This window comes from Choloepus didactylus, chromosome 12, assembly GCF_015220235.1.
Source record: "Choloepus didactylus isolate mChoDid1 chromosome 12, mChoDid1.pri, whole genome shotgun sequence".
Lineage (NCBI taxonomy): Eukaryota > Metazoa > Chordata > Mammalia > Pilosa > Megalonychidae > Choloepus > Choloepus didactylus.
Window position 1 is genome coordinate 68,493,453 of NC_051318.1, and position 72,089 is coordinate 68,565,541.

The following is a 72,089-nucleotide window of genomic DNA, read 5'->3' on the forward strand; positions in this document are numbered from 1 at the left end:
TCTTCACATGATATGCAGAATAATTCATTTTTAGTACTTATGTTCCTAAGAATTAAAATACAAGAAATAAATATAATAGTACCAATCCTCTTTGTTTTAAACTTTTAATTTTAAAATAGTTTTAGATTTACAGAAAAATTGCAAAGATAATAAAGAGCATTCCTGTATACTGCTCATCAGTTTACTCTATTGTTAATATTACATTAGCTTGGTGCAGTTGTCACAACTGTCAAACATTGTTACATTACTCCTAACTAAACTCCAGACTTTGAAAAATTTTACTAGTTTGTTGATTAATGTCCTTTAGTCTATTCTAGGACTGCCTCCAGGATATCACATTACATTTGGTCCATTTTGTCATCATGTCTCCTTAGCCTCTTCTGGTCTGTGATAGTTTCTCAGTTTTTCACTGTTTTTCATGACCTCAGCAGTTTTGAGAAATACTACTCAGGTATTTTGTGGAATGTTCTACAGTTTGGATCTAACTTATGCTTTCCTTATAATTATACTGAGGTTCTGGGTTTAGGGAAAAGATATTACTGAAAGTGCTCTTCTCAACACATCCTATCAGGGGTATATGATATCATCACGCTTTATCACTGTTGATGTAAACCTTGATTACCTGGCCTAGGTAGTGTTTGTTGGGTATCTCCACTGTAAAGTTATGCCAATTACTGCCCCACCACTCAACCCCTTTGAATACTCTATTCTTTGGGAAAAAATTATTAAGTGCAACCCATTCTGGTGAATTGGGGAGAACTGATCTCCATTGCCTGGAGTAAGAATGTCTATGTAAATTATTTGGAATATTCTCTATGGAAGATTTGTCACTTCTTATAAATTTATATGTTTGTTCAATCATTTATTTATGTCAGTATAAACTCAATATTTATGTTGCATTTTGTATTATAATTCATGACAATATAAATGTTATTTATTTTGTGCTTCAAATTATTCCAGCTTTGGCCAGTGTCAGCTCATTCAGGTTTACTCTTGTATCTCTTTGACATCTCTCTGCATTTTTGATTCTTAAGCATTCCCTTATTTTCCACCACTATTAGATGCTATTTCACCTTGTACCTTTCCTGAAATCAACCAGTCCTCTAAGGAGCACTGATTACTCTTACTGAGGATAGGTAATAGAAACAAAATCTAGATTTGGGGTGTGTTCATTGCTATTGGAGTGTCCAATCCTTTTTATTTTAAATTCTTATCAATTTATTTAATGACATTAGTTGATTTTTAAATATATTCCCATAAATCATTGTTTTATTCTGAAACTGTAAATGACAGAGGGATAATTAATGTGTACTAGAGAAATTAGAAGTGGAAAATTAAGTTAAACTATTTTGTTCAATGGCTTAAATCCTGTTAGATTAAGTTTTCATTTCTATTATAATTAGTATGAAGTATCCGAAAAAATATTGGAGAGAATCAAAGTACAGAAGTTCAAGTCCTGGCTCCTATATTCTTGAAGGCTGTATCTTTTGGGCAGCCGAAGAGTTATAGAGAGAATTAGTTTATCTAGTTGAATATTTCTAGTTTATAAAGAGTTAATGTGAACATGACAGGTTACTTGACATTCCCAAGGTTATAGGCCAGGTTCTTGAATAGATGAGATGGGAACTCAGGTCATATATGTTCTCATTCAGTGTCTGTTTTGGTTTGCTAAAGTTGCCAAAATGGATTGGCTTTTTCAATGGGGATTTATTAGGTTGCAAATTTACAATTCTAAAGCAATAAAAGTATCCAAACTAAGGCATCAACAAGAGTTGAAGAAAGGCTGATGGGGTCTGGAACTCCTCTGTCAGCTGGGAAGGCAGGTGACTGGCATCTGCTGGTCCTTTGTTCCCAGGGTGCATTGCTTTTAGCTTCTGCACATCCTTGCTTGTTTCTCCCAGGCCATTTCTCTGTAAGCATCTGGGGGTCCTGTCTTAGCTTCTCTGGGGCAAACTCTGGATTTCATCCCTTAGCTTCTCTCCTGACTCTGGTTTGAATGGTTATCTCCAAAATGTCTCTGTGCATTTTCTTTTTAAGCACATCTCTTAGCTGCTCTTTTAGCTTTTCCCAGGGGCAAATGCTGGATTATATATCTTAGCTTCTCTGCAAACCATCTCTCTTAGCTTTTCCAAGTGTCTAGGTCTGTGTCAGCTCTGAGCTCTCTCTCCCTCTCTCACTGAGCTCTCTTAAGAACTCCAGTAAACTAATTAAGATCCACCTTGAATGGGCAGTGTCACATCTCCATGGAAATAACCTAATCAAAATACCCCACCCACAATAGGTCTGCCCCCACAAGATTGGATTAAAAGAATGTGGCTTTCCTGGGGTACATAATAGGTCCAAACTGGCACAGTGTCTTCTTCGCAGTACAGCTCAGTGCCAAAATCCCTCTTTATAAAATATAGACAATGCACTGCTGCCTACTTGTAGGATTCTTTAAGAATCACTTGAATGAATGCGTGAAAATTCATATTAATTTACTATTCAATATGAAATAATTATTTTTCTTATCCTAAAACTGTTGTCCTATACATCCAAGATCAATGAGATTATTAAAAGGTATGCAGTAACAACTGCGTCTCAGGGATTTTATGGGCATCATTTAATCTGCCCATCAGCTCCCTGAATAAGGTGTAAATATCTTCATTTTATGAATATGTAAACTTCAGAACAGAGAGTTTTATTAACTTGTACAGGTTCATTTAGCTAGTAAGCAGTTGTAAATCAAATTCAGATTTTTTTCCCACTTTAAATCTTACATTCTTTCCATTACTTCAAGATTCCCCTTTCCCTTCCTTAGGATCTGTGGTATAGAAGGTACTGAATGGAAGTAATCATTCTACTTTTGACAAACCACATCATGCTTATTCCTATATTATTCACCACATATTGCTCTGTATTGTAGTTATGTACAAACAGACTTCATTCTCCTTGTCAATTATCTGCTACTTAATGGTATGTCTTCTTTGGCATATGCCTTGCACATAACATAGAATATACTGAGGACATGACACATAATCATTGAATGAGTGAATGTTTTTCCCTTTTGAAAGAAAAGAGTCAAGTAAAAATGAAATTAAACAAAGTAAAATTAAACGAAGTCCCAATTTGACTTTTTTTTTAACCTAGTTAATTGGTCTTGAAAAAATAGAAACTATCTGATTCATTGGATTTTTTGGCAACGAAGGTTTAGATTACTTAAATACTAATACAAATTTTAAAATTAACTCTAAGTTATTATTAATATTGTTTAAATAAATTAGGGTTTCTGATTAAATGTAACTGAAAACCAAATTCAGAGTTAAGTAAAAATTATAAAACTGAAAGCCCAGGGCTATGCTTAGTGGTGCTTTCAGGAATCTAGGGTCTTCCCTGCTTCCTCTCTTATATCATTTCCTTGGCTTTCATTCCCAGATTTATCATCTAATGTTTGAAAGATCATTCCCTAAGCTCTAGGTTTTGAATCTTCTTACCTCCTGACAATATTCGAAACAGTAAGAGTTGGTGGAAGAGCAAAAAGTGTTTTCTCCTTGTTAGATCTCTTTTTATTGGGAAGAATAATCTTTCTAGAATCCTCTCAGTAGTATTCTTCTTATATCTGATTGGTAAAAATTAGATTACATGGCTGCACCTGGAACAATCACTGGTAAAAGGGAGTAAGATTAGCATAATTAGACCACACTGGTTGAAATTCACACCCACGACTGTGCACACTGCTGTCCCAGCAAAGCAGTGTGGTGGTAATAAGGAAGAAGGGGTGATTGCTGTGGGGTAGAAGGCCAACAGTGCTCTCCACTAGAGCACTGTGTACCCAGGCTACCAGTCACATCTATACCCCGTAAGGACACCAGCTAGAAATAAGAATCAAAGGGACACTTTGAAATGGCCTGACTACAGAATTGTGCAGCAGTCTAAGTTCCAGTGTGCCCGAGTGCCCCCCAGCCCAACCCAGGATCTCTGTGTTCTGATAGGTTTGGTGATGTTCATCCTCAGGATGGTGGTGGCAATAGCTTGGGGCTAGGGCAAGATTATTGTGATTGGGTAGTATGAATGATCCAGGTTCAAACAAAACTTTAGCCAGCAGCTGGGACAAATAGTGAAAGAGTCTGATAGAAAAGGAGGGATAGTTAAGCCAGGCCTTCTGCCAAGGCACTATTCAAGAGGACTGAAACCCATATCCTGACCTGAGTACCAACTAAAAGTTGAGAAAAATTCCTAGAAATACACTTGGTTTGGGGAGGAGCTGTTTCAGATTACAGCTGGCAGATAGACTTCAGGTCTAGAGCCTGAAACTCTGTGGATTCAAGGCAGATAACTTGTAAGCCACTTTTCCACCCCACTAATAAAATTAGATTGCTAAAAACAAACAAACAAACAAACAAAACATATTCATTTTGATTTTCTTAGATGCCATGTGGAGTTGAGCTGCTAAATTGAATGGCTCCCTCACCTGGGGCAGCACAAGGTCAGTCCTGTGAGTAATAATACATTTCATAAAAGCAGTTACTTTTTATTGGTGCTCATAAGTATCAGACCCTGTAAAGGAATGTGATAGGCTGAAAACTGTCCCCCCTCAACACACCAGATATCCATATCAAATCCTTAGAATCTGTGAATATTACCTTATTAGGAAAAGGCTTGTTGCAGATCTTGAGATGGGGAGATTAACCTAGAGTCCAGCTGGGCTCTAAAAGCCATCACAGTATCCTTATAAAAGGGCTGAAGGAGAGAGACACACACAAGAGGAAAAAGGGATGTAAAGATGGAGAAGACACAGCCTCAACCATGGAACTCTGACAACCATCAGGGAAGCCGGAAAAGGCAAGGGTCAGCTTCTCCCCAGAGCCCTTTGAAGAAGTATAGCCATGCTGGATTTTGATCTTCTGTTCTCCATACTGTGAGTGAATAAATGTCTATTGTTCTAAGCCACCATGCTTGTGGTAATTTGTTAGAGCAGCCTTAGGAAACTAATACAACACATAAACATATTTTATCTGCCTGACAATTTTGAGAGGTAGCTTTTATTATCTCCAGTTCTCAACTGGGGAAACAAAGCCCAGAGACTCAAATATTTCCAAATTCAAACAATTTATAATGCAATCAAGATTTGACTCCTATTCTGCTGAATTCCAAAGTTTGTACTCTAATTTATGCCCCCACATCTGTCTCATATTTACAGCTTGTCAAGCCCTGATTTGTGCACATTGGTTGCAGTTTCTTACTTTAGTAGAACTTTATGGGTTTCAGCAATCACAGCCATGGCTTAAAAATCAGGCAGACCACCTGTTAGAGGGCCAAGAGTAGGCTGCATAGACAGTTGCTATATTGTAAAAACCAGCAAGCACCTGACTTCAGCCCATTTGGCTTCTTTCTCTCTGAAGATCATTTTAAAAACATAGAAGTTTTGCAAATCAATGAGAGCAAAAAGCTTACTTGAACTCTCATTTAGAGTGAATTGTTCAGTGAAGCTTGAATAAGATTTGGAAATTCATTTAATGAAGGACCTTCAATATTGTATCTAATCAAACTTTTTAAGCAGACGGGCACTATGCGGGGCAGACAAATAAGCATATCGTAACTTATGGATATCTGTCAGTGCAGCAAATATTTCTGAAATGTTAAATTGCTTTTTCAGTATTTATATTATGAATTTGAAATAGTCCCTGGGTGCTAGTCTTACACTCTAAATTTGAGACTGAAAACAGTGACAGAAAAAAATGGAGAGTGCTTGGAGAAAAAAAAAAGATGATTTCAGTTAAAAGATTGGTAAGCTTTGCAAAGCAGCACTTAAAACTTGAATTTGTGAAATTGCTCTGCCAGAAATTCAAATCAGTTGTCCTCATTTCATAAAACTGTAAGTCTTAATCTTTATCTTCAGAGAAATGTCTGTCAAATATTGAAGCATGGAATGAACTAAAGAAATTGTTACCACACAAAGAATATTAAATTATTAATGCATATATTAAAATTTCATTGCTGTTATAATTATCTATAAATTATTAATTATAACATAATTCAAAAATAAAGAAAACCATAGTAGAAAATGTTTATTTTTTCAAGTTTGATATATGCTATGCATGTATTTCATAAAAGAAAATAAATTATTTTATTTATTTATTTTTTTAAATTCAGTTTTATTGAAATATATTCACATACCATACAATCATCCATGGTATACAATCAACTGTTCACAGTATGATCATATAGTTATTCATTCATCACCACAATCTATTTCTGAACAGAAAATAAATTATTTTTATAAATTGTTTATAATTCCTGGAAATAACAGTACCTGTGAAATAGTCAATAGTATAGCAGGCTTTAAAAATAACTTCATCTGGGATTTATGGAGGTAAGCAGCTTCTTCTCTAATAATCAGAATTTTCAGAATAAAAGCTACACATTCAGTAATTTCTATGTGTCAGATGTTTTGATAAGAAACTGTTGCCTAAATATTTTACATTTGTGCAGTGATGTCAGAGATGCTGTTAGTTACATATGAAAACAATAACTAATTATTATTACAAGCATTATAAGTATCATGAATGAATTATCTCCAATAGCATCCAACAATGTGCCCATGAACTAAGTATTATTGTTAACTCTATTTTACATATTAAGAAACTGACATCTGAAGAGGTCACAAAATGCTTCCAAGGTAGATGGTGGAGCAGCATGATTGGAAGCAATCTGGCTTGAGAGCCTGTGCATTAAGCCATTAAACTATTGTGGTTACTTATATTCCTTGATTTAAAGGCAAACTACCTAAATCCTGGGGTTAGACAGCTGTGTGAGAGGGAAAATTAAAGACATATTCTAAGCATGGTGTATAGTCATAGAAAATCAATTTTGCTAGTATATCTGGGGAGTTTTTATTTTGCATAAAGGCAAACAAAGATTTGTCATGAAATAAAATGCAAAATTTGCATGGATTTATAAGCAAAAAGAAGTAATTTTGAAAGAAAATGTGTGTTTTAATAATCGTACACTGCGGAGTAACAAATTCATTTTTTCAATTATCAGAATATTTTGGAAGTTGTGGAAAGCTTAGGGAATGGCTATGAAAGGTCTTTGTCAAATATATATATTTGACAACTGGTATCTCATGGGGGTCTAAAACCTCTGTGCTTGTTTCTTAAAGAGAAACCTCTGTGCTTGTTTCTTAAAGAAAAACCTCTGTGCTTGTTTCATCAAAGCCTTAAAGAGGCTTTGATGGTCAGTATTAAAATTCAACTTAGCAAAGATTGTATTTTAGATCTCTTTGGATTAGAACTGTGGCTCTAAAGTACAGTTAGTGTTGGAGTGCCCAAAGATTAAGTGTTAGTGCTCTTTTTTCTAAGTACTCACTTGGTTATTTGCCAGGAAGATGATAAGTATGCTCGAATTTATATATTTATCCCAGATTTCTAGCCTTAAGCACAGACATATCCAGTGCCTAAGTCTTCTTGGAAGCGTATCGATAACTCTAAATATTCAAGTGCACAACTGATATCTTAACCTTTATCTCCCTTTCATACCAATTTTCTCATCCCCTAGTATTTAGCCATCTCAGTTTAAAAGAAATAAACAAATGAAAACTTCATACTTTGCAGGAGCTTAGACCAAAACCCTTGGGCTTAACTCTCTCTTTCTCTTTCTCTCTCTCTCTCTCTCTCTCTCACACACACACACACGCATACACCCCTACACATACATTTCATGTCATATTAAACAGGATATTCTAGCACACCTTCAAATTATATCCAGAATCTGACCACTTCTCACTACTTCTACCATCTTCTGTCATCCGAATTAATACAAGCATCACCTAACCAATCTCTCTGCTTCTGCTCTTAACCTCCTATAATCTATTTCCAATAGAGTAGCCAGAGTGATTTTTTCAAACATAAATCCAATTGTGTTAATTGTCTGTTCAAATCCCTCCCATTCCTCTGCATTTCAATAAGAGTATAAGACAAAGTTTCCAGGCAGTTGATCTATATTTCCTGTCACAACTATGCAATCAATAATTTCTGAACAGACCCCTGTTCCCTTTTGTTGAAGAATGGTATTAGAAACCAAGAACTGGGTGCTGAGTGTTCTCATTGCTACTGGGTTGTCATTGCTTCTAGGTTCTCTCAACAGTGCTAGAAAATATATATGTATGCATAATAACTTATGTATGCACATATATCTATAACTATCCATCTTCATCTATATTAAATTATACATATGTTCATACTAATGTCTCTGAATCTAACCCAATATCAAATGATTTATTCTAGACTTTCCCCTTTGCTTATTTGTAATTTCTCTCACCAATAGTAAGAAACATGGCTCCCACCATCAGTCATTCATTTACCTTTTTTGCTTAATTCTGGTATACAATACAGTTGCTTGGTTATCATTAACATATATCCCCCAAGGTAAAACCTTACTAACTAGAGTATAGTGCTTTTATATAATCCTTTTTTCTATGGCTTTACAGTTTCCAGTCATTTCCAAAGCTACTTAGGAAAGTACCTCTTTTTCCCCACTTCTGGTAAATTATAATACAACTTTAATTCTGTTTTACATGTTATCTATCTTTACATCTCCACCTAGTTTGTAATATATACATTTGCCTATATTAAGATTCACTTTTTGTGCAGTAAAGTTCTATGGGTTTTGAGAAATGAATAGTGCAGTTTACCCATCACTACAGTACTGTACTGAATCACTACCCTAAAAATTTCCCTATGCTTCAACCATTCTCCTCTCCCACAACTCCATGAACCCTTGACAACCACTCTTCTACTTTTCATCTCCACAGATTTTCTTTTCCAAATATTATAAGAATAATACAGTATGCAACCTTTTCAGACTGACTCCTTTCACATAGCAGTATGCAATTGAGGTTATTCCATGTCTTTTTGTGGCTTGATAGCTCATTCCATTTTACCACTGATTAGTATTTCATTGTATGGACATAACACAGACTGTTTTTATATTCAGCTTTTCTAGAACTTCTTGATTGCTTCCAATTGGACCAATTATAAATGAAGCTGCCATAAGTGTTTGCATATAGGATTTTTGTTTGTTTGTTTGTTTTTTAGAACATAAGTTATCAAAATAGTTGGGTAAACATCCACAGACATGATTGCTGTATGTAAACATACAGTCAGTTTATGTTTAGTTTAAAAAAACTGCCAAACTGTCTTCCAAAGTGACTGTGCCATTTGTATTCCCTCCAGCAATGAATGAGTGTTACTTTTACTCTGCATCCCTATCAACAATTGACATTGTCAGTTTTTTGGAATTTAGCCATTTGAATAGTTGTGTAGTGGTATCTCGTTTTAATTTGCATTTCCCTGATGACAAATGACCTTGGATATATTTTCTTATTTTTATTTTTCATCCATATATCTTCTCTGGTGAGGTGTTTGTTCAGACCATTTGTACACTCTTCAATTGGTTTGTTTGATTCCTTATTTTGAGGTTTAAGAGTTCTTTGAATATTTTGGAAACAAGTCCATTATCACATAATGTGATTTGAAATATTTTCTCCCCATTGGTCACATGTGTTATCATTCTCTTAATAGTGTTTTTCACAGAGCAAAATAGTTTAATTTTAATATTAATATAGTTTAAATTATCATTTTTTACTTTCACAGATCATTGTTTTGGTATTATTTCTAAAAATCTCACCTGCAAAGAATTTAGATTCTCTCCTATGATTTCTTCTAGAAGTTTTATAGTCTTGTGTTTTATATATAGGTAGGTATTTGATCCATTTTTACTTAATGTTTTAGAAAAGTGTTGGTCTATGTCAAGGTTAATTTTTGCTTATAAACATTCAATTATTTCAGCATCACTTGTTGAGAAAAAATCCTTTCTACACTGAATTTGCTTTAACTTTATCAAAAATCTGTTGACTATATTGGCATCTGTTTATTTCTGGGTTCTCTGTTCTGTTCATTGAATCTATATTTCTAACTTTGCCCCCAATATCACACTGTCTTGATTACTGTCACTTTATTGTAAATCTTGAAATCAGCTAAAGAGTGCCCTTCAATTTTGTTCTCCTTCAGAATTGTTTTGGTTATTTTAGTGTCTTTGCTTTCCTATGTACATTTTATAGTCTGTTTGTTGATATCTGCAGAAAAGTTTTCTGGAATCTTAATTAGGATTGTTTGAAATTATAGACTAAATTTGGAAGAAATGACATTTTAACAACATTGATTCTTCTAATCAATGGATATCTAATCATTTACTTAGAATAAAAAAGAAAATCATCAGTCAGTGTTTGGTAGTCTTCTGCATATAGATCCTGTAGTTATTTCATTAGAATTATAGCAAAGTGTTTCATTGTGGGGGTACTATTGGAAGTGGTATTTTTTTAAATGCTAAATTTCAATTTTTTCACTGCTAGCATATGGGAAATAAATTAACATTTTTATAGTGAATTTACTGATCTATTCCAAAGAGTTAAAACAGAGTCCAGAACATACTAAGTGCACAATAAATATTTATAGAATATAAAAATGAATTCTAGAGAATGGCACTAAGAGAAATTATTAAGCTTGAGATAGCATAAGAAATAAGAAGCAGGTAAGGCTGATGTCTGTTTGTGAAAGTTCTGAAGAACCTTGATATAGCAAATGGACTTTTTTATAGCTGAAAGAGGGAGTGGTGACTAAGTGGGAAGAAGCACATAAGAAACAGATGTGGGGACTATCTTTTAAATTTATATTAACTTAAGAAAAGTTGCTGATTATGCTAACCTGGGAGTTCAATTTACAATTGACTTCTCCTAAGTGTCCAAATGCACACACACACACACACAAATAAAATACAAGGCCTAAAAGAATGGGTGATGATGTCCAATACTAAATAAGATGCAAAAACAACTCAATGCCCAATTTTATATACCCTTAGCAGTTAGGATATATTATTTTAATATTAAGGAAACTTGGTGCACTCAATGTATACTTATTGATTTTCTATTAATATGCCCAGCTCCAAGCCAGTTAATGGTGAAGGAAATGGTGCATACACAATAAAATAAGAAGGCTATGTCTTATCTAAAGTGACCCAGAGTCACATGAGACCCATCTTCACTAAATTAAAATATAAAGCATCACTAAAATGACCCTGTTGAATGGAACAACATCTACATCCTATATTGTATTAGCTTTCCATTGCTCTCTAAAGAATTATCATAAACAGCGACATAAAACAATGCAAATTTGTTATCTCACAGTTCTGCAGGTCGGAAGTTCAGGTATAGCATGGCTCAGCTGTGTCTTCTGCTTAGTTTTACAAAACCAAAGTTAAGGTGACAGCCAAGTTTCATTCCTTTCTGGAGGCTCTGGAGATTAATTCTCTTCCAAGTTCATTCAGCTGACTAGCAGAATTCAGTTCCTTGAGGTTGTAGGGCTGAGGTCCCTATTGCATTCTGACTCTCAGCTGGCAGCCCTTCTCAGCCTCTAGAGCCTGTCTGCATGCCTTGGCTGCACCCCTCTTCTTCCACCTTCAAAGTCAGCAATGGAAGGTTAGGTCCTTTCTTGGCTTCACATCTCTCTAATATAACTTTCTGCCTCATATCTACTCTACCTCTTTCTTTTGCCACATCTCTCTAACTGACTTCTTCTTTTATGAGCTCTTGTGAGGTGAATCCAGGATAATTCACCTACTTTAAGGTTATTAGTAGCCTTAACTCCATCTGCAAAGTACTTCCACAGGAGTACCTAGTACTAGTCTCACAGGAGACTCGTGTTTGATTGAATAACCAGGGGATTGGAATCTTGTTATGGGAAGGTGGGGCATCATTATAAATCTTCTTTATAATCATCATCATAAATCTTACCACATATCAATTGACCCTATTCCAGTTCATTGTCCTAGGGGTTGTCACTTAACTCCAAAGCAACAAATCTCTATACTGATCAGCAACCTAAAGCTTTTGATCTATGTCCTAGTAATAAAAGTTGGGCTAATCATTACCTATGTGCAATTCATTCCAAACATCTTTAACTTAAATCTAATCATGAGAAAACAAGCAGGCATACTGATATTGAAAGACACTCTGAATAACAACTAGCCTAGACTCTTCAAAAATCAATGGCATAGATGAAAATAAAAATGACTTGGTAACTCATTTGGATTAAAGGAGACTGAAGAGACAAGTGTTGATTAGAGTATTCTTCTCTCTGTCCTATAATTATATATTAGTTGTACATGTGTGTATGTTATAATTCTCTTTTAATCATCACAATAACTTATGTGATAGGTTTATGATTACCTCTCTCATTTCAGTTAACAAAACCGAAGTACAGAGAGATTAAGTAACTCTCCTCTTCCCATTAGTTATTTCTGTGTAAAAATGCCCCCAAATTAAGTGGGCTAGAAGAAAGCTTCAGATAATATAAGAATACATAAAACTTTATAATTTACCTAAACTTACCTGAAACAGATCTAATGGGAAATTTTCTTGAATTGCTAAGACCTTTGCAATCTGATCCTCTCTCAGACATCACCCATTCTTTTCTCATCCCGCCAAATACCCAACAGAATTACAAACTTATAATATACTTGGTTTAATTAAATGCCTTGTGGAAGCTCAGTCAGTGGTGAGTTTGTACCAACCTTTGTACTGGTCTCCTATTTTTCTTACCCTTGTCTATTTTCTTAGAGTGACTAATAAAATAAATTTAAAATAGAAAAGTCTTGTTATTTTATGGCTATCAAAGCAGGGGTATCCTCAGACAGACTATGCCACACTTTGCAAAATTTTTGGAGGAATGTTTGGAAAGAAATAGATTTAAAGAGAAGAAAAAACAACCATCACCACTATATTCATGGGATCAGTGGGGAGGCAGAAAAGATTATACAATGAGTGTGCCCAGTAGACTCTCTAGGTACTTAGCATTCTGGGTGTTTTCACAGATTTTTCATATTCAAAGGAAATTTTGAATTGCTCTTACTGTTAGGAAACAGTTATAAGGTCTTTCATTTCAGCATCCTATGTCTTTTACCATCATTTAAGGAAAAAGAAATCATGCAATACACATGGAATGGTTTCTCAGAGCTTTCTTTGGTATTCAACTTAGGACATCACTCATTCCTTTGTTGACAAGCATTTTCTTCTTGGAAGCTTGCAAAATAACTTTTGGTAGGGAAATATGTTGGCCTTGCTGATAAAATATTTAGACAGTATTGCCCAGGTTTCCTATGGAAGGAAAATATTCTCTGCCTAATAAGGAAAAGGAAGACAAGCCCTAAAACTGGGGTCCAGGAAAAAAGAATTGACTGAAACATATCTATGAGGAAATTCTATGTGAGTTGCTAAGACACCACTGCTCTTCTCTCACGCTACCAAATATCTAACAAAATTAACAACCTAGAATATGCTCGGTTTAAATGGATTTATTGTGGAACCTCATTCACTGGTCTTTGTACCAACCTTGATACTGGTATTAAAGAGAGCGCATCTGAGAAAACTGACATCTGTGTTATATCTGCCTTAACATGTATCAGAAAAACCATGGAAGTGTGTTACTCAGTGTTACTACAAGGTTTCAGATACTCTTCAAATTTGACTGTCAAAGAATATTAACTTAAAAAACATTTAAAATAAATTATAAGAATTTAAGATATGAAATGTACATAAGGTTAAAAATAAAAGTATGTATTAGAATTTCTATACCTTTATTAGCAGAGTAAGAATATTTTCTAAATTCATGCAACTACAAAGACTTTTGAGATAGTGCAAGCAAATTGTCTACATTTAAGATTAGGTTAAGCTCATTTCACAGACCTCTTCCAAAAATGGCATAAAGAGTTTATTTTCTTTCCTTTTAGAGGACTTGGGTAGGCTTTCTAGGGCTAGAATGGGAGCTCCATAGTCATAATGCTGCCAGGATTCCATTCTTCCTATCTGCTATCCTTAGTGCATTGCCTTGTGGTCTAAAATCCACGGTTAGGCTCAACTCATCTTTCTGAATTCCATACAGAAGAAGTGAGGAGCAGGAGTAGGGATGTGGGTATAGTTCTCCGTCTTTAAAGACACTTCCTAGACACATCAAACAACACTTCTATGTATACCTCATTATCCAGTATTTTTTCATATGTCATATTTATTCCAGATATTAATGTTCTGGGAAGAAAGGGGGAATGAATTTGGGGGCAGGGAACTAATGATCTCCACCACACTCATCATATGGGCATTAGAAAATGAATAAATACCTCCTCACTGATCAGCAAAGAAGGGAAGTATTCTCAACGATAGAGCAGCCATAGATGGTACAACAGGAAGTAAGGGGGAGACTATTGATGCAGGCTGGAAATCAACCATGGTCCTTGATCCAGTTATAGTAAAGCAACCATGGCACGGAAGAAAGGATAAAGCCCATGTGCCTGCTGAAGACTCTTTTGGGTGGTGGCTTCTGCAGAATATACTTGCATCTAGGACCGTGCTAACTGACTCAAGATGTGTGAAGGTGGTTGTAGAAGGCTTCCTTTTTGCCTCTCAAGATGCCTCTCACAACCCCTTGGGAACAGGCAAGGAGACCTCTGCAAGGCTACCTACTTCATCCCAAAGCTATCTAAAATGAGAGTGTGTGCTACATCCACTAAATGACTAGAGGAAAAATTTTCTCTATATGTGTTATAAATTACCATCTCATCTACTTCTCTAGTCTGCTTTTCTACTAGAATGTGACAAACGTTTAAGAATTTCTTTAATAAAGCAATCAAATAATTTCTCCAAACCATGCAGAGTTGCAGAGTGAAATGAATCATGATGATCCCGATTTAATTTCCCTGCACTGTACTTCTGAACCACTCAAAAGAGGGGACGCTTTAACTCTTTTGACTTTCAGAGATTTCCATATGTAAACTGTTATTCTCTTTTTTTTTAAGTTACTCCCTCTTTAAAGTTTTAGCAATGTTCCCATCTCTCTCCCAGTGCCATTTTCCTTATCTTCATATAGTATCCATTACTTAAATAATGCCCTCCCAATTTGCTATTCTCGTTACCTGCAAATCCACAGCTGTGAACATCTTCTTATTACTTTCTCATCAGTCTCTTCTGGCATCACAAAGTGGGTGAAGAGAAGTGAAAGAGGGTGGAAAGGAGGATGAACACTAGTTTTATGAATGGGATGAGGGTTACCTTTCTCCTAAATTTCCTGAAATCAAACACAAGTATTTGCCACACTATTTTATCTTTCAAAGTAAAATACTCTGATTTGCATGATAAATTTATATTCCTTCTGCTGTTGTTAATATTATTTTTAATGAACTAATAAAAATTTTTACTATACTAAGGGTATATTCCCCCAACCCTGCCCTGATTTCTAAATACAGTATAAGGTTTTTGCACATTAACAGTGAATGCATAGAAGCTAGAATAATTTTCAGATGCATGATAGGAAAAGCCTAGATTTCCTTGAAGAGAGGCTTGATGGAAATATGGATGTTAAAGGTAACTCTGGTGAGGGCTCAAAAAGAATTGAGGCGTACTTTAGAGAAAGTATCTATTTCTTAGAGAATACATATATTGTCATGAATATAATATTGGTAGAAATATGAAGGGCTAAAGATGTGTCCAGTTATGCTTTCAAAGGAAATGGAGGGCATGCTGAAGTCAGTTCTTCCCCACTTTGTCTTTGTGGTGTGTGGGGGTCTGATTCTTGGGTCCAATTGGTGCACCAAGTTTGGGTGTGTTGCTGGTGCTGTCCGCCCTGAATGTGGGGTGTGTGTCTGGGTGGTTAGGCAGGCAGGGCAGTTTTAATAATCAAACCTCCCAGGTGTTCCCAGAGATTTAAGGCTGTTCTCTGCCACTGACCCACAAGTCCTTGGTATTGGTGTGGGTTCCCTGGGATTTCCAAGCAGTTCCCCCTTCCCAGCTGTGCTCTTCCGGGACCTCTGCTGAGGGAGGGCTGCGCCACGTCACTAGTGTGCGCCGGCCCGCCAGGGAAGCCCTGGGTTGCTGGGCCGTGCAGGGGCGCTCCTAGCCTGCTTCAAAGATGGTCGAATAGGAAGCATTAACTTCTCCCTTTCTGCACAGCTCCACCCTCCCAGCTCCGGGACAATCAACCGTGGGTGTGTTAAAGGCCACTGTCCATGGCCGATATTGTGGCTTGTGTGTAGTGCTGCAGGAAAGATTCCCCATCACACTGGGTTTCTTGGCACGGCTCTGGGTTGTGGGTCTGGCCCTGGGCAAGAGCATCCCCCGCCTGCTGGGGAGATGGCTGCAAGGAATGTGGTGTTTTTTCTCCTTTTGGCTCCCCTCTGCTCCTCTGGTCTTGAGACAATCAGCAGCGGGTGTGAGAAGGGGTATCCTCCATGCCAGACACCAAGGCATTAGCCCAGCCCGCTCCCGCCGTGCTTCACTGCACAGCTCTCCCCATCGTATCTGCAGACACTCCTGGGCTTTTTTTTTTTTTTTAAGAACTAGTCCATTTCCAAACACCAGCCCACCATTTCCCCATACTGCAGCACAGCCATGGGACTTTCAACTGATTCACTCACTCGTTTCAGAATGCAGCCTCCTGGTTTCACCAAATGCACGTTCCCTGTGGATTTAGCAGACCTTGTCCAGCTGGTGCATCACTGGCAGTGGTGTTCTGGGTCACTTTCTGGTTTTTATCTAGTATTTTTCACAGAGGTGTTTTTTTCCCCTGTCTCACGTAGCCACCATCTTAGGTTCTCCCCAAAACAGAAAGTTTTAAATTATGTGTTTTCAATTATATTTTAGTGGGTAGAGTTGTTAATACATTTCTATTAAGAGAAAATGAAAAAAATAGCATCATACTTTCTCCAACATTCCTTCCTACTTCTATATTTTAAATATGTAACATTATTTTATGTAATCAAGATATATTATTCCTATCATGAAATTATTATTATAATAGTTTTGGAATTTATATTTTTTAATTCCCATAAGTAGACAGTTTTAGTTTTACTTTTAAGTAAATACAGCAATAACAATCAGTTCTTTTCACCAACCTTCTTCACTTCAAAGTCCTTTGAATTGTCTTTTGGTTGGCCACCTTTCATTATTTAATAGATTTACTTTTAATTTCAACAAGAGTGAATGGGTGTTCTATTCCATAGGTTGTTGGATGTGTGAATCTATCTACTCCCTGTTTTTATAATCAAAAAAAAAAACATTTTATTGATATGAAATCATTCATCAGACATTCATTCCCTCAGAAATTTGTGGATATTTTTCTGTGATGTCCTGTTATAGTATATTGCTAAGGAAACCTCTGAGATCCGCCCATATTCTTCTCTCTTTTGTGGCTTTCTTCAGTCTTGATTTTCAAATGCTTCCTGATTTTTGGTTCTTCCAGGCTATGTCTCTTTGAAAATTTTAATCATTTTCACAGGGCACAATATTTTTTTTCAATCTGCAAATACAAGTATTATTGTATGTCAAGATTTTCTGTACCTTTGATTTTTAAATATATTCTATATGTTGTTTATACTTCTTTAGGAATATTCATTATCCATAAATTGGTTTCCCAGGTTTTTATTATGTCTATGGCCCCTTCTGAATTTTAACCTTGTCTTTCTGTTATTTTATTTTTTCATCTGTATTCAGTCATGTTTATTCTATGTGGATTCCACATCTCTAAATTGCTTTTTCTTTTCATTTTCTTTCTTGACCTTTGACTGCTCATGTAATCTTTTCATTTGGATATCTAGTGATTTCTTCTTTGACATTTTGTATGTCATCCTTGAGGTCTTTAAAAAATTCTGACAAATCTCTTGGAGACTATAGATATTCCTTCCCTATGTCTTTTGAAAGTTCCTCCTGTGAAGTTTTTCCCCCCATTTTCTTTAGTTTTTTTTCCTTGAATATTTTCCTGTGTCTGAAAATATACCTTGTGTGTTCTTTTTTCTGTTCTTACCAAATTTTGCAAGGGGAGATCATTTGTTGAATATTAAGATAGGATGGGCCAAGCTATTATTCTAATCAATGTTATTACTAATACTCCCTTCAGCAAATCCTTTGCACTGAAAGCATTTATCCCCTTGATTGTTGACATTTATGGGTCTGTAGCTTGCAGCAAAGTCTTCTCATCACAACCTATCTTTGAGGAAATCTTTGTATTACTGTCTTACCTCACTTTTGCACCCTATTTCACCTCTGGAAATTTCTGTAGGCTCTGAATAAATCAACTTGTCTAAAATAGTCTGATTCTGTTGGCAGAGGGAACAGAAACTAAGCAAAATTTTCTGCTACTGATTTAAACAATAACAAGACCTAGCCAAAATCACTTAGCTGCTTACTCTCAAAAAATGATTTTTGAGGAAGATAAGACTGTCATCTAACTAAACCAGTTTCTTTATGAAGATTAACAGCTTGCCCAGCAAATTGTTCTAGTAAACAACTTATTTATCAAGACTGCTTAAAGATCCTTGGCTTGCTATGCACACAGATCCAAAGAAATTATGTCACAAACTCTTTACAATTTCAAAGAATTATTCTTCTTGTAAGAACCACCCTGTCCAAGATACAAAATGCTACACAAATACCTTTCTTCCTTTGGAGGCTGTGCCCGTGCTGTGCCAAGGTCTCCTATGCCACAGATGTTTTAAAATTCACATTTACTTGATTAACACGTTTTTCAGTGGAGTTGGAATATGTTTACTGGTGAAGAGAAACAACCTCAAAAGGGTCTTCTTTGACAAATATGGAGTATCATTTAATGTGTGTGCTATTAACATCCTTTTTAAATAGCTTCTTTTGAAAGTTGATAGTTTATGTTAGGAGTCCTCCCTTATCTTGACCTAACATGTTTCATGACGTTTCCATTCTTCTACTGACTGTCACAAGTTCCTACTTAGCCTATTACCAAAAGGGAGTCCCCGAGCAGTCTTAAGTTGTATCTTTGCATTTAAATAAAGCCTGTTATTTTCATGTATTAAAGGATTAGGGTGTTATGGTCACCTTGGTTTGGCAGCTGATCACTCCACTAACTTGTCCTGCAATGCATGTTTTAGATAGAAAACAACTCAGTTTTATTAAAATCTGAGTCTGTGGCCTCATTTTTCTACCCCAGGACCAATATTTCAGCATGACTTCTCTTCAGTTTCACCTTCCCTGCAATTTGAGTCTACCAAGTGAAAGTCTCCTCTTCAAGCAACTTTAGCCCTCATCACTCTGATAAAAGATTAAAAAAAAACCTTGGACAGATCTTTGAGAATTGTGGAACTTCATAGAGAAGGCTGTTTCTAATCACAGTCTGAGTAGTTATAGGTACGCCCTGAAATGGCTTTTTAATTTTGGTCTAGATTTCACTCTACAGTAATAGCATATATGCACCAGAGTTTTGTTGCTTGGAGATTGAGGCTATTTCAATGTATCTTTGAAGAACACATTTTTTGTTGTTGGAATTCTAGTTGGAGAACTGAAGTCCAAAACACATGCTTACTCACTGTCTTTAACTACATGTCTCTCAATGATTTCTTATTTAAAAGAACTAAACAATAATGAGATAAACAAGGGGAAAAAATCAAGATTTCTCATCACTTAGTTGAAAACTCCATTAACGTATATTACTGCCACCTCCAGATTATTGCCCTAAACAAAATGTATTCTTAAAAGGGATTTTAGAACCATATTGTTCTACTCTGTTATTTTACAGAGGAGGGAATTGAGTTTAATTGAGTTTTCTTAAACTTATATTTCCTACAAACCTGGGGGAGGCGTGGATTGAGTTTTAGTCTTTAGTCCATTTCTTATTTTTGCAGCTGCAGTTCTTAGAAGCCAACCAGAGGAACTTGTTTCTATGGCAGCAATTTATCTCTGTACCGATGTGAACTCTCCCTCACCTGACCAAGGCTATAGTTGTCCACGACAAAGCTCCATGCTTATGCTTATTATCTTTTACACACCATAAGGTTGATTTTTTTCCCTGAGTCAAAAAAGGAAGTAAGTCAGTTTTCTCGTTACATGTAGTATTATCAGCATTTTGTTACAAACAGAAAACAGGCTACCTTTGATACATATTTTGATGTTCTCTAAATTTCACACTTAGCTCCTTGGATCCAGTTATTTAATACAATTAAAGTCCATGGAGAAAGGGTGTATGGCAAGGGAATGAGGAGTCAATCATTGACCTTTGCAGCATTATTGAAAAGGAAGTTTTGAAGCACTTTTACAAATCAGTTCTTCAAGGTAAACATACAACCAGTTTTTCAACGGATAACCAATGCAGTTTTCTCAGCAGTGACAGAAAACAAAGCAGAGTCAATTACAAATCTTGATTTCTTAGTCTAGCATTAAATAGAGTCTTCTTTTCACAGACCTGAAATTAGTTCAAAATAGATGTGAGCTGGTTCCCAGGTGATTTCTTTCTCCTCTTTTACTGTTCAATTGTGAAACCCAGAGCATGAGATCTTAATGACATCTTACAATGCAAAATACTACCATTTAATATGTTTTGTTTTGTTTTTTATGCTGAAAGCCTAGCTTTCAATTGGTTCAGTGTTGGCAATTAAACTGATTATATCTTGGTAAATTCATTATGGCATACACTGTGATGTGAAATCTTTCAGATGCAATTGGTTTGTATCTGGCCATACTGAATTTGGGAAAAGAAATAACCAGGACAAATGAGGGGAAATAAAATTTTTCTCTCCTGTTATTGACTTAGTTTCTCTAGATCTGCTGTGACTTTGGAATATATGGGAAAAGAAGTCAACATCTATCCTTTATTAGGATGAAGATTTGGGATATACTTATTCTCATCTCTTTATTTCTCTAAACTGAACTTTGCATCCACCTACATAAACCCATTGTGTTTCCAGGATGAATAGTAGCTATGGGTGCTTTCAGTTAGGCAATAAAATATAGGACTTTTAGTGGCCAGATGCATTTAGAGATATATTTAATAGAAAGTGACACAATTGCTCACTATGTTGCTGTGTTAGTATATTTTTAGCTATCACATGACTGAAAATCCAAAGAAATGGCAGGTTTTATAAGATAGGATTTTATTTCTCTTCAGGTAGGTAAAACAAGTCAAGCTGTATGTGGTCCAGGGCTAATGTGGTAAGCCATGGTATCCAGGCCTTTCAGTCTTGTTCTCCTTTAGTATCAGGTTATGGCTTCCTCTAAAGTTAATGATCCTGTTTTAGCTATCAAGACCTCATCCCAGGGCAGCAGGAGAAAGGAGGGAGAAAAGAAAGGAAGAAAAGAAACTCACTGGAAGGAACACTCTCCATATATTCTTAGTCAGTACTCAACCATATATCCACATCTAGCTGCTAGGGACATTAAGAAATGTAGGTGTTATTATGGTGGCCATAGTCCCAGCCAAAAATAGGGAATTATTTTACTAGGAAGAGGTAGAAGGGATTTCGAGGTACAACTGCTCCACAGTTACATCACATATATTTTCTTGTTTGTTTTCTTACTCCACTCTTAAATGTACTTTCACATGCAAACTAAAATGTGAGCTCCATGAGCGACTGGTCTTCTTTGCATTGTTGACATCATATACCTAATGTAGTAGAGCTCCTGTTGCATCAAAGGAACGTAGTACAAATTTGTTTAATGAATAACATACACTAACGAAGTGGAACGGACTCAGAAAATAGGAGGATTGGACTCCAATCTAAGTTCTTGGACTTGTTCTGTGTCTGAATATGTGCAGATCACTTAATCTCTCAGGACCTTATTTTCCTGCTTTTTTGAGTGAGGGTTTTGAACCAATCATCTCTAGGAAACTTTTGTACTACTTAGGACTTGGGCAGTGCAGATGAAAAAAATCAAGCCCAGAATCCTGTAATTTCGAAAGCTGTGAAGAAGATATTTTAAAATAAATGTTTTATTGGAATATATCATGCTTACAGAAAAGTACACACATTATAAGTGAATAGCTCAATGAATTTTCACAAATTAGACAAACCTCTTTAACCAGAGTCAGATGGTGACAAAGAATATTTCCAGTTTCCACAAATGTTTTTGTACTGCCTTTTATAGTCATTTCACCCCAGACCTACCATCGTGACTTTCATCACCACAGACACAATTAAGAAAAAATTAATACAAATTAAAGTAGACAACATTCTACTATATCTGGCTTCTTTCACTTAACAATGTTTCCAATATTCATCCTTTTCCTTTTCATATAGCAGTATCTTGTTTGGTATCATTGATATATGCTAATCCTATATGGAGATAAATATCAGTCAATTTATTGATCTAGACAGGTATCAATGGACCTAGATGGATTGTTTCCAGTCAGCGGCTGTTGGAAAAGTGCGGCTAAGAATGCTCTCATGTAAGTCTTTTGGTGACCACACATACATATTTATGCTAGTAATGGTTTGTGGGAACATAGGATATTTAAAGTTTTAGTAGATACTGTCAAGTTATATCAATGCATATTGTCAAGTTATATCAATGTATACTCCCATCCCATTAGCATTGTATGAGAGTTTTGTTGTTTCATACGATTGTCAAAAATTAATACTGTCAATTTAAAACATTGTGGCCATTCTAGCAGCTGTGTATTAATATTTCACTGTGGTTTTATTTTGCATTACCCTGATGAATAAGGGCGATAAGCACCTTTTATTAGTATATTGAACAATTAGTTTTGCTCTTTTATGAAATGTGTATTCAAGTCTTTAATCATTTTCAGCGTATCTTTTAATTATTGATATTTAGGTAATCTTTATAAATTCTAGACACTATTCATTTGTTAGATATCTGTATTGTAAATATCTAGTCCATTGTATGTCTTCTCTTTTTTATTCTGTTAATGGGGTACATGAGTAAATAAGATTTATTAAGTTGAATTTAATTTTTTCCATTATGTAAAACCCTTTATGTGTTCTTTTTGAAAAAATATTTGCCTTCAGGATAGTCCTGAGGATAGTCTCCTATCCTTCCTCTACCTCCTGCCCTGTAAAGTTTTACTATTTTGTCTTTCTCATTTAGATCTGTACTCCATTTGGAATACATATTTTTCCATGGTGGGAGGCAGGGGTTATATAGTTAGCCAACTGATCCAGCACAGTTATTCATAAGACTATCTTTTACTGCTGTACTGGAAAGCCACCTTTGCCATAAGTCCTTTGACGTATAAACATGCATCTGTTTTTGTGCTTTTATTCTATTTAATTTGTTTTTTTTTATTCTTGTGCCAAGGCACAATTATTGTGTTTAAAATCAGCTTTGGTATCTGTTAAGGTCTTCCAGTTATTTTTCTTCTTAAATATTGCCTTGACTATTCATGGTCTTCTGCATTTTTATATGCATTTAAGAATCAGATTTTATATTTGATTATTTATTGATTTTAGATACATTATGCATTATGAAATGTTGCTGAAATTGAGGAAAGAAATGTATGTAATCATTTATTCTTAATATGTATCATTTTTCAGTCTTTTTTCATAAAAATTTTAAGTAGTTATAATCTCAATGTATATGCAACTTGGCATCCTACTTTTTAATTCTATACATAATAATCATTATTTCATGTACCTATGTAGTACTGGTTTCCATCACTTTTAAAGTCAGAACAGCATTTTTTCTTTAGTGGATATTGTGTGAGTTCACACAATTATTCTATTATTGATAGAAGTGGAAATGTTTTTATATTTTTATCAAAAGAAGCAGAACATTTTCCACATAAAGTGCTCATATTTCAGATCGGTTTCTTAAGGCATATTTTCAGAAGTGCAATTATCTCATCAAAATATATTAGCACTTTGATATGATATGTTTTGCTACATGCTATAAAATGGCCTTATTAACTCAGCCCCAATAGCAGTTTGCAAGATAATAATCATTTCTGTATTCATACACTCATACATAATGTTATTTAAAAAGCTTAACATTTAATAGACAAAGGACATAATACCCCATGGATGTTGTTTTTCTTTGCTTTTGTTCATATTTAATATTTTAACCTATATTTGTTTACTTATTATATTTCTTCCTTTGTAAATGTCTGTTAGCCACCCAATAGTCAAAGAAAAACCTTGACTAAATTTGTGCTAGTTGGAAACTTACTGCTCTAGTTTTAGAAAAACTGACCTGTTCAAAACTGAGCATTTTAAGTGTGGTGTTATGTGGGGGTGACAGCTGAAATGCAGTGAATGAAATGTCCATATTATTTCTTTTAATTTAGGAACTAGGTAGCCTAGAAGCTGCCACTATATGTCAATAACCAAAGAAAAAAAATCGCACCAGGGCTTCCTTGGACTCTTAAACATATCTCTAGGACTTGGGTCCCTTATTTTCCATAGAAGTGAGGAGTCTAGGACCCTTACCTCTAGGGGTTGAAGAATTCTGGGAGCTTGGTAAATCTTCCTCAATGCTAACTCCAGTCTTCCAATCTCCCCACTGTGGTTGGTGGCATCAATGCTTATTGCCACTGAGGGTATAGGGCAGCACCAAGAATTCCTCCATTCTCCTGAACTACCTCATAACCCAAGTACATCCCTGACTCATTATAATGGATTGTGGTTCTAAATGACATCTTCAGAAGGGCAACTTCTAATGACGCCAGTTTGCCTTTACTCTGGCATGAACTCTTCACGTTATATTTCATATCTTTCTCCATACTAAGCAGTGTCTATTGTCTTCTCATGTGAATAATCCAAAAGCAGGTACTCTTATATATACTCTCCCCACATTACATGCTCTTCTTTCACATGGTAATTCTATGTGCACTTCCTCCATATCATCCAGATATGGTCGGAAAGATGCATGAGTATCCTTTGGTCTTGGACACAAAGAATGAAGACAGAACTGAAACACTGGCAGCTCATTTCTTTGTTTGGAAAATGGAAGTCATTGTTTTTCCAAGGAGAAATAATTTTTATTTTTAAAGTTGTCTACCTATCTATCCATGTTTCTATCATCTATCTCTATCATCTATCTATCTCAGAGTCTTTGGGAAATGACGTGGCCTACTTCACTTTCAAGTTGGTTTCACTAGAGTAGAGGATACACATAGTCAGCAACATGCAGAGCACATACACAACAGCACACAGGTTCAGTTTCTTCTATTCGTTCAAAATCTGGGACCATCATTTTGAGCCTAAGAGTCACCCCACTGCTTTCTTCTCTCATAGTCAGTGTTCATGTGGAATGGCTCTGCTTCCTGGAAGCTGAGTGTTAGTCCACTCACTGTCCTCTCACTTCCTGCTTGTTCCCTGCAATGCGTCACCACCAGTTTAACTACCTCAGGAGAACTTGCTGGTCCCATGCTCTAGAGAAGATGAAGAGATGAAGACATAGCACAACAATTTGGAAGTGGCACCTGCTCTTCACTGATTTTCTCAACAAATATTCTTAGGGTTTTTAGTAAGGGTGTTATTTTTTTTCCTGTCTGATTTTATAAAAATATTTTTACTTCCTGCTTTTTATCTTTATAAATCTGTATGTTTTATTTTAATGAACTTCTAAAATTTTGGAATAATTTTAGATTTACAGGAAAATTACAAAGATAGTACAGAGAAGAGAGTTCCTATATGTCTCATCTAATGTTATCATTGTACATTACCACGGGACATTTGGCAGAGCTAAGAAATAAACATCCCTACATTACTATTAACTGTATGCCAGACTATTCAGGTGTCACTGTTTTTTTTTTTGTTGTTGTTTGTTTTGTTTTGTTTTTTAATGAATGTCCTTTTTTATTCTAGGATGCAATCCAGGAAACCATATTGTATTTAGTTCTCCCATCTCCTTACTACCTTTTGTCTATGGGAGTTTCTCAGCCTTTCCTTGTTTGTCGTGGAGTTTTGACAAACAAAGAATTTTAAATGTTGTGCCCCAGTTGGGGTTTGCATGATGATTTTCTCATGATTAGACTGGGACTGCCCTAGACTTCTGAGATTGTCAAAAGCCCGTCTGTCTTCTCTGCCTTTTTCATTTGCTCCCTGTCTACATTCAGGGCCCAATCTTGGGCTCCAATTTTAAAAATGTTCAGAGGGAAATGAGGAGCATAGGATGTTAGCTCACCTCTCTGTGATTCCTTTTTGGGACCTTAGACACTCAGAACCTAAATGCCTTAGCTTGTCCCAATTCCCTCAAACATATTTTTGGATATTTTATTAAGATTTTCTTGTTGTTTTTGGTGGGGATACTGATGTGCCCAAACTATTAACATATAACTAGAAGCAAAAAACAGCAGGGAAAACTGAAGTGAGGTATTAGTCAGTGAATTAGATTCAGGGCAAATGTATAAGTAAAAAAAGACATAATACTGGATTTAGGTACATATTTTCTTTTTGCTAGAATATATGTATATAGTCACTCCTCATTATACATAGTTTCCATACTTGCCCATTTATCTAATTGATAAAATCTGTTTGTAACCCCAAAATCAATACCTGTGGCACCTTCGCAGTCATTCACAGACATGTCTAGAGCCACTAAAGATTTGAATCACTGGATGTGCCTATTCTCAGCTGAGGTGGAGCAAGCCCACACTCTGCCTTCATGTTTCTGCTCTTTTACTGTAAAGAAGTGTTCCTTTAATGGTATAGTTAGAGCCATGCTTTACACCTTTTAGTGCTATTTGTTGAAAATTTTGTTGAAAATGGACTTTAGGCTTCAAGCTGAGGTGCTGCCTGATTTTCATAAGACCAAGAAATCTGTGATATGCTTTAAAGTGAATCTATATGTGTTAGGTTAGCTTCATATAGGCATGAGTTATAGTAGCTGTTGGTCACAAGGTTAATGTTAATGAATCAACAATATATAATAAATAAGTTGTATTTAAATACACATACACAGTTTTGATTCAGTGAGTCCATATAGACTTTCTTTTACTCTTTTCACCTGTGATTGCACTTCATGAAAACAGTATTTTGAAATTCTATTCCTATGTTTCTATCTTCTGTCTCAGCTCAGTCTTCCCAGCCCCATTGAACTGCAGAAAAAAAGGGGGATCTGAGTACCTATTGGATTTTGAAACATATCAGATACACTTTTTCCCCTGATACTTCTAATTTCTTTCTTTTAATTGATTTGTTGCCCTTTCTCTTATCCAACAAACTAAAGAGTCTTCCCAGAGTTGCCCCTTGTGAGTTTTCTGTTAGGTCCTAGAAGACCGAGAGATGTGACTCAGTGAGTCTGAATTATGTGAAGAAAATGACGTTCTCAAATTATGATCTGCTATAATCCAGATTTTAGCAGCAACCATATTATAATGCAGAACTAAATTAGCATGATAGGATTACAGTACAAGATGATTACAATAGTAGAACAGAATTTATTCTTCAAAATTAAAATCCTTACATGTTAACAGTTGAGCTATGCTAATGTTTAATCAGGAAACAGATTGGAATATGGGTTGGGAAAGAGTGAGTGTGTAACTAGAAGTGAGTTTATGAATGTATGTGAGCATAGAAAACAAAGATGATTTCAAAAGCATCAAACAAGGATAACATAACTGTGATGGTTAAGTTCATGTGTCAACTGGCTAGATAATGTGTCCAGTTGTTTGGTCAAACAAGTACTGGCCTGATTATTACTATGAGGTATTTCATAGAGAGATTTACATCATAGTATGTTTCATATATGACTAATTGCATCTACAATCAACAAAGAGTTCACTCCCAGCAATGAGGGGAGCCTTTTCATCCAATTGGTCAGAGGTTTGAAAGAGAGAACTGAGGATTTCAGCAGTCCGAAAGAATATTCCAGGCAGGGTAGGAGGTAATGTAATTGCGGGCATTTGGGAAATAGTTGGAGGGACAGATGATAACACGCCTTTTGCTACAGTACTACCAGTTCTAGAAAGCTGCAGCAGTTTCTAATGTTTGTGAAGAGCTATCTGATTTCAGTTTATATTAGTTGCTATTTAAGTGCTCTTTGGCCCAACCTCCATGGTTCACTTTGAAGGTGATTTAAGGGAAAGGGACCATTTACATTCTGCCAAGCCAAGGCATTGGAAGATTTAGTCAAGGCCCCTAGCTATGGTGTCTAGCATCCTCCTTCTTCAGCATATCGGATAGGAGTCTCCTTCCCCAACACAACCATGCCCTCTCCACAAACACACACATACAAATAAAATTAGGAGAGCTATATGCGAAGTAAGTCACTATTGCTATTATTTTTACAAACACTCCACCCTACAAACCCAGCATTCTCAGAGAAGCTGACTTTTAACTGCAGGGTTTGCTCATTTCTCTCTCCCTATAACCTTTTTGGATAGGCTACCCTTTTATCAGAACCAGAGAAAGATTGCATGGCTGTCTCATGGGTATAGGACAATGTCCGTTTTCAGTCAAGGAAAAAAAAAAATGATCTTCTGATGCCATCTGAGGCAAGAGAGCTCAAATTAAGGAATCAATGTTACCAACTGCATTTTTGGGAGAGATTCAGGACAAATACTTCCCACTCACAGAAAATCACCCAGCACTGAGGGAATAAAAACACCAATTAACTACACTGAGAACTGTCCTACCGAATAGGTTTAAGACTGAGAAGCATTTGGGGAAAGGAATGTTGAGAGCACTGCAATGAGACAAGAGTATCCTGAAGAGGTGGGAGATTATGCTCAGAAAGTCAAAAAGGTGACCCAGTTCAGTATCAAAACCCCAGAAAGCCAGGGATTCACAGTTCTTAACTGTTCTGAGACAGCTAGAGAATGTGAAAGGGTATTTCCATAGTGAGGCAGAGGGAAAGACTATAAAAAAAAGACTTTCAAGGAGTAAGGGTAAATCTGGATAACATTCTTCAGCTTAGGAGTTTCTGTCTTAGGAGTTTCTTCCAAAGCTAGGAGATTCATGAAATCCCTCCCCATGAAGCAAATACCGTGGAAGGCATTCTGCAATAGATTTACTAGAGCTTGTTCTCTCTTGAACATCACTGAAGGAAGCTCTTGAATTTGCATCAGTATGTTCACTGGTAAACAGGAACAGAAGTACAGCAATAGGTTTGGATCATATTTATCTTATATACTTCCTATTAAGTAATTAAAGAAGAGTAAGAGTTTTCTTAAGAATATTATGAACACTGATGCACAGAAAATATTAATCTAAACTTAACTGACCAACTATAAAAATGATATAAATTATTTAATAAATATTTATTGTTAAAACATTTATTGAGAAACTACCATAGGCAGGGCTATAGCCTATAAACTGTTGGCATAAAAGTAGATTAAACAGGCAATGTATTTGGGAAATTACATTCTATTACAGGAGGTGTTGGAAAATGATTTCATGAGAGTCAATGGTGTTACCAGTGATCAGTGAGAAGCTAGTATGTTTGAAAAGAAAAAAGGAGCTGCTCCCAGCTAAGTGAATATCATCGTAGTGAGAAGAGATTTCCAAATAATAAACATTATTGTTAACTATTGTAGAGTTTATATTCCATGCATATACATGATTTAATGAAACCAAATGTATTTAATCCATGCTGTGTCATTCATCTAAAATAAGCTTTAATAAGCTTTTCAGAATCTTCAGATAGTAAAGTTTCTAGGCATTAAAACTAAGCATGTCCATCAATATTTGAAGATGAGATTCTAAAGCCAGGGCAGACTAAATAATCATTGCCTCATATAGAAAGATGCCTGAATAGGCCCTGGTTATTTGGGGGTGATTTTTTTTTCCTATATTATAAATGGAAACTTGTTAATAAACATTGACCCATAAAAATAAAATTATTCTGAATCTAAAATTCAAATTTCAGCTTCCCCAAAGTCTTTGTATCATAAAGTAGATTATGCATACATATATACATAAAATGTAAACTTTCTCAAAAATTTTTATGACTTGAGCTGTCAATTATGAATAAATTATGCTAAATATGACCTATCAGTGTGGAAAAAGATATAGCTCAGTGTATGATGCAACTGTTAGCATCTGCAAATGAAATTTAGTGATCTGTAGATAATTTGAATTCTTTATTTAACAGTTACAAGCTCCAAATTGCCATTTCCTTAAGTTATCCAGCCCTTACTATTTATCCAGCAACTTGAGAGTTTAGGAAAAAGTCTTATGTTCCTACGGAAAACACTGACGATCAACATTGCTTCTTTCCCACATTACTAAGGTGAGGATATGCCCTTCAATATATTTATTCAACCAGTCATCCTGATGTGATCCAAACTCCATCTTTATTCATGATGTAAAAACAAATGAGGCAGTGTCCCTGAGTTCTTGAAGAACTCATAGCAGTAGGAGATATAGGCAAGTCAATAAATAATACTGTGAAAATTGGGATGTTAGCAACATCTTATGCCATTCTAGAAGTAGTAGAGGTCATAACACATGAGGGCACAAGACAAGATTTGCAGAAAAGTTGACATTTGACTTGCATCTCAAAAGATAAGTGGATGTGGGTGCTCACTGGGATAATATGGCTGAGGGTAGAAAAACACAATAATCCTGGCAGTAAAAAAAATCAGCATAAAAATAAAATACATGTCAGTAATGGAGGGTCTAAGAGGGAGAGTAGAAGAAAATGGGATTTGTAAGATAGGCAGAAGATTTCTAACGGCCTTGAATATAACAGTAACAGGAATGAACTTTCAATTTCCTGTGGTATCTGGCACGCAGTCTTGCACAAAACAGCTGTTCAATTTAACATCTGCTTTGTGTTAAAATGGAATCTTAAAAAAACAATCTTTTTTTCTTTAAGTTTCAAGATCTCAGATTGACTACAGTTTTCTAATTTTTCTTCATGGCTTGATTGGGATTTTCTCATCCTAAATTAGCATTACTGACCATTCCCATATTTCTCTTATTCATTTCCATGATTCTATATCAGTAACTTATGTTACCCCCAAACATTCTGCTTACTTTTTAAGCTTGCTTTTTATCTTCCTCTCTCCCTTCTTCCTTTCCTCCCTTCCTCCCTCCCTTCCTTACTTTCTTCCTTCTAGTTTTTGTTTCTCCTTTACATTCCTTACATGTACATTGGTTTCTTTCAACTTCTTGAATCTCTTTATTTTTGTCTCCTCATGATCTCCATTAGCAGACTTTTCTATTCCGATGACTTCCAGTATCACCTCCATATGAATAGCTCCCTAATCGCTATCCAAGGCCTACATTCACTGCCTCCTTCTTGATATATATCATCTCAGCCCACCATCAAATTTAACATCATATCCTCCTGGATCTCTTAAATGAATTCTCAAATTTGTTAGGATATATACTTTTCATATCCCAAACTTAGAATTTCAGTATAGTTTTGGATGTCCTGATTTTACCTCCCTTGCCCTTCATGTTTCATCTCCAAGTTATGAGGTTTTTTTTTTTTTTTTTTATCCTTGCATTATTTCACCCTTTTCATTTTGTCTGCTATCTCTCTCATTCAAGGTTTTGTCAATCCATGCTGGCACCCTGTGTTAGCCTACTTCTTGGTCAGCCTTTTTCTATTATTTCACCCTTTTAATCTCCCTGTAAGATACCACCATCTTATTTTCTAAAAAGTCAAACTTTAATCCTATCATACCTTGTTCAAACATTTGTATTGCTCACAGAGCCTAGAGACGCATTTCCTACAGGTGGTATGCAAACTTCTGGTGTTACATGAAATAATTTTAAGTAGTTCATGAGGAAAGAGTTTTAGAAATATTATTCTAATATTATAATAAAATAATGCTGCCAATTTTCCTTGCATATCACTAAACTTTTTTTTTTTCCTCCGTGTGCTGGTTTGGATATATTATGTCCCCCAAAATGCCATGTTTTTTGATACAAACTTGTGTGGGCAGACATATTAGTGTTGATTAGGTTGGAATCTATTGGTTCAGTGTTTCCATGGAGATGTGACTCAATCAACTGTGGGTGAGACCTTTCATTGGATTATTTCTATGGAGATGTTGCCACACCCATTCAGGGTGGGTCTTCATTGGATCACTGGAGTACTTTAAAAAGAGCCACACAGACCCAGATGCAGAGCAACTGAGAGTGACATTTTGGAGGAGCTGTAGCTGAGACAGACATTATGAAGACCGCCATTGAAAGGTGATGCTTTGGAGACGCCATTTTGATACACAACCTCGGAGCAAACAGAAGCCAGCATGTGCCTTCCCAGACAACAAAGATTTTCCAGATGTCAATGGCCTTCCTCCAGTGAAGGTACCCAAATTGTTGATGCCTTACCTTGGACACTTTATGGCCTTAAGACTGTAACTGTGCAACCAAATAACCCCCCTTTATAAAAGCCAGTACATTTCTGGTATTTTGCAAAACAGTGGCATTAGCAAACTGGAACATTTAGTAATTCACCAGTTTATTATTTCTAGTAATTGGCAGCTGTTTTGTTTATAAGAAAGGCATCATAGTATAATGAGTAAGAACATGAGTCCCTGGAACTGAAACCTAGCTGTGCTGCTTTCATTATGTGTTCTTTGCTGAATTATTAACCTCTTATACTTCGATTTCCAATCTATCAAATGTGAATAATTATAGAAACTATTTTACTATGTTATGGAGTTGCTGTGAAGAATTGGATGTGATGGCACAGGAGGGTGCTTAGAACACTGCCTACCAATTAATGTGCGTTTAAAGTTAATGTTAGTTATTATTATTTTTATAAGAATACATAATTGTGAAAATAGGATTTTTAATTTCAAAGATTAAAAAAAAGGTGGAAAAGAATATATTTGGGTATATAGAGGAAGTACTTACCAGAGCATCACACATGAAGATTTAAGAGAGGTATTTAATAAAGCTGTTAAAATTGTCATCAATACTAAAATCAGGGCAATACATTTGTGACTTTCTTTCAGCTTCATGAAGAAAGCACCAGCTTCATGGTATTTTACACAAAACTTCACTTTTATCATGAAACTTGGATTTTAATCAGAAACATCTTCATTTGTCTATTAATTTGTGGGAAGAATTTCATCTTTCTGGGTAAAATAGTTACCCTATCATTTAGTGCACCTAATTAGGGATGAATTTGCAAATTCGTAAAGTCATTTGAAACAACTAAATTTATTTTCACAAAGCATATTCATGTCAAGAATGTAAACATAAGGTGGAGTGAATTTGATGATTACAAAATTCAGATTAATGCTTTGATAAGGGTGAGTTTGGTACATCATATTATCTAAAACATGTGGTTATAAATTGACCTGAGAAATTGTAGAACATACTTAAAAGTAGATTTATAATTATTTTTCCATATTCGATGGCAGGTATAAGTGGAAAAAAACCCTTTCTCTATCTATGTGGATATTTCCAGATAATTAAACACATTGAGAAAAAATATATAAATTGTGGGTGTTACTTCATACCTGTATCAAAACAAATATTTGTTGGAAAAAAAAACATTTATATAATTGTCTTTTGGAAAGACTTCTGGCAATTCATCCCTAAGAGAAGAGTTGATTAACATTTTAATGATTTATTTTGAAATAATTTTAGACTTAATAGAAGAATTACAAAGGTAGCACAGAGAGTTACAGTATGTTCCTCACCCAACTTCCCTTAATACTAACATATTACTTAAACATTAATCATATCAGTACAATACTATGATAAACTACACTACATGCTTTATTTAGATTTCCCCAGATTTTCTACTAATGTTACCCAATTAGATTAATATTTTCATTCTCCTGAGTTGTCTCCAAACTGTGACAATTCCACAGTCAAATCTGCCTTCCATCTTAGGTTCCCCAGGGATCCTAACAGATTGTATGGCTGCATACAATAAAATTCACTCTTTAAAGAACAATGTTCTATAGATTATGATAAATAGATACGGTCATCTATCCACCTCCACAGTACTGCTATACAAAACTGATCTATGCCCTACAAATTCCCTAGTGCTTCCCCTCTATCATTATCCCCTCCCTGAATTTGTAGCATCTAGCAGCAACTGATTTGTTTTCCATTCATATAGCTTTACCTTTTCCAAAATGTCACATATATGAAATCTACAAGAGGTAGCATTTTGAATTTGGCTGCTTTCATTTAGCATGCTGCATTTGGTTCACCATGCTTTTGCTTGCATCATCAGTTTGTTCCTTTTATTGCTGAGTAACATTCCACTGTATAGTATACCACAGTTTGTTTATTCCTTCACCTTTGAAGAGCATTTGTCTTCTTTCCAGTTTGGAGTCATAAAGCTGCTATAAACATTCAAGTAAAGTTTTTCCTGTGATCACACATGCTAATTCAAGGAATGGAGTTGCCTTCCTTTCTTAGGGAGATTCATGTCCCAGTTTGAGAAACATGAGCTAATTCCTATTAAAAGTTGTAGTCATGTTCTTAAAGGCAGTACTTTAACTCTTAACTTAACAATATGGGCCCTCAAAAATTAAAATCATGGGCATCCTGGCAGGGAGAAACTGCCAATGCAAACAAATTATAAAGACTCTTAATTATTTCAACCACTTTTCCCTAAATAACTGACTGGATCACACATTAAAGCCATACCAGGAAGACATATAGTACCTAATACTCAAATATCTTTGGTTTTTCAAGGGTGGTTAGAAATTATATTGTTAGAGAAAATAAAATGTGTACAGTTATAAGAGAGTTCAGAAAGTAGCTCTGAGACCAGAATTAAATAAACTGATTTTTCAGGAAAACTACTCAAACTTTCTATAAGAAAATATGCTTCTTTCAAACAAAATTATAGGTGAAATCTAACATATACTTTTAAATAAACATGAAATGGTACCAGAAAAATACAAAGCCTGAATTGAAAAATATATACTTTTTTTTTCTTTTATGTAGTCAATGTAAATAAAATTGTTACTGCAAAACAAACATTATTGGCCATTTTTTCAGGTTTTAATAGGAAACTTTCAATAAGTGAAAACAGGAAGGAATAAGATGCAAGCATGTTTTTAGTTGACCCAGATAAGATTAAAGTGAAATAAGGATGCTGATGAAAATTCAAATATTCACTCTAAAGCTGAGATGTTTGACATTTAAAAGGTATATAACCCAAGTAGGGAGTAGTAAAGAACTGAAAAAAAAAAAAATGAGATTGATATGCTTACCATTGGTGCTACTTGTGTACAGAAGATTACTGTTACTTGGTGTTTACTATATCTGTCTCTCAAGTACTCTCTTTGAAGCTAAGGATATATATAACATTGGTTTTAATAATAACAGAAGAAAATTGCTTTCTCTAAACTTATTAAAGAGAATGAAAATCAATCCTGAAATAAATTATACTTTGAATTTCTGCTTGCTGTAGTACTTACAGCTTTGTTATTGACGTACAAACACGCTGATTATAGCTGCTCATCATCTCTTTCTCTGCCACTGGCATTCTCTACCTTGTTTGGTGGAAGCGGACCTGCTAAAGTCTTATTGATTTATACAGAGCTACGAAATTTGGAACTATTTTCTCCTTGTGGTATGGAGTTATCTGCACATTCACATAACAAGGAAGGGAAAAATAATCACTCAGCTAGAGCCACAAGCCTAATAACCTGGTTATTCAGTTGATGCATCAATCTGAGGGAGTAATGCAAAAGTTCTCCATGCTGTCCCCCAGGATATAGACAGCCCTGATAGCAATGGGTGGCAGGTTTTGTGTGGGGTTTTGTCTGGTTCACTCCCTAGCCCTGAGTTCATTTTGTTAATATGCAATTAAGGTTACACTGGGTTAAATGCCAAAGTCTTTTACACAAGTATAAAGAGAACAGGGCATGCTCCTTTTATTTACAGGAGAAATGAAGAGCCAGGAATATGTCCTTTTTGCCTTATAACATTTGAGGTGCGCAGTACAGAGAAAGCAAAATAAACTTGTCTAATTCTGGTGGAAATAGTTCTGAAAAAATATTTACAGACAAACTGATATTTTGTTCGAGTTTAGCTTTTATATTTTAAGGCATTTTCATGGAGGATGAGTGGGGATGAGGAAATGAAATGTAATAAATTACAAAAACAAATAATTTTGAGAGCAATGAATTGTGATCCTCTTGGCCGCCATCTTCCTAAAAATAACATTTTAGGAATATAGTTTGAAAACGTCCCAAGGAAGTCACACCTGATCAACAATGAGATTAGAGCTATTTATTACATCTGCATTAATAAACATATTATTGAGCCCTAGAAGTTTCTGCAATTATGAGGTTTTGTGTTGTCAAACCATATCCACAGATCTATATTATATCAAAAAATGTATGTATTGGTTGGCATGGAGGTGCAATTATGTGCAGAGCTTGTCCAGAGGCATTTATGTTGTCATCTTTGCAAATGATGGATTACGGCCTTTTAGTTTTGATGTAGAATTATAAAATTAATAATAAAATGCATTGTATTATCATGCATACTATCTAATATTTAGCAAATAATTTTTGAAAGGAAATAATCAACTTAAAAGAAACAAATATAAAATTGGGTTCTAGAGAACCAGAGAAGATGGCGGCATAGAAAGGAGTGGAAAACTTAGTCCCCCCAGGAACAATTCATAAATGACCAAAAAACTAGTAAATAACCTGTAATAACAGCAGGGAGACAAACATGACTATCCACTCATCATCCACCAACCTGAATTGGGAGGAATGCCCAAGATCGCAGCATAAAATCTGTAAGTAAAACTGCGGACCTGCGCTGAGAGCTGAGAGCCCCTCCCTCACGGAAGCCGTGCAGTGCTAGACAGCAGCACTCTCTCAGCCCGGCTCCAAGTGAGGTTTTAATATTAACTGCTCAATACAGACAGCAAATACTCAACAAGCAGATGGAGGCTTTTGGTGACAACTGACCTTGGGAGAGTCAGGGGACATATCTGTCTCAGGACAGGGAGCCCAGAGGATCGGGTGCTATCTCTGGCTGACGGGTGAACCTGGGAGTTTTTCTGTCACTTTCTCTCTCTGTGGAGAAAACCTCAGCTGTTCTCAGCCCGCAATGCTTTGCAGTAAAAACAGCCTCAGATATTTTAAAACCAAAACACTTCCATCAGCAGTCACAGAAACAAAGAACTTATTGATACGCAAATAACATCTCTGGAGGGGGCATAGCTTCCCAAGAGGAAAGGGAGGGGCCCAGCTCTACTGTCTGTCTTTCAGTCTTTCTGGGACCAGACCCCAAAGCCTGGGGGAGGAGAGCCACAGGCCACACCCTCTTACACAGGCAGTGACAGGTGCATCTGCCCGGCAGAAAAGCACAGGTGTCTCAATCCTCTAAGAAAAGCCATCAGGGAAACCAGATACTGAAATATTACCTCTTTATGTGACCTGAGCCTGTTCTCATCTGGGAAAACCTGATTGGGGTGGCCTAGGAGGTCAGAAGCCTAGACAACAGAAAACTACAACCTACACTAAGAAAAACGAAGCTATGACCCAGTCAAAGGAACAAATGTACACTTCAACTGAGATACAGGAATTTAAACAACTAATGCTAAATCAATTCAAAGAGTTTAGAGAATATTTCACAAAAGAGATAGAGGCTGTAAAGAAAACACTGGGCATATATAAGGCAGAAACTGAAAGTTCAAAAAAACAACCAGTAGAATATATGGAAATGAAAGGCACAACACAAGAGATGAAACACAGAGTGGAAACATACAACAGCATATCTCAAGAGGCAGAAGAAAACACTCAAGAACTGGAGAACAAAACACCTGAAAGCCTACACGCAAAGGAGCAGATGGAGAAAAGAATGAAAAAATATGAGCAACGTCTCCAGGAACTTAAAGATGAAACAAAGTACAAGAATCTACGTATCATTGGTGTCCCAGAAGGAGAAGAGAAGGGAAAAGGGGCAGAGGCAATAATAGAGGAAATAATCAATGAAAATTTCCTATCTCTTATGAAAGACATAAAATTACAGATCCAAGAAGCGCAACGTACTCCAAACAGAATAGATCTGAATAGGCCTATGCCAATACACTTAATAATCAGATTATCAAATGTCAAAGACAAAGAGAGAATCCTGAAAGCAGCAAGAGAAAAGCAATCCATCACATACAAAGGAAGCTTAATAAGACTATGTGCAGATCTCTCAGCAGAAACCATGGAGGTAAGAAGGAAGTGGTGTGATACATTTAAGATACTGAAAGAGAAAAACCGCCAACCAAGAATCCTATATCCAGCAAAGCTGTCCTTCAAAGATGAGGGAGAGCTCAAAATATTTTCCGATAAACAGACAATGAGAGACTTTGTGAACAACACACCTGCCCTACAGGAAATACTAAAGGGAACACTGCAGAGTGATACGAGAAGACAGGAGTGTGTGGTTTGGAACACAATTTTGGGAGATGGTAGCACAGCAATGTAGTGCACTGAACAAAGATAGTTATGTATATGGTTGAGAGAGGAAGATTGGGAGCATATGAGACACCAGAAGAAAGGAGGAAAGATAAAGACTGGGACTGTGTAACTTGGTGAAATCTAGAGTGTTCAACAATTGTGAAAAAATGTACAAATATGTTCTTTTACAAGGGAGAACAAGCAAATGTCCACCTTGCAAGGTGTTAAAAATGGGGAGGCATTGGGGGAGGGATGCAATCAATGTAAACTAGAGACTGTAACTAACAGAATCATTGTATTATGCTTCCTTTAATGTAACAAAGGCGATATACCAAGGTAAATGCAGATAGGAGGGGGGGATAGGGAAGGCGTGTTGGACACTTGACATTGGTGGTGTTGTCTGACTCTTTGCCCTACTTTGATTTGGGGTTGCTTTTCCTTTTGCTACTTCCTGGCTGTCATTTTTTTTCCTCTTTCTTTTCTCTCTTTATCTTCTTTGACGCTCCCTCCTGCCTTGTGGAAGAAATGTAGATATCCTTATATAGATAGTGGTGAAGGTGGTGAACACATAAATATGTGACCATACAGACAACCATCAATTGTTTACTTAGGATGGAATGTATGGGGTGTGAGCAAAACCATCTTAAAAAAAAAAAAAGGTGGTTGATGTCAAAACCACAAGGGCAATATACTGAGTGAAATAAGCCAGACACGTAAGGACAAATATTGCAGGGTCTCACTGATAGGAACTAACTATAATGTGTAAACTCATAGACATGAAATATAAGGTACCAAGATATAGGACGAGGCTTAAGAATGGGGAGTGGTTGCTTAGTATGAGCAGAATGTTCAACTAGGATGAACTTAAATGTTTGGAAATGAACAGAGCTGTCGGTAGCAAGATGTGAGAACAACTAACAGTGCTGAATGGCACGTGAATGAGGTGGAAACGAGAAGCTTAGAGTCATGTATGTCACCAGAAGGAAGGTTGGAGGTCAAAAGATGGGAATGTATAAAACTGAATCCTATGGTGGGCAGTGTCCATGATTAACTGTACAAATATTAGAAAACTCTTCCATGAACCAGAACAAATGTATAACAATACAACTAGAAGTTAATAATAGAGGGGCATATAGGGAAGAAATATATACCTATTGCAAACTATATACTACCGTTTGTAGTATTTCAACATTCTTTCATAAACAGTAACAAATGTACTATACCAACACTATGAGTCAACAATTGAGGGGGGTTGGTTAGGGATATGGGAGGATTCGAGTTTCCTTTTCTTTTCCTTTTTTTTTTTTTTTTCCATCTTTCACTTTATTTCTTGTCTGGAGTAATGAAAAGGTTCTAAAAATTGAACAAAAATTAAGTGTGGTGATAGATGCACAGCTGTATGAGGGTACCCAGGGGCAAGTGATTGTACACTTTGGATCCTTGGATAATTGTATGGTATCTGAACAATCCCAGTTAAAAAAAAAAAAATTAAAGAACCCCCCCCCCCAAAAAAAAAAAATTGGGTTCTAAGGAGGGAAATGTTTTTCCCAGTGGATCCTTATGCTAAGGTTATATGACAACTTCATTATACACACGATTCTTACTAAAATAGAAAATGAAAGTACCCCTGAGTATCCAAAGTACAAGAATTCAGAGGCCATCTGGCAATCAATTATTCCTAGACAATTATCCCTTTTTACAGTAATCATATTCTCCAAATTATCTGGGTGACAATAATAGAACTTTCAAATTGTTAAAGGAAAATCAATTTATTTCTATTCCTTTAAATTATATAAATTGATTAAAATAATCTTCAACAGATTATCTTGCAAAAATGTTAGTACAGAAATTTTGTACCTAGGGTACACAAATGTGATGTAATTCACCGCTCCAGGAGTTGTCTCATACAGAATTAGGAGCCAGTAACAGGCACAGAACTCATAACTGGTTGGAATTCACCTCATCCCTTTTGTAAGGACTAAAAAGTCTTTTTTTTTTTTTTTGCCTTGGAGATATGAAACTCACTTTGCAGTAGCCATCTTAACTTAGATTATTATAAACAATTTAATATTTAATAATAACACAAACCACTTATTCCCAAAATGTTATAAGAAAAATGAAAAAAAAGATAGACATTTTATTGAATGTCTAATTTTTCAAAGAATATAACTGGATATAATTAATTAGTTCTGATCAATAGTTTTTAAATGAGTGGCACATACCATGCCACAGTGCCAAATGCAGGTGCTAAACAATAGATAAAATACATTCTTGTATTAAAGAAACACAGTCCACTTGGAGGAAAATTTGTAAACAGAATATTAGAATATGTAGTCATAATATCAGAAAGGACTACAACGAGATCCAAATTAATTCCCTCACTCTGTCTTGCTGTGTCTCATCTCTCTCATTGCCTCCTCTCTCTTTGTAAATACATATATATATATGTGTATGTTTATACATATGCACATGTGTACACACATATTTATTAATAATAGAATAATATATTAATGGGGAAATAGAGTAATTTTTAGATTCTCAAATTAACAAAGTATCTTAATTTGCCAGAGCTGCTACAGCAAATATCACATACTAGTTGTCTTAAACAACAAAAATGTATTGTCTTTGTTCTGGAGGCTAGAAGTTCCAGAATCAAGGTATCAGGAGGCCATGTTTTCTCCAAAGTCTGTAGAATTCTGATGGTGGCTTGCCTGAAATCCATAACTCAATCTCTACCTTTATCACATGACCATCTGTGATCCCCTCCTGTCTCCTCCTCATTACTACTGCTTATAATGACTCTAGTCATATTCGTTTAAGGTCCACAGTGATTCAGGAAGGTCTCATATTAATAGGAACTTCAAAGTCCCCATTTACAAATGAATTCACACTCACAATACAAGGGTTAGGAATTGACATGTCCTTGTGGGGTACATGATTCAATTCATAACAGTCTGCCCTCTGGACACCCAGAAGGACATTTTTCCCATTTGCAAAACCCATTCACCCCATCCCAGTATCTCAAATGCCTTAAGCCATTTCCGTAACAACTCTAAGTCCAAAATATCATCAAAATCAGTTATAGATCTGGTCTATCTTGGGGAAAATTTTCTCTCCATCTGTGGACTTATGAAACTTAGAAAATAAGTTATCTGCATCCAAAGTAAAGTTATGGGGCAGGAATAGGGTAGACATTCTGATTCTATTAGGGATAAGTTGAAAGGGAAAAAGGAATAACGGTTCCAAAGGAAATCTGAAACCCAGCAGAGAAATTTCCATTAGAATTCAAGGTCTGAGAGTAATAGGTGGCTTGATGCTTTGTCCTTGAACAGCTTGAGAGGCAGACCCACCCTCTCTGAACACGAGGGTAGTGGTTACACTCTCCCTGAACATGGGTGGAGGCCCCACTCTCTCCAAATGCTGCGGTGAACCCACCCACTCCAAATGCCAGGGCAGGCTTACCCCTCCAAAATCTGGGGCTGGCCTATTCCTTCCAAACACTGTGGCAGTGGCCCCTTCCTTGGTCTAAGAAGCTCTCTTCAGCCTAGACATCTGCTTCAATGGTTTTCCCCTTGAAGTCATTCTTTCATTTCATGCCATCTCTGTCCCTTTCAGTCTAGGCTGCGCTGGCAGAATTTCTTCTGGTATAAAATTCTCAAAAACTTTGTTAGTCTTCTTTGAAATTCAAGGGGGTCCAAGCCAACAGACAAAGGGATCTTCCACAGATTCATCCTCAACAACTTTATCTCTATTCCTGACTTACTCTGACATGGTTGATTGAATTCATGAGTCATATACCTAATCTCTTTAACTAATGGTTGTTCAGCCACAATCTTGCAACAAGCCCTGTTCTCTGGGGACTCACCTCTAAGAAAATCAGAGAAAGCCCTGTTAGGGCCACTTCTGGTCCTAGTCTCAAAGCATACTTTTCTCAACCTATTTGGATAGGTTGAGAATTTTTTAAATCATCAATGACTTGTTCCTTTGTGCTTAGTGGTTCATTCCCTAGTTTGTCTCTTTCCTCTCATATTTTACTATTAGAAGCCAGAAGTAACTAGGCTATGCTTTCCACACTGTGCTTGGAAATCTTCTCAGCTAAATATCCAAGATCGTTGTTTACAAGTTACACTTTCAATCCAATGCTAGTACATAATTCAGCCAAGTCCTCTGCAAGTGTATCACAAAGATCACCTTTCCTCCAGTTTCCAATAACACATTCATCATTTCCTTCAAAGACTTCATTGGAAGCATCTTAACATCCATATTTCTACCAAAAATTCTATTCATGATGATATATACTCTCTAAGAAAATAGAAACTTTCTCTACAACTTTCCTCACTTCCTTCTGAGCCATCACCAGAATTGCCTTTAATGTTTCTACATATTTCCACAATAGTCTTTCTGGGGAATTTAGACATTTTCTATAAAGCACCTCAAAATTCTTCCAGCCTCTACTCATTTCTTAGTTCCAAAGCCACTTGCACATTTTTAGGTGTTTGTCAAACAACAGCCCATTCATGGTACTTAAAACCTCTTTAGTTTGCCAGGGTTGCTATAACAAAGACCACAGACTAGTTGGATTAAACAATAATTTATTGTCTCAGAGTTTTGGAGGCTAGAAGTCTGAAATCAACGTGTTGACACACCATGCTTTCTCTGAAGTCTATAGTGTTTTGTTGGTGGCTTGATGGGAACCCATAACTCAATCTCTATCTCCACTACATGGCCATCTGTCTCCTTCTGTACCTCCTTACTGCCATGGCTTATAAAGACTCCAGTCAAATTGCATTAAGACTTTGACTTCATTTTAATAGGTTTTCTGAAGATCCTATTTTCAGGCAGGATAAATTAATTCACACCCAGTATCAGGGGTTAGGACTTGAATACATTTTTGTGGGGAGCATGATTCAATCTGTAACACCATGTAAATAGCATTCAATTTCCTATCCCTTAAGTTGCAGTGAGAGAAATCCATAACAAGTCTTAGTGAAGATTCATAGTTCAGGTTGAAAAGCAGGGAATTAAGCTTTATCGTCTTACCTAAGAGTAAGTTATTTGTTCTGTGAATTCTCCCTTTACTGATTTCAGACATATATTGGCATAAACCTCTATTAGACATTTGAGAGAATTTCTCCTCCTCCTTGGTTAGATTGCTAACACTTTTTTGCATACTAATGGTAAAGGGTACACGTCTTACATTTGACCAGAATGTCTTGGATTCCCCAGAGGTGACTATCCATAGCTCCTTATAATTACACTGAGCTTTCTTAGGCAATGGCTATAGATGTCAAGGTCCTCCTGACCCAGTAATTTCTTTCATTGTGTCATTATAACTGAAAGTTCAGATTTATAAACCTGAAGGCAAAATAGGTGACCTTTATGTTGAAGGTGTCTGCACTACTTAAGCTGAGGTCATTTCTGAGATCACTAATGTATGTGAGTCACAGCAAGCCTCAAGTATAGATTTACTTTATGGCAAGCTATACTTGATAGAGATTTTTATGACTTAGATCCTTTAAAATCTATTTAACAGTTATATAACCTATATACAAGGATGGCGGAAATGAGTTTAAAGCATTTTCCTTCTAGCAAAACCATAGAGGAGAAAGCAGTCCCTTTAGTCACTTTGAGTTTATTTAGAACTCTACAGGTATGCTTGTAATGATAGAAATGGCACTTTTTGTGGCATTTATTTTATTGAAAAATATGTGATGAAAATAAATTTTGGAACTAAAATCTTTCAAACATATTCTTTCTTAGTAAGCACACATTGTACTTTTCCAGTTAGGCTGAAGGTATACAGTTCTCAATCTAGAAGAACAGTGTAGGAAATTGCAATGGATTAGAAGAGATTTATAGGATGAGCTCACTTTAAAAGGAGTCAGGTTTATGAGTTTTCTTGAGAGATGGAGTGCTTCCCTTATTTACTCAGAGGGGCAAAAACAATCAAACGTTCCCCAATACTAGACCAAGATCACCAATGGGAAAATAGGAGCTGTAGTAAAGAGGCACTTTGCTGCATCAAATAAAATGTTTATATATGATGAAAAAATTATGTCTTAGGAGATGAAATTAGAAGCCCTTAGGGATCCAGAAATAAATGCTCTAGAAATTGAATACCATATAACGTAGAACTTTAGCCTTTGTTCACAGAAAGGTATCTTGCAGCAGCATTTTTATTAAAACTTACACTAAAATTTATGTTCTAAATATGAAATGTAATAAATGCTATATATGGATATGTCTCAAAATAATATGTCTTATTTTCCTAGGACTCATTTATGACCATTTTTTCTCTAGTGGAAAATCAGATATATGCATTCCTGAGTAGCATAAAGTAGAAATACTTAAAAATAAAGGTATCATTTTATAAACATATTTTCAGAGCCACATGCAAGTTAGTTCTGATCCACAGGATGGATACATCCTGTTAATATTGCTGTTTACATGACTTACTGGGGGGAAAATATGCCTTACATGGACTTTAAAAACAAAATTTTAGTTCCAAAATCCATTTCTTACCAGATGCCTGAGGCTATAGGGTCATTGATTTAGACTCTAGAGGAATGAGTTTACTTAGCCATTAAAAAGTAGCCCACTGACCCGACTCCCAGGGGTGTAAATCTCCCTGGCAACGCAGAGAATGACTCCCGGGGATGAATGTGGACCCGGCATTGTGGGACTGAGAGTATCTTCTTGACCAAAAGGGGGATGCAAAATGAGACGAAATAGTTTCAGTGGCTGAGAGATTCCAAATGGAGTCGAGAGGTCACTCTGGTGGACATTCTTATACACTATATAGATAACACCTCTTAGGCTTTAATGTATTGGAATAGCTAGAAGTAAATACCTGAAACTACCAAACTCCAACCCAGCAGTCTGGACTCCTGAGGACAATTATATAATAATGTAGATTACAAGGGGTGACAGTGTGATTGTGAAGACCTTGTGGATCACACCCCCTTTATCTAGTGTATGGATGAGTAGAAAAATGGGGATAAAAACTAAAGGACAAATGGGGTGGGATGGGGGGATGATTTGGGTGTTCTTTTTTCACTTTTATTTTTTATTCTTGTTCTGGTTCTTTCTGATGTAAGGAAAATGTTCAGAGATAGATTGTGGTGATGAACGTATAACTATGTTATCATACTGTGGACAGTGGATTGCATATCATGGATGATTGTATGGTGTGTGAATGTATTTCAATAAAACTGAATTTAATAAAAAAAAAAAGTTTTAAAAGGAAAAAAAAAAAAGTAGCCCACTATCAGCTGCCTACCCCAAAATATGTTGGCGTGAGAGCCTCTACAAAGAAAAGTTCTATGCAAATTCAGATACTGTATATATTGAAAAAAGTGTTTCATATTTGTTAAAGTATATTTGTATTTGAAAATTAATTTAACTTACTATTTTCTTAGCAGATACCTTTGCCGCAACACAGACAATGGCACTGCTTATTGCTGCAAATTTATTTTATAAAGCAAATTGAATGCACTCCAAATTGTGTTATAGCAATGGAAACAGAAGCAGAAAGTAGTGACAACAATCCAGGTGATTCTAATTAAGAAATATTGGAAAGAACTCTTCTTTTGAATTCCTTAAAGAACTATGCCATAAATGGAATTTTTACTCTACATGTTGCCTATATCCCTTTTTGTGTATTGATACAGAATAGAATTATATAGATGTAGCAATATGGCTTTCAAAGACTATGGAAGATCTGTCTTCATTCCACATGAATAGTTGCCCACTAATTACTTCCAATCCTCCAAATTTCTCTTGATTCCACGCCATAAAATACCACCTTCCCCAAATTCATTGCGGTTACCTGATTTGTAGCCTATGGTATCTCTTACATGAACTGCTGCAATAAATTTGAAAATTTCTTTTCAGACTCTGGCCTATCTCTCCTTTTATTCATCCTCAGAGTTGTAAGAGTGATCATTTAAAATGTAACTCTTCTCACAAAGGACTTTGAAGAAAAAGTTTAATGGCCCTATTTCAAGTACCTCAAGCATGTGAGTATATTTCCAGCCTTCAGAAGAAAATGCTGATTTGTATACTGTGTGTTAGTCACATGAATTGCTTTTTCAACACACATGCTTTCTTTTATTCGTGTTCTTTACCAGAATGACCTTTTCCATTTCACTACCAAGTGAAATCCGTCTCATCATCTAAGACCAGTTTTATCGTAACATTCTCTTCTAAGTTCTCACTAACTCCCTCTCCCTGCAGCAAATTTCATCTTCTGGATCTGATATTGGACTTATACACTGACTTATTTAGAACCAATTAGTATATCATTCTGTCACACTAAAGTATGAGGAGATGTAAACCCATTTCCATTTCTGCTTTGTGAGTGTTTTGCAATCATGGCCTATGTGTTATGTATTCATCTGTGTAATCCTAACCCTTAGCAAAGTATAGTCAGTGCTCAATAAAATTTTAATTGTATTCTTTTTTTGCCAATCTTTCTTAGTGAATCGATATGCAATTAGGCAGAAATGCTGTAAGTAAAACTATAAAATATTTTTAAGGTCTACTTAAAAATACATAAAGGTTGGGTATTTCTTCAGTGATTTTACTTTAATTTTTAAATTAACTGTAGTGTTTATAATGTAATAAAACAGGGAGGATTTTAAAAACACTTGTCTAAAGTTTTCAAATAATTTAAAGAACACTATCAAGTGTTATTTAGACAAATATATCGGCTACTTAAATATAGGTATTAATGACGGAACTGTGCTCCCTAAAGAGATGTATGTTGAGCTTCTTATCCCCAGTACTTCAGAATGTGAACTTATTTGGAACTAGGGTCATTGCCATAGAATTAGGCTACTTAAGATGAGGTCAAACTAGAGTAGAATGGAACCTTAATCCAATATGACTGACGTCCTTGTAATAAGAGGTAATTTGGACACAGATTGACAGGTGAGAGAATGCCATGTGACGATGGAGGCAGAGAATGTCATGGACTGCCAAAAAGTCACCACCAGAAGCCAGGAGGGAGGCAGGGAGCAGATTTTTCCTTACAGATGTCAAGAGAAGCATGCCCCCGCTGACACATTGATTTCAGACTTCTACCTTCTAGAACTATGAGACAACAAATTTCTGCTGCTTTAAGCTACACTGTGGTACTTTGTAATGAAAGCCCTAGGAAATGAAGACATTAGGTATAGATGGTATGAATATACACAGAAGATGAATATATCTATCCAGCTCTGTTTTTAACTTCTATATAGACACATATTTGTTATTTAATCAAACTAAGACCCAATCAATGTAGTAAGTTCCATTACCGATGCAATGCTTTCATATCATGTATAATTGTATTTTATATTTATTAAATAAGCTATGCTATGCTTAGCCTTACTATAGATTTTATCTTCTATCTCTTGAATGCAAACACAAAAAATGAAAATTTATCCAAAGTAAATTGGATGAGGTATTTGCAAATGTTTTCACATTTAGGGTCAAATGCTTCTGAAACACTTTGCTACTCAGAGTCACTGATGACTGTTTTTCCACATAACTATGGACTACACCATCAAGACTGATCAGTTGAAGGGGGCATCTATTTTTTCCTATGACAAAACTGTAATTTCTATTCTTTGTAGATTGCCCATCAGAGCTATGTAAACTGGTTGATATTAAGATAAATAAAGATTTATTAAAGAAGCTGATTCCATTTTTGATGTTTGAGCATTAAGCTTTCCTGTTCCCATCCCTTATCCCAGACCGCTGCATATCAGAGCAATCAAGAAGGCCCTTATGCCCCTGTGTTTGCACAAAGGTGGGCATTTAAAATAGCATAGTCTATAGTCCTTCGGAAGGAATGCTTTACCCCAAATCTACCCCCTAACCACAACTAAAGCCCCAAACCACCCCTGCCCTTTGATGACCTTCTCACCAGATACCTGCATGACACCTTCCCTTTCTGAGAATCCCAGCCTATAAGCAGTAAATACTAATGGTCATCAACATAGACACAGTCATTGGTGTGTTGTGGGATCTATCTCAACATCAAAACAAATTCCTGGGTGGGTAATCATACTGCCTCCAGACAGAATGATCAAAACAGCTGCTTGTAGACTAGAAGCAGGGTGACTAGCTATTTCTCTTCCCCCCTAAGCATCTTTCCAAGTAGATGTAGCTATGAGACTGAGTTCTGCCTATGGAGTGTAGGAAGAAGTGATGTTGTCTACTTCCAGCCTAGCCCAATCTTTGAAGCACAATGTCTACTGGTTGAATGCTGATAGCACAAGGAGTAAAGATGTGTTAATGATGGCAAAACTTCTGTTAACCTGGGACCCAGAGCATAGCCAGTCTTCCTTCTTTGGCACCAACTATTATTGGACTGTAGAAAAGCTAAGGCTCTGAGATTTTGGAGTTTACTTATTACAGCAACTAACATTATGTTAGCATACTGTGTAGTTAAATAAATTATGACAAATGGTATTTGGGCCAAATATTTTGCCTCTAGAGTTTACTGGGAACTTTCCAACATTACATGAATCACAGAACCTCTGGGTACCTAGCTAGAGCAAATGAACTTGTAAGTAAGTAATATCAAATTAAATAGATTAAATTAATTACATTAAATAGTGTTTTATAATCTTATGCATAGACTACAGTCAAATTTATTTTTACTATTATTATTTAAGTTTCTAAACTAATTACATGAATTCATTACTTAATTGTGAATATTTAAAGCTGTCCTCAGAGCCCCAAGTGACATAGCAGGCTGTTGATACACAGAAGACAAATCATAGTCCTGATGATTTTTTCTCTGCCCATCACATTGATGGAAAAGTACAGGAAGAGTGACAGTTCACAAAAGAAGATTGTAAATGAGATCTGCTTTTCAGGTAACAGACATATTAATATTCTGCTTCATTGGGATTAATTATTTTACTACTATCATTAATAGAGTTAACATTCACAAAATGTTCTTTATCAAAACACATGCATATAATAGGAAGAAAAAATATCAGGAATAATATTCTGCTTTATTTATCCAGGGTCACTTTGGGTTTAAATGTAAACAACTATGAAAATTAAATTATAGGGCCAGAATTCAGCAGTACACTGTATCATATTTGTTTGATTTTCTTTTTTAAAAATATATTTCTGGCAAGTTCATTGTGAACTAATTTCAAGTGAGATAGAAGTAAATGCTCATATTTTTTAATTGTTTGTTATTCTTAACTGAAATGGGAGTGAATAAGACATGCATTTTGTTGTAAACAGATGCTTATTCCCATATCACTAATTCCATTGGAACTTCATTTAAAAAGGAAATTTGAAAAAAAAATATTCAAATTAGGGATTAAAATGTAGTAGTGAAGTTTAGACTGACACCAAGTGTCCAAGAGTTTGGGTTTGACTTGCCAAAAATTTGCTGTTTCATCTTACAAATTGCACTTTTAATGTCTTACATTCCCCTTTGCAAGGAATCTTCAAATATTCCTTATTAGCAAAATAAATAAGGAAAAATCTTGCATTTTTTTCCTTGAGTTGGTTTTTATCAATCATTTTCTTGATATTTCTTAAGAATTATGTAATGAAGGGAATATTTTTGAATAACTATCCCATAGATTATATTTTATATTATGAAACTTACATGTTAAGGCAACCTTTAAAAGGAAGCTTGATGCTAGGATGTTTAAAGATAAACACATGATTTTTGAAACTGTGAGTAACATTAGTCACATATGTGACTATGAATAAATTCTGAGCATTATTTTAGCTCATCTTTTGTGCCAAGAGACTTCATGCAATGGCAACTCTTGGTAATCGATTCTGAGATAAATATAATTCTGAATTATAAATCCTGCCAAAGTCTCAAAAGTAGATGAAATACATAGCAAGGCAATTTCAAAATTATTTTTCAAAAATTCTTGCAAAAAAGAAAACACTGCCACAAGAATTTTAAAATATAAAGGCCTGTTTAAATTCAAAATAAATGAATATATCTAAATCAAGAAAAAATAGGGTAAACAAAGCTATTCTGATGCATTCTCAATTGAAATCTATTTCTAATGCAAAAGACTTTGCTTATTTTTCCAAGTTTAACATAAATATGTATGAAAAATGCAAAGGACCTTGATATTTCCCAGATTTTGACCTTTTTGATTATGCCTCATGAATTTATTCTCACATCTTGCCATTAAACTTCACTTTCTCATGTCGTTAGTCCACATATTTACTGACCATTTAAGTTACCAACACCTCTCCATAAGAGTGGATTTATGTCTTTGTATTAGTGTATAATTGACTTTGCAACATTTTTCTCATTCTGTTTCTATAGCTAGAATAAATTATTAGCTATTCCCTGAATATACTTTTGTCTCTGAGGAAAACAATTTACCAATTCTTAGAGCTCTGGAATGTAGAGTTGCTTTTGCTACTTTCCAATATTATCCTGTGGGAGTAGGGGGTTGTGGGTGTGTTGAAATCCAGGCCTCAAGTCTCAGAAAAATCTGTTTCATTTTGGCTCTTTTACTTATTGGATGAATTAGGGAGCTTCATAGCTTTCAGAATTTCACAAAAGCTTTCCTTAGCTGTCTAATATGAATGATAAAAACTGCATTTTAATAGTAAATGAAATGACAGTGTGTAGAGTTCTGCTAAAAATGTAGCTATTATCATTATTAATCATTTAATTATCCAACAATGGTATCACTAGACTTATTCTTCAGCCAATGAACCAATCATATCACTAAACCAAGAGCAAAAAAATAGAAGCTAGTGACCTTGAAAGTTTATGGGGCTGGGGAGAAGCTAGAGCATAAAACTGAAAAATCTGCATTGGGATCCATACCCCACATGGGAGACTCTCAAAAATAACCAGGACCCTGGCAGGAGACAACTTTCTTTAGTCCTACAGAATTAATATAACTGTGATTTTATTGCCTTGGTCACTGGTCAGTAAAACCTGAGTATCATGAGTATGTAATAATATTATTTATTTCATCCATTTTCTAAATAATGCTAGTCTTGCCATCATTGCCAATGGTCAAGGTGAACATCAGTTTGAAGATATGTCCTTACTTAAGCACTACAAAGGATACTTTCTTATTAATAAGCAGTAAATTTGATTTGGTCATTCAAAGCAAGGAAGGAAGGTAAGAAGGAAGGAAGAAAGGGATGGAAATTAACATGTTGGGGTGTTTTATCTGTTTTTCTAGGCACTTTCATTTATATTACATCATCCTCTCAGCAATTATATTTCCCATGGTAATAATAAATACTCTCATCACAATAAACTTGCAAAGTTTCATAATAATCTTTCAGATAGTGAAATCACAGGGCATATTGCCTCATTAAGCTGGTTTGTGACAGAGTCAAATTTCTCTAACTGCAAAGCCAATTCCATTTCCACTACTTCAGGTTGACATAGGGGGCTTGCACTATCAGAATCTTGCATATGTCTCGATAGAAGTATAAAGTAAATGTTAGCTGTTGGAGGAGGTAGTTCTTTCAATGAAAATAGTGTGATTGAGATTGTTTTAATAATGTAGGATACTTGTCTCTGTACATATTTCCACACATTGTGGTATGTATGAGACTTTTATTTTTATGAATTCAGTAAACATTAAAGAAAACTTATTGACGACCCTAATGTAATTTTGCTATTTAATTATAATAAATTATAATAATTATAATTAAACTCCACTCAAATTATAAGATTACTTCACTTTGGTGCTATCATTTAGAAATTTTTAATTAGTAAACTTTTGAAATGACCTAAGATTTTTTTGAACTGGGTGAGAAAGAACCCAGACTGAGATGTTAAAACTTATGCTAACTTATTTGCTAAACATTACTCTTATCCAGACCTTTACAAATCCTGGAAAGTATAAACTGTTCATAACCTGTCATTTCCCTTTATATTGAAATTGCAGAGATACACCTGTTTTCCACAGGGAGCACTCTATGAGTTAGCCCAACTTTGTTCTAACTCCCTTTAATTTCAAATTTCACTTTAATCATTAGTACTTAATTCTGCATGCTGTTTTTCTGTATTTTCAGATATGGTATCTTTTTAGTCCTCAATCGTGAGGTCTGGTGTTGAATTTAAGATTTTTAAGAATAAACACAATATATTTTTATGTGTTTTGAGTTTGTGTGTGTATATAACAAAATGCAACAAAATGCACATGTTTCATAATATTATGATCAGATTGATATATTATGATCAGACTGATAACTCAGGAGATAATGACAAATTACTGTATTCATCAACCAAGTTTTAATTTAGCACTACCATATTCTAGTCACTTAGATGAGGTGCTGAGGCTATTAACAGAGGATAAAATAGGCAGAGTCTTTGCTATCATGAAGCTTAAAATCTAGCCTGGGAGGTGGTTATAAAAGAACAAGTATACCACTATGTGTAAAATTACAAATTTTGATACATGGTACAGTGTGTGCTATGAAGGAAAAAAAATAATTACTTGTTGCTTAAAACAGTCCTGGTTTATTACTATCATCCTAATATCTGACATAATTATTAAAGCACTTCTTTCACTTAAAAAATGTCTTGGTTTAACATGAGTTAAGTTATACCAACTCATTACTATGCTATCACCCCTGTCCCAAAAGGAAAAATAAAGCCCTTGAAAAATATTCAAAAATTACAAACTGCTGCAATAATTTATTGAAGCAAATTGAAGGCAAATGTTAGCTATGAAGAGGGCCAAAGGAGAAAAAACAGGAAGTTTCTGATTATTAGAACTAAGTTTCTTTGCAGGAGGTGGGGGAGTAGTATAGGGAAGGAAAACAGATATTCCCTGTATCTCAGAAGGAAAAGTTTTTGTGTTTTTTTTTGTACATTTGTTTGTTTTAAATGCAGTTTGCTTTTAGTAGCTAAAGTATCTGATGACTAACCCATTGCAAATGAAATTTACAAAGACAAAGGATAAAACAAGTGTGGGGTAAATTTGCTGGCTAGTGAATCATTACAAAGTGGACTTACATTGTAGTAAAACAACTTTGTTGCAGACCCACCCAGTCAATTTTGGAATGATTTCTAATCTATTCAACACACTGTGGTCAATCCAAACCCTTACTGTGGGTCCCAAAGCATCCCTTCTATCCTCATCCCATTTTCTACCCTCATATTGGAGGGAAGGCAAATCTGCAACACTTTGAAAAGAAAACAGTGGTGCGTTTAAGACTGTTCACTAGCCCTATGAGTTTTAAGTTTTCTCTTTTGATTCTTCTCATTTCATATTTTGTATATTTATGATTTCTTGTTCTTTATTGGGTTAGCTAGTGATTTTAATAGGGTCAATTTATTTAGTAATTCTAAGAGTGTTTTGCTTTCTACTCATAATAAATTGATTTTTATTTAGTAATGTATTAATTACCTCCTTCTGTTCTCTGTTTTTTTTTTTTTTCCATTCTTTTTCCATTTTTTTAGTTGAAAGATAACAATCATTTTCATTTCTTTATATAATTGAGGTTTATTTTGTGGCTTAATATATGGCTAATGTAGTTCTCATTTTGTTTTTTTTTTCTCAGCACTGCTACGCAAGGTTATTATTGCTCTTAAATATATGTAAATTTGAAAGTGTCATATCCCATCATTCACTTACTCCTCCACTAAGCAACAGCTGCTTGGTTCATTCTTCAGAAGGTCCCTTTCTAGGTGGTATTGGGAGTGTAACAAAATACTTCCTTTGGATAAATTTTGGTACCAAGAAAATCCATAATGCAATCCTGCAGCTGTATTCAATGTTAGGAAACAGTACTTCCAAACAAGACACTAAAGGTAAAACATGCTTTGGAAAATTTAAGTCACATTTAAGTTTAAAATTTCAGGTAATGTGATCCACTATATCATGATTTCAATTTTAATTTTAGTTGTGTTTATTCCACCACAGGCTTTCACAATTTATGGGGTTACTCAGGAAAACAACCTGAAAGTCAATTTTAATGATTCATTCCCCTTCATCACCGGCATCCATTCTGTCACCACAAACATCGTCTTCAATTCTCATGATATCTGTCCTGCCAATGCCCATCACCCTGATACAAGCCACCATCATTACTGACTTGGGTAACTGATAAGAGATTCTTAATTGGTTTCCCTGCATTCACATTTTTCCTACTTAAATTGCTCTTTCACGATAGCCAGAATAATCTATATAAATCTCAATAATGTCACTCCCAAATTAAAACATTTCAATGGCTTTATCCTCTCTTAGAGGTAAATTGGAAATCATTACCACGAATCATAAGGTTTTATGGTGAACAGACTCCCACCTATATCTCCAGTTTCAATTTACTCCACATTGTGCCTTCCTTCATTTTGGCCTTTTTATCATTTCTTCACCCTTGCCAGGCTTTTTTTCCATCTTGCAACCTTGTGCATGTGGTTCCTTTGGCCTAGAGCATTTACATCTTTAGCTCTTTCTCTTTTTCCAAGTATCAATCTCTATTTCTGTCACAGAGAAGAATATTGTAACTATCTAATCTGTAGCACCATCTCTTTCTTTCATATGATTTATCATAAGTTTTAATTAAATAGTGATGTGATTATGTCTGCTTCACTATATCTAAGTCCCGGTTGCAAGAGTTGTGCCTGTTTGCCCATCAATGTACACACAGAGCTAAGCTTACTGATGAGCCCATCATCACTGAAAAAAAAATGTTGTTTACTGACTGATTGATTGAAAATTACTTTACTTTTAGTAAATTTGTTTTACATCACTATCTTATCTTGTTCCTACAGCAATCATGGCTGGTAGGTTATTATTATTAATATGTTGCAGATGGGAAAATTAAACATTAAAAAGAGTCTGAATCCCAAAGTAATATAAATTTATAAGGTAAAAAGCATATTTAAGCTCCCAATTCACCATTTTCATTGTCTGTGTATTTGTATATTTGTATTATTGGGACAGGCTATCAAATTGGACAAATCATGAAGACCGTGGCACTCCATAGTTGGGCCGTCCATAAAAATTATTATATTTTCAAGGATAATGGCTCTTAAAATTTATCATAAGCAGCACAGCAAAGACTAACTTTGGAAACCTCTGCACATTTTTAATTGTTAGTTATTTAATATACTGCTATCTATGTAAATCTTTCGATATGAGTTGAAAAGAAAAAAAGTATGTGAAAGATTAAAGTGTGTATACTTGTGCAAAGAAAATAGGAATATGGAAAGCAGGATAACATTTAGTGTCAGGTTAATATAAAAATGCATGCTAGAAGTGAGCTGAAGATTAAAATTGAATTCAAGAGAAATACAGCTCTTCCAGGCATTGGGATCTGAGAGAAATGGCTCTCATGGGTCATGACAAAGAGGACACTATGCCAATTAGAGAGTGACATCCTCAACATTTCTGCAGCAAATATAATAATGAGTTTCATGGGGATGTGTACTCAGCATCCCGTAATATAGGCTGATACCTAAAAGCCAAATTATTTCAATAAAGAAGTTTTATGTGGAGATACAATGATACAGCCTCAGCAAATTCTCTGATGCAGAACCACTACTAAGGTCTTAACTGGATGTTCTGATTTTAACAAAGAAAGACCAAGTTAAATTCAAATACACTTAGGGTGATTTTTTTAAAATATATGTTCTCAAGTGATAGATCTTTTCTGGGAGGAAGTATCAAATTTAAATACTTATTTCTGCTTTTAAGTTAAAGTTTTTGATCCTGGTGACAAGAACAGCCAGCAATAAATAGACCAGACTTACTCTCAGAAGGGTAATATGGGAAACGTAAGATTATCTAGGAAGCCAGTCACACCATGACTCCTTGAGTTTTAGGAGGCTGAAAGGATTAACTCATAGTTGGTTTCCATCATTAGATATAGCCTATCATGTCTAACTTATTCCAGACCAACTACAATTCTAAAAAGTTATTTGAAATGGTAATATGTCATTTAACATTAACCTCATGATAAGATGACCATTTGGCTTTTAGGTAAGAGGCTTTTATTGTGCTGCAAGTGTATTTAATCTGAAACAATGTAGAATCATTGTTTTTCTTAATTCTAAAATTTTGTTAGGAGAGCCCCTCAATATATACTAGCTGTTAAATTCATAGAGTCATTTATGAGTCAGATACAATTCTATTAAATGACTAACTTGAAAAACCCTGACTAGAGTAGTGAATTTAATAGATAAGATTAGATGATAGCATGCCCCACCCAAACAAGCTATAAATTAAATGACTCAGCAGCTTCATTAGTCTTTGTATCAAGGACACAGAGGCTAATGATCTCACACACATCTGAAAGGAGACAGAGAAAGGACAAACAGGATTCTAACATGTTATTTACCCTGAAGCAATGCTTGTCACCATTACACAATTACTTATTGATAAGAAATGTTAAAACCTGTCTAATTTTATGTTTTCCTTCCTGAAGTCAGATTGCAAAAAACTCTAGTCCACTTTTATGTATTGTCTCCTAGAGTCAGTTTTTATTTGACTAATATGAAAGTATTCCACAACTATTAATATGTAGATGGAAGCTGGTTCTGATGCAAGTTAAATTATATTTTACAGAACATTTGGCTAGAACTTGTCATAGTAATTTGACTGTCATTTAAATTGAATGTTGTATAAGCCTTTAATAAAGATGTGAATGAAAATCATTTAGGAAAGGAAACTAAGCTAAAGTTAATTTTAGTTTCCCTCCATCATTTTAAATTATTGTTTCTTAGAATAAGAGCTATCAAGCCAGAAACACTTTCCTGTCTTGTGGAAATGACAAATAGCAATGTTTCCAAATGTGTTTGCAAACAATGACAAACAATGAAGACAACTTTCTGTGATCCTGAAGCCAACAAAGAAGAAAATTTATTTCAGCTTTCAGTGGCATATGGTGGAAATAGATTTTTTCTGTCACAGAAGGAAAAAAAATAAATGACTGACAATTGATTCAATTTATGAACACATGCATGGAAAATGTGTGATAACTCAGTAATTAAATTGTAGACAATAGCACATTCCCGAGTGTAAGGTCGTATATATAGTGTTATATTATCAACAGCTTGGTGAAATCATTCAGCTTGACACATCATCCAGAATATGATAAAACTGGTAAGGATAAATTTATTTTTTCAAACAGTAAAAGCATGGATAAGGAATAAAATTAAAAGAATGTTATTATTAAATAATTACTGATAGTTTCCATATTTTTAAGGAATTAATAGATTTAGTTGTCTTTTCTCTTTAGGAATGGTGGATAAATGAAGAACATAATATCAAAATAATATTTGTTCTGATTGTCTATATCTGTAGAATTCTTTCATGGCTGGAAATTAACAAAATTAATTGGCCAAGGTTACTCAATGGAGAATTCATGGTGGAGCTAAAGTGGCTTTGAATATAGATCTTACAATTTATTATCTGAGTAAACTAAAATCAAGTTACCTAAATCTCCCTGAATTCCTTCTATAGTTTTCTCTTCTTAATATAGAGATATCCTTACAAACAGATGCAGGGTTTTGTGAAAACTCAGAGCTTACATCTGTTACATTCTTAGTTGCTCAATATTATTAATTCTAACTTCTCACATCCCTACATATATAAATAATAATGAAAGAATTATAGAACAAGCTTTGTTGTAAAAATCAGGCTTGTTTATTTAGTCTGTCCATACAGTACTAGCCCATGTCTGCATTCCCATTGGTAGGTCTCTGATTAAAAAAAAAAAAAAAAAAAAAAAAAAAAATCAACAACAACAATAACCCTAAGTTAGGGAAAATTCTTAATTGGTCATCATTCTTATTAACTGTTATCTGTGACCTGGAAAATTCAACCAAATGTAGTTGGCATCTTTAGTTTGTCAAGACAGAATCTTTTGGTCCTTCAGAGTCATTTTAGTTGGGAATTTTCTTAATGAGCTTCTCTAACTTGGAACTTTAAAAAAAGCAGAGTAAGTTCTTAAAAATTTGCACCACAGTATGGGTGATTTACATGAATATTTATTATCAGTTAATTTAAATACACAGATTTGTTCTGTTTATATTATAATTGTGCTTTTCCTTTGACAGTGAATCTAACCTCATCATTAGAAATTGTGTTTATTCTATACATGGATAGTTATTTGTAGTATACAAACTACAGAGAATTCTGCATTAACACTTTGTTATATACAAATATTTTTGCCTTAAATATTTTTGCTTACTATGTACCCTTTATGCTTTATGTCTTTATTTCCTTATGCAGAGAAATTCTTTGTGTTACTAAGCAGAGGCCACTTTTCCTTGTTCATAAAGAACCCTTCTATTTCTATTGCACTTCATATTGGTTTTATCTCATTAATTTATGTTGGCTTTTATTGTTTCCTATCTTTTTTCCCCAACTACACACTTATCAGAAAACTCTACAGCTGCATCATTGAAATAAATACAGAATCTTACCCCTTTCACTAATCCCAGAATTAGCATCTTGGTCTAAGTCACAATAACAACTTTCTTACAAAAACTTCCTAACTGGACTCCTTAATATCACCCTTGGACCTCTATAGTCTATTTTCTACAAAATCACCCAAGTGATACTTTTAAAATGTAATTCTGATCATACAAGTTTTCTCCTTAAAATACTTCAATCACTTCTAATTTGCTTTTTCAGAATAGCAGTCAAATTCTTTACCAGTTATTAAAATGAATCACCCCAACTTTTGAACAACTTCTTTTGATAGGAGAACTGAAGTGATTCATCTTAGCTCATTTATTTATTTTGAAACCCATAAAAGAAAATCTACCAACATTGAGTGGAGGTTGCACAGAAACAAGCCAAATACTAAAATTAGTGTTTAATCCTATAATATATATCCAATACAGCAGTATAGAAACTAATGGCAAGCATAGGTTAGAGCATTTCACTCCTCATAATCAAACCATTGGAAACAGAATAAAAATGATAATTTAAAAATTTCAATTAACTCTTCTGGGCCTCATTTTTCTTTTACTTAAGAAGTGATAATTTCTAGGTGATTTCTAAATTTCCATCTCTGGTCATTGTTCTACAACTTTATGTATGCTGACCATTTCAGGTTAAGTTTTCCATTTACTAGAAATAAAAATAGAACAATTTTGCCTTAAAGAATACCAGAAGTAGAAGCAGTAAATACATAAGATAATTTTCAAATCATGTTTTATTTTCCATTTTATAGAAAACACAGGAAGGAGACCAAATTAACAGACTCTTAAGTATGAAAATAAGCAAACACTGGATTTTCCAAAAATCCAGCCTCTATTTTGGAGTTCATATGTAAAGCTGCTGGATTTTTCAACATTATGGGTGATACTCTCATCATGTCAACACAGTGGGGTCTACTAATTCAATATAAACACTGGTATTATTATATAGGAGGACATTAATGAATATAAATATATCTCAGAGGCTCATGTGTAGCAGAGAAATAAAACATTAAAAAATGTGCGTCATATGAATTTAAGGAAAGAATCTTTCCTAATCTACATAATTGCAAATAGCTACTGAGCAGAAATGTTCAAAGTGTTGGAGCTCTGTCCACTTCTGGCTAGAATCATTTTTGCAATTCAAGCCTGTTTGTCAGTCTCTATTGAAATACATCATGTCAAATAATCGTCCTTGGAAAGGGGCTCATTAAATAATCATATTCTTGACAGATAGTTAAGTGTTCTTTTCTATTTGCTTTTAATTAAATCATATATGCAAGTAAAACTTCCCATATCAGTAATCTGAATATATTCACCTTTATTCATTTCTTCAGTATATATGGGGAGATATGAGATTTGCAAGAGCAATGCTGTAGCTTACAGAAAATATGTTTAATTCCTGATTCTCTCAATGGATATAAATTGTTTCTGACATGAAAATCCCTGGGGTTCAAAATCTTATTTAAATTTTACAATTGAGTTTATAATCGTCCTGCTTCTGTGCTGATTTAGATTTAATCAGAATGATAAATAAAAATACACATAACCTTTTACATCTAAAACAGATTACATAATATTTGCAATTAATAAACATTACTCCATGGATAAATGGCATTCCACATGACAATTTTATAGCATCAGTAATATCAGTGCTAAATGTCAAAGTACTCAAATGTCAAAGCATTTTCTTTACCTTATAAATACTGTGTTTATAACAAATGGTGTAGCATCTGTGAATTTCTAAAGTTATCCTGGGAACAAATCCAAAGACACAATGCAGGGAATCAATCAACCCCTAGCTACACAGGACCTCCCTTAATATGTTTCAAAAAGTTGAAACCCTATATAAACCTGTATTGTCAGTAAAGAATTATTTAGGATACTGTGATGTTTAAATATTTATTTTGCCAGTGAAAAATAAGACTGACCTAACAATTGGCCAATCATGGTTTCAAAGCAAACTCCCGGGCTGTTATGATTGTAGATAATGGTTTTGCTGAGTGAGTGCTCAATTACAAAAGAGAGTAAACCTCACTGTTGTACACTGTTTCACTTCATTTCAATAACTGAAACTATATTACTCAAATGCATGTCCCATTAGACACTCTACAATGTAGGCTACATCTGTCATCCTGTTCAAATATTTCTGTCAAGAGGAAACATTAGTGTTTTCCATCACAAGGAACATCCTTCCTGCATTCCTTCCTTTCTTTCTGCCTGCCTTCCTGCCTTCCTTTCTTCCTTCCAAAGTTCCCAGATTCCTACTATGTATTAGTTACAGTACCAGGTACTATGATAAAACATTGAATGAGACACAGTCTTGCTTTCAAGAAGATGTTAGCTTCCATCTTGTTCCTTGTGACTTTTTCAGAGGATTCATTATGCATATTAAAGTGTCTTCTAAAACCCTGGTTTCTAAATCCTTTGATTGCTTTAAGTCTAATCATATCTCTTGCCACTTCAGTCCATTTTTAAAAATTCTTATTATCTACATCCTGCTTTAGTGTCTCCTCTTTTGCTTAATTCTTTAAAGTTCAACTCAGAAGCTTTTTTTCCATCAAAAGTTTGTTGAATTTCAATCACATGTAACAATTCTGCTTCTTAAATATTGTAGCATTTTTAAATCTCCTACATGATATTTAAAATGTTTTACACTATTTCATCCATTCATCCACACTTGAATTAAGCAAATAATTGTCAAGTGCCTAATATACACCAGGAAAATATTTATTTTCATTATTGACTCATATGCTTGCCATGAACTCTTCATATACAGAGTCACCTAAATTGTCTGAATGTGCAGCTATGCCTAGCAGAATGTCTTGTCCTTATTAGCTATTTATTTAAGATTTCTTGAATAGAAATGAATCTAACTTCTTCAAAACAATGCTAATGGTATTATTGATATATCAACCTAAATTTGTTAGTGTACCTAGAATGATCCAAATTATTAAAAAACATGGTTTTATCACCTACATTAAACAAAATAGAAAACTAAGTGTCCATACCAAAAAAAGTCAATATTTATTATATTTTGTCACATGCATCTCATACTCATAAAATGAAATGAATATGAAATCTAATAGTTTATTCATCACAGTTACTTATAGTCAACAAAAGAGACAGCATTATAATGTTGGGAAGAATAGTATTTGATTTTCAAAATTTTCTGCTGTCAAATACTTCAGATCAGTGAACATTTTAGATGTGACTGGGTGTCCCCAGTCTGTGACAAAATTCTAGCAGACCTTCATTTGAATCTATCTTCCAAAGGCCCTCCTTGTTAAAGGCTGTGCATCATTGCCCCTGAAAATCCTACACCTCCTTTCCACATCTTTGCTTCTCAAAGTAGATACAGTAAACTACTCATAAAGAAAAATAGCAAAGCATTTTAAAAGTATATTCCTGAGAAAGGAAAGGGTTTCCAGCAGAGTGCAGGAAATGGGAAAGAGATACTCTCAATTGTTACTTCAAGTGGAGAAAATTCTTAAAAATTTGTCAATAAATCCAAATAATTTTAAAGAACTTTCCTTGTGGAAGTCAGAAGAAATAGGTTCTTCATAAAAAAAAAAAAAGAAAAAAAAAAACGCTTAATTTCTGAGGTATAAAAGTAAGCATAAAGAGCACAATACAATAGTTCTGATTCCAAGTCTTTTTCTATTACTATATTTTTATAATTTGTATATGCAAGCTTTATTTTTCCATATTTAAAATTGATAAAGTTCATATGTTACAAACTCAAGTATGTCCATTTCCTTCTCTATATATTTACATTTCATTCTCTTGTACAGTGAATCATTAAAACACTTTTCATGCTCCTGTAACAAACAGATTCTCTGTTTGCAAGTATTTTAAAGCACCTAAAGCCAAGCTTCTCCCAGTTCACCTTTTGCTTTGAGGGTGGATTGTCAAAAACAAAATGAAGCTAGTCTCTTCAAGCAGTCCCTGGAGGGCATAGGAATAAGATTCTGTCCTGTTCTCTGTCTAATTTCTTTGGCTGGAGTCCCAATTACTGCTTTCTTCTATTGTGTAAACAATGAGGATCTGAGAAAACTCTGAAGTGTTTGAAAGGGTGGAAAAGAAAGCTATATAAATCATCTGCAGTGAAGGTAGCCAGCTAGGTTGTCAGAATGTTAGTTCTCTACATAATTCTATATTAAAAGGCTTTTGTGGACTAATTTCAACTTATGAAATTGTTCTACATGAAAGAGTTTAACTACTAAACAACTGAATACTCCTCCCTCCTACCAAACAGTGGATAGTGATTACACATGACAATAGAGTTTTAAAGCTCCTGAATACATAACAGGTTATTAGATATTGGGAACACATAGCACTTTAATCAAGCTAAAACTTAGAGGTAGATTTTCATTGTTAATGTTCTTTGAAGCCACACTGTTAATGGGATAGAGGGAGTATGTACAGGTTTTAATAAACCGATTGCTATTTGTAGGGTCTGAACTAAGTGGATTTCTACTCAGGGATGAAGCAATCTGGAAAGAGTATCACTCTCACACTTATAACAACAAAAAAGGCCATATAATTTGTACTTTCATAAATTTTCTTGAACTCATCAGAGAGATAAGGTCACTGGGCAACCAACTAGCATGAATTTAAAAGGAGACACCTGCCTGTATATTTGGGGCAGACAGCCAAATCAGTAAGAAAAATTTAACAAGACTGTGACTACATTGATGGAGACTGATTGTAGGCTAGGGAGAGAACGTGAAGTCCTTAGGGGATACAAATATAAAGGAGATTCATACCCTTTTCAAGGCTGTCTTTCCATGAATCCCACTGGGCACAATCCCTAAGAAAGCATCCTTTCTCAAGAATCACTGGGGAAGGGAAAAGCAGTTGCTGGGAAAGGGAAACAAAATAATTTCCAAACCCTTCTCCCTCATCTCCTTGTAGTTAGGAGACAATTCTTCATTAATCTCTCCGTTGCACACATTTTATAATTACAGGCACTGGTACCAATTTTTTTCAGACTATCTTTCCAAGAATATTGGAAGACAAAGATAGTATCTCCCTTGGAAGCACAAGGCAAGTTTGATAGCTGCCAGTATAAGAGATGGTGTCTCTTATTTTGTCTTGAGCAAAAGTTGAGAGTTTGCTTGCAGACCTTCATAGATGAGGACTTCCTAAGTTTGGTGTTCCTTAGCTGTGAAATCAGAGCCTGCCTCTGCGTAGCCCCCAAGGGAAATGGGTACAAACGGAATCAACATGAACATGAAATTCATGCTGCTTGCTCTGTTGTGAGTAATAAAGTCCTTCATTTTGAACCAAGGAGTCTCACATCTTCTGCTAGCTCTGAAGCTGGAATACTAACTTGCTAGCTTCAAGTAGGGTACGTCTTTACCTTACTTTAGACCTTCCATAGTTTTGACGAATACCTATAAAACAAAAATTTTATCTATGGTAAGACAAACATTGTTGTCCTTAGGAGACTGGTGAAAACACACTGCAGCTGGTGGAAGTAAACAGAATAACCCTTCTCCTGAGAGAGGGTAGGAATGCATGCTGGGCCCAGAACATAATATGGGGAAGGGTCAGGACCATTGAGAAGGCCACACCCCTTTTACTCAGGATCATTGTGCCTGCTTAACTCTGAGGCTTAATAACAACAGGGAAGCAACACCACCACCACCCCCTCCAACTCCCACCACTAAGCTAACATGCACGGAATTGCAGATAAGAGTGGAATACCAGCAGGGGAGTGGCAAAGAGCATGGAAACAGGCTCTCTCTGAAGCACAGCAGAATGTAAACACCCAAAGTTGAAGGAGTAATGAGAAAGACTCTCTGGCAAATCAGTTCATGCTCTAGATGCAAGATAAGACAGATGAACTTAAAGTCAGAGCTGCACCGAGGATACACATAGCAGTAATGGACCTGAAACTAAGCTACATTTATTACCAGATTAACACAAGCCCTCAGACCAAAGCCAAGCAGGAAGGCATGCCCATTTCCAGGCATATAATCTATTTACCTCAGTTTCTACTGTCTTATACAAGATGCACAGCTTTAAGGAGGGGGGAAAAAACCTTCCAAAGGATATAAAAAGGCAAGAAAACCTACTGCCAAGAGAGAAAACTATCAGCAGAAAAAAGACTCAGATATGAAACCTATTTTGGAACTATAAGAGGGAATTTTAAATAGCTATGATTATTATGTCAAGTGTCCCAAAAGAAAAGGTAGACAGTATGCAGATCTGATGAGTAACTTTGGCAGAAAGATGGAAGCTATGAGGATGAATCTAATGGAAATGCTAAAAATGCAAAACATAATAACAGAAGGCGAAAAATTCCTTCAACTGCTTCTTTGGTAGATTCAACACAGCTGAAGAATGAATCAGTCACCTTGAAGATAGACAAGTAGATATTACTAAATTGAAACAAGAAGAGAAAAAGAGACTGAAACAAACAACTACACAAAACACCTAATAGCCATAAGACAATATCAAACAGCTTAATATACGTGTAATTGAATTCCCAGAAATACAGAAAAGCATCACATATCAAAAAAGCTCAAAGAACACCTAGAGAGATAAAGAACATAAAGGTACACCTAGAGACATCATATTCAAATTGCTGCAAACAAAATAACAGAAAATCTTGGAGGCACACAAAAAAACAAAAAATGCAGACACTAAAAACAGACTAATAAAGACAATAATTACAAAGCAGGCTTCTCATCAGAAGCCATGTATGTCAGAAGACAGTGTGAGATATCTTTAAAGTTTTGAAAGTAAAAGCACTGTCAACCAGAATATCCAACAAGAACATCTTTTAAAAATGAAGGAGAAATAGACTCTTATAAAAAACAAAACCTGAGAAAATTCATTGATAGAAAATGATGAACTTCAAGAAAGAGTGTAAAAAGTTTTTCATGTAAAAGCAATAGAAACTAAAAATAAATTTGGATAAACACAAAGAAATGAAGAGCCTCGGGGATAGAAATAAAGATAAATTCTTTTTCAATTTAAATCATTCTAAACGTTAAGTGATTTTCTAAATCAAAAGTACTATCAATGTATTGTGACTTAATGGCATTTGTGAAAATAAATAAGCTGCTAAAACTAATACAATGTATGGTAGGTAGGAATTGGAAACATACTCTTCTATGGTCTCTGTACTGCATGTACAGTATTAAATGACAGCAAAATAATAATAATATGTAGTAAAATAATATTGTATTATTTTAAACTAGGCACTGATTAAATAAAAATGTATATTTTAAACCCTAGCACAACCATTTAAGTATTTCCAAAAGAGTATTAATAAGGTGACAGTGAAGATTAAATTGAATTAAAAAAATACACTCAATTAACCTAAGAGAAAAGACAGAAAAAAATGATAAAATGATATAAAGAACAGGTGGATCAAATAGAAAATAACTGGCAAGATGGTAGAATTCAATCCACCTATATCAATGTTCACATGTAAGTTAGAGCAGTATTAGCACAATAATTAAAAGACAGGGATTGTCAGATTTGATGAAAAAAGAAAGACCCAACTATATGCTGTCTGAAAGAAACTTGATTTAAATATAAAGACAGGTTAAAAATAAAAGAATGGAGAGAGATATACCACAACACTAGCCAAAAGGAAGTTAAAGTAGCTACATTAATATCAGAAACAGTAGACTTCAGAAAAATGAAGATTATCAGGGATGAACAGAAGTATTACATAATGATATAGTCAAATCTAGTCAACTAAATCTCCAAGATAACATACCTAAACAAGTACGTAACTAACAGCAGAGCTCAAAATACATGAAGCAAGAATGTTTAGGACTGAAAAGGAAATAGACAAATCCAGAGTTTTAGCTAAAGACTTCAACATTCCTCTCTGAGTAACTGATTGAAAAAGACAGAAAATTAAAATAGACATAGAAGACCTAAACAACACTGTTAAACAATATAACCCAATCAATATTTATGGAGATCCCATGCAAAAACAGTATTATTTTCAAGAACATTTTTTATAAGGACACTTATATCATATACCAAGAAAATACCGTATTCTGGTTCATTTAAATAAAAAAATCTTAGCAAAGGTAAAAGAATAAAAATCATACAAAGTATATTCTCTGAGAATAATCATACTAGAAATTAGTAGCGGAGAACCTGGCTAATTCTAAAATATTTGGAAACTTAATAACACACTTCTATCTAACCCATGGGTCAAAGTGAAGTGTCAAGGGAAATTAGAAAAACAAAAACAAAAACATTTTAAACTTAATGAAAATGAAAATGCACAGTATCAAAAATTGTAAGTTGTGGCTAAATCAGGTAAATTTGTGGTGTAAAATGCCAGCATTCACAAATATGAACCATCTCAATCAGTAATCAAAGCTTGCATCTCGAGAAACTAGAGAAAAAGAAAAGCAAATTAAACCCAAAGCAAATCTGGTTCAACTTACGAAAATCAACTATTGTAATTCATCATATTAATAGACTAAAGAAAAAGCAATGGTCATCCAAAAGATATGTTAAAGAATTTGACAAGGTCAACATCCATTCATGTTAAATTCTCAGCAAATTTGGAATAGATGAGAATCTACAGCTTATATCATACTTAGTGGTAAAGACAGAAAGATTTCTTCATAATATTGTAGCAAGATAGCAATGTTTCCCCTCACCACACCTACTCAATATCCCACAGGAATTCCCAGTCAGAACAAAAAGGTAAGATAAACAAAAGGCACAAAGATTAGACCTGAAGAAAGGGAAAAAACAAAACTATCAATGCACAGGCAACATGACTGTCAGGATATTCCAATGATTAGGTTAACATAATCAATATCCAGAGAGCTCCTTAAATGAAGCCGTCATTAAGAAAGTAAAATGTTTAACATTTTTGTTACTTATTCCATAGTCTGAACGATGAGAAATTTTGTATTCAGAATCAAAAGTATCCACTGAATACAAAGAATAAATCTGAAAATATATCTTTGTGAAAAACTATTCTATTAAAATCTAACTTCTATTGAAATTTGTAAGTGGTTTAATTTTGTTGCAACCTCTATGTGCCAGTTTGGATATATTGTGTCCCCCAGAGAAGCCTTGTTCTTTGATGCAATCTTGAAGGGGCAGACTTATTAGTCTTTTGATTAAGTTGGAACCTTTTGATTGAGTGTTTGCATGGAGGTTGACCCACCCAACTGGTGAGATCTTTGATTGGGTTATTTCCATGGAGGTGTGAACCCTGCCTATTCAGGCTGGGTCTTGATTAGTTCACTAGGACTACTTAAGAGTGCTCAAGAGCTGACAAAGACACTTGGAGATGCTTGGAGAAGGACATGTGGAGATGCTAAGCTCAGAGATGAAGCCCAGAGTTTGCCCCTGAGAAGCTAAGAAAGGACCCGCAGATGCTTAGAGAAACGCCCTGGAAGAAAGAAGCAAGGACACACAGGATGTAAGAGAGAAGAATGAAGGCAGAAGCCCAGAAACATTTTGGAGAAAGCCATTTTGAAACACAACCCAGGAGCACAGGACAAGCAGACACCAGCCACATGCCTTTCCAGCTGAAAGAGGTGTTCTGGACACCATTGACCTTTCTTCAGTGAAGATATCATCTTGTTGATGCCTTAGTCTGTACACTTAGAGCTGTAAACTTGTAATTTAATAAATCCCCTTTATAAAATTTAATCCATTTGTGGTATTTTGTATAAAGGCAGCATTAGCAACCTGGAACACCCTATAACAGAAGTTCCCCAGAATTTCATTGGATTTTCTCCCTAAATTTCTTGATAAGGGCATGAGTTGAGTTCTGATTGAAGCCTTTTTAGTACTAATTACTTTTTTGTGTTTCTCCTTTTGGAGACCCTGGTGACCCTGGAAATTTGAATATAGCACTTTTCCAAGAATCATCAGAGTAGTGATATCTCCCTCCCACATGGAAATCTGTGTAACCACAAGAATTTGCTTTTGCATCTGAAAAACAGCTGTTACATATGAATTGCTGAATGTCAAACCTTAAGAATCTGAGGCTAGGAGTGGAGGAATATAAGAAGGTTCCTGGGACAACCAGTAAGAAGGAAAGATTTCATCTTTCTCAGCTTTGATTATTCCTTCAGTCCTGAGCAAACCCAGTCACAGTCCCAGCAGTGCTTTGAATCTCTGTCCTTGCAGACCATGTCAGACTCTCACAAATTAGGAACTTCCCCTGACACTTTCTCTATTCACTGAGTTGACTTGCAAAGCTTTAGCTTAAGATATAATGAGCAAAATGGCTGTAAGGTGTCAGCAATTGAAAGGTGTTATGTAAGGAATGACTTCTCTTACACATCCATTTTAAAGGCATGTTAGCTAGCTAGAAGCCTTAAAAAATAGATCCAATTCACTTTTGCCTGCTTATGATTTGGTCCTATTGCAACAAGAAGTACTGTATACATGCCCTGTAGAAAACATCATAAAATATCACCAAATCTTTAGATTTAGGACATTACAAGTAAAAATATTCAACTCATAAGGTAATTTAATGGATTAATTTTTATTCATGTGAAATAGACCTAATTCAGAAGCACACAGAACCAAGAATATATAAACCTTAATGTATGTATTGTCCTTTAGGTCACACTACTTTTCCTGCTTCATTGTTTGTAAACAGATTAGACAAGCCCATATAATGATATTTATCTAACCTTTCCTTTTATACTGTTTCTGTGTACCTAGAACACACAGAATGATCATGGTGACTACCATCTATTATTTTAAATTTAAGCAAGTAAATAGCTATTGGACAATAGAGAAAGGTAAGAAAAAATGTTGAGTTTTAAAATAAGGAAATAACGTACCTAAGTTAATTTTAAAACAGCCTATTAAAAAGTGTATTTAAAAAAATTATAGATTCACTGACTGACTTAGGAAGAGTCAAGACTCCATACACATTCCCAATTTAGCACACACTCTCGTTTATATACACCCACATACAAATGCATACACATTTAATACCTAAAATTATTAAAAGTTTTATTTTTGCAATCTTTTTTCTAGCTATACAGAAATGGCTATAATGAGTTTTCTGATTTATCTGACCATAAATGCAGTTCAGCCTCGTTCCTTATGCTCCTCAAACTCCATATCATCTAGCCAACCTCCTTGCCGTTTCAAGTCTTCAATTGTGGGCTTGAAATTTTTTTCTCCCATTTCTACCTTGATAACCTCCACACAGTACTTCAGAGTTCACCTTAAATGTAATTTCTTCAAAGACACCCTCTCTGATTTTCCAAGTTATGTTACACCCTACCTGCTTTTCCTTCTCAAAGGGTTTCAGAGTTTTTCATTATTTATTTATTTTCCTATTTTTGGAACACCAATGTCTCTCTATATATTGTGAGTTTCTTTAGGATGTGACTATAGTATGCTGGGTTAATCATTCTATGCCTAGGCTCTGGCATCTAGGATATATTTAACCTCAACATCTTCCCCTTCCCTAATCTTTCTCATTTTAGCAAAGAGCATCAAACAAAAAGATGTGCCTCCTCTCTCTCTTACCTCTTATCCAATCCATTGACACATCCTATCAGCTCTACCTTAAAATATGCACTAATATCTGAATACTTTTCACCCTCTTTGTCACTAATATGATCATTCAACTATTTATCATCTACTTCCTGGCCTACTGCAATATCCCAAAAAGTAGTCTGCTTGCTTCCCCTCTAGATCCTAACCTCTCCAGGCTATTTTTCTGGCAACTGGAGTGATTCCCTAAAACTGTAAATATAATTATGTCACGCTTCTACTCAGATCTCTCCAGTGTCTTCCCATAACACTTAGAACAAATCCAGTGACCTTCCGAAGGTTAATAAAGTTTCCAATGATCTGGTTCTTAATCTGGTTCATCTATCAATCACTTGCCTTTGCCCTCTCCACTCCAGCTGCCACCCATGCCAGGACCTTTGCAGTTAATAGACCATCTGCTCTGTACAGTGACTTATGGATTCTTCTACGTCTCTGCCTTAAAGCCACATCAGGGAGGCTTGTCTATCCTTTCAAAAATAGCAGCTTACACCATTATTTTAAATCTAAATGCTCCTTTTCTTTTTCTTTTTTTTTTTTCATACAACTACATAATTTCTGTTGTCTATTTATTGCTTTATTTCTGTCTCTTCTCACTAGAATATAAATTTACAAGAACTTGGACATTTAAAAAATTCACTTCTAATTTCCCATCAATCATTAGGTTTTCAATTAATAGCTTTGAGTGAACAAATAATGTCCAACACATATTTCTTTAAAATATGAATAATAAGTGAATGACACAATGAATGATAAATTAGAACAGACAAATCAGGTTGCACGGGTAAACATTCCCTTTGGCAGGCAACAAGCTATACCCAAGGAATAACAAAAATTTCTAGCTTGAATGTCCAGTAAAGTAAATATACATTTATGCATCAGGCTTTATTCACTATGTACACTATTTTGTATATAAGTCCAAATATTTTTAGTTTGTCACTTATCTCCTTAAAAAAGTGATCCAGAATTTTAAAGTCCATCATCTCCTGTCCATTTCTTCTGCCTAGCTTTCAAGACCATCCATAATCTAGCTATAATCTGCCCTTTATATCTTATCAGTATCATTCAAAATGAAAAGTCTCTCACTTTCCTTTTGTGTCATCCACAATTTTAAAGCTCATGCTGACATCTAGCACCTGGATCTTAGTTTATAGTATCCTTCTACACGAAAAACAAACAACACCAACAACAAAATGAAACTCCTTGGAGAAATGGCTGATTCTAGAGTAGGGAATATATAAGATGACCCTGGAGCATCTTGCAGTATCAAAAAGGAAGTAAGTTCTCAGGAAACAACAACAAAAAATCACCACAATGATAGGAATATGTTGATGGAACACGGGAAGCTCTATAAAGAGCGCTTAATGGCCAAAGCTGGAAAAATCTGAGCAACAAAACAAAAAAGAAGAATGTGATTACAACCCAAAGTATAAAATAAATATCCCTGGTCCCTACTGATATAAATAAATGATTAAATAAATAAATAAAGGAGAAAAAGCAGATCTATCATGCAGAAAAATTCCAAATTATTTTTGTAGCTACTTTGCTTTTAAGAAGTGAAGTTCCTTCAGTGTGGGCTGCTCATTCTGACTTACTTACAAAGAGTACAGTTATGGAAAGGGAGGAAAAAGAGTAACTTAACAGTGGAAAAATCTGACAAACTTCAGCCAGGTGATCAGGGCAACATCAGCAGTGATAACTAGGTACTCTTGAAATGAGGTAATAAAATGGCATTTTACCTGTGTGGTCTTTCTCTTGAAAAGCTATAGCCCCAGTCTAATTATGAGACAGGCATCAGACAAATCCCAGTTGTGGGATAGTCTATGAAACGGTTGACAAGCCCTCCACCCAACTGTCAAGGTTGTCAAAAGAAAAGACTGAGAAGCCATGAAAGACAAGAGGAGCCTAAGGCAAAAAGATGACTGACTGTAACATGGTGTCCTATATGGGATCTTGAAACAGAGAAAGGACATGAAGCGTTTTGGTTTGCTAGGGTGCCATGTAAAATGCAACACAATGGGTTGGCTTAAAAAAACAAG

General features: G+C 35.0%; 1 long non-coding RNA gene across 2 annotated transcripts; it reads left to right on the plus strand.

Annotated features, from left to right (window-relative positions):
- Positions 1-4,442: 4,442 nt before the first annotated feature.
- On the plus strand, positions 4,443-46,544 carry LOC119507361. 2 transcript variants are annotated; one of them, XR_005211217.1, is made up of 4 exons: positions 4,443-4,465; positions 22,188-22,262; positions 45,545-45,674; positions 46,017-46,544. It is a non-coding gene; the product is annotated as an uncharacterized LOC119507361 (long non-coding RNA). The 2 variants fall into 2 exon arrangements; XR_005211216.1 differs by lacking the exon at positions 4,443-4,465 and adding an exon at positions 19,046-19,231.
- Positions 46,545-72,089: the final 25,545 nt, after the last annotated feature.